At 39.4% G+C, this 72,089-nt stretch overlaps 2 long non-coding RNA genes across 2 annotated transcripts; both read left to right on the top strand.

Annotated features, from left to right (window-relative positions):
• The first annotated feature begins 27,724 nt into the window (after window positions 1-27,724).
• On the top strand, window positions 27,725-29,109 carry LOC138354864 (uncharacterized). The gene is made up of 3 exons (XR_011223684.1): window positions 27,725-27,780; window positions 28,070-28,158; window positions 28,870-29,109. It is a non-coding gene; the product is annotated as an uncharacterized lncRNA (long non-coding RNA).
• A 219-nt stretch (window positions 29,110-29,328) lies between these two features.
• On the top strand, window positions 29,329-30,259 carry LOC138354865 (uncharacterized). Its single transcript, XR_011223685.1, has 2 exons — window positions 29,329-29,507; window positions 29,776-30,259. It is a non-coding gene; the product is annotated as an uncharacterized lncRNA (long non-coding RNA).
• Window positions 30,260-72,089: the final 41,830 nt, after the last annotated feature.

The raw sequence follows: 72,089 nt of genomic DNA on the forward strand, positions 1-72,089 counted from the left end.
ATATTAGTGACTTTTTTCACGTTTTTCATGTAGTTTGATATTACGTATATATATTCATTTTAACAATATTTCGATAATATTTCATGTAGTATCACGATATGTGATTTGGCCTTTTATTCTCAGAATTTCGCGTAATAATGCATTTTAAGCAAGTTTTCTGGCATTTTGTTTCGTACTAAAAATCATCGAATTTAGCAATAATTTGACGTTTATCATCCCATTTTCCTTTATATGATTTAAACAAAATATCATCGAATTAGGCAATATTTTGCCGTTTTTCCACGTTTTTGTGAATTTCCGGTTTATTGTTATTTATTCATTATATATACGATAAAAATGATGCAAACACATAATTCATTAGAAATTAACCTTAAATACTTCATTTTCAATCAACTATTTGTTTCTCGTTAAAATACAGAGTAAGATATTGAAAAGGGGAGAAGTTCTGTTTTTATTGCATATATATCGACGTTTCAGCAGGATTAGAGCAGTTTTACGTTTACATCTTCCATTGGTAATATAAACGGAAAATCAGGAACATTTTAGTTAATTCTAATGAAAACGCATTGATTTTTATCATTTGTATTGGAAACAACATTGTCATATGTCTTTTCTTGGATCTAAACAATACGAAACCTCGCTTTATGATTCGAAGTTAAAATCCTCAAATTTGGTATATTAGTGACTTTTTTCACGTTTTTCATGTAGTTTGATATTACGTATATATATTCATTTTTAACAATATTTCGATAATATTTCATGTAGTATCACGATATGTGATTTGGCCTTCAATTCTCAGAATTTCGCATAATATTGCATTTTAAGCAAGTTTTCTTGCATTTTGTTTCGTACTAAAAATCATCGAATTTAGCAATATTTTGACGTTTATCATCCCCTTTTCCTTTATGTGATTTAAACAAAATATCATCGAATTAGGCAATATTTTGCCGTTTTTCCACGTTTTGTGAATTTTCAGTTCATTGGTATTAATTCATTATATATATGATAAAAATGATGCAAACACATAATTGATTAGATAATAACCTTAAATACTTCATTTTCAATCATCTATTTGTTTCTCGTTAAAATACTGAGTAAGATATTGAAAAGGGGAGAAGTTTGGTTTTTATTGCATATATCGACGTTTCAGCCGGAATTGAGCGGTTTTACGTGTACATCTTCCATCGGTAATATAAACGGAAAATCAGGAACATTTTAGTTAATTCTAATGAAAACACATTGGTTTTTATTATTTGTATTGGAAACAACATTGTCATATGTCTTTTCTTGGATCTAAACAATACGAAACCTCGCTTTATGATTCGAAGTTAAAATCCTCAAATTTGGTATAATCGTGACTTTTTTCACGTTTTTCATGTAGTTTGTTAATACGTAAATATATTCATGTTTACCAATACTTCGATACTATTTCATGCAGTATCACGATATGTGATTTGGACTTCAAATCTCAGAATTTCGCATAATATTACAATTTAAGTAAGTTTTCTTGCATTTTGTTTTGTAATAAAAATCATCGAGTTTAGCAATATTTTGACGTTTATCATCCCCTTTTCCTTTATGTGATTTAAACAAAATATCATCGAATTAGGCAATATTTTGCCGTTTTTCCACGTTTTGTGAATTTTCAGTTTATTGGTATTAATTCATTAAATATATGATTAAAATTATGCAAACACATAATTGATTAGATTATAAACATAAATACTTCATTTTCAATCATCTATTTGTTTCTCGTTAAAATACTGAGTAAGATATTGAAAAGGGGAGAAGTTTTTTTTTATTGCATATATCGACGTTTCAGCTGGAATAGATCGGTTTTACGTGTACATCTTCCATCGGTAATATAAACGGAAAATCAGGAACATTTTAGTTAATTCTAATGAAAACATATTGGTTGTTATCATTTGTATTGGAAACAACATTGTCATATGTCTTTTCTTGGACCTAAATAATACAAAACCTCGCTTTATGATTCGAAGTTAAAATCCTCAAATTTGGTATAATAGTGACTTTTTTCACGTTTTTCATGTAGTTTGATATTACGTATATATATTCATTTTTACCAATATTTCGATACTATTTCATGTAGTATCACGATATGTGATTTGGCCTTAAATTCTCAGAATTTCGCATAATATTGCATTTTAAGCAATTTTTCTTGCATTTTGTTTCGTTCTAAAAATCATCGAATTTAGCAATATTTTGACGTTTATCATCCCCATTTCCTTTATGTGATTTAAACAAAATATCATCGAATTAGGCAATATTTTGCCGTTTTTCCACGTTTTTGTGAATTTTCAGTCTATTGTTATTTATTCATTATATATACGATAAAAATGATGCAAACACATAATTGATTAGAAATTACCCTTAAATACTTCATTTTCAATCAACTATTTGTTTCTCGTTAAAATACAGAGTAAGATATTAAAAAGGGGAGAAGTTCTGTTTTTATTGCATATATCAACGTTTCAGCCGGATTAGAGCGGTTTTACGTGTTCATCTTCCATTGGTAATATAAACGGAATATGAGGCACATTTTAGTTAATTCTAATGAAAACGCGTTGATTTTTATCATTTGTATTGGAAACAACATTGTCATATGTCTTTCCTAGGATCTTCTTAATTCGGAACCTCGCTGTATGATTTGAAGTTAAAATCCTCAAATATGGTAAAATAGTGACTTTTCACGTTTTTCATGTAGTGTGATTTTACGTAAATATATTCGTTTTTACCAATATTTCGATACTACTTTATGTTTTCTCACGATATGTGATTGGGCCGTCATATCTCAGAATTTGGCAAATTTTGCATTTTTAAGCAAGATTCTTGCATTTTGTTTTATACTACAAATCATCGAATTTAGCAATATTTTGACGTTTATCATCCACTTTTCCTTTATGTGATTTAAACAAAATATCATCGTATTAGGCAATATTTTGCCGTTTTTCCACGTTTTTGTGAATTTTCAGTTTATTGTTATTAATTCATTAAATATACGATAAAAATGATGCAAACACGTAATTCATTAGAAATTAACCTTAAATGCTTCATTTTCAATCAACTATTTGTTTCTCGTTAAAATTCAGAGTAAGATATTGAAAAGGGGAGAAGTTTGGTTTTTATTGCATATATCGACGTTTCAGCCGGAATAGAGCGGTTTTACGTTTACATCTTCAATTGGTAATATAAACGGAAAATCAGGAACATTTAAGTTAATTCTAATGAAAACACATTGGTTTTTATCATTTGTTTTGGAAACAACATTGTCATATGTCTTTCCAAGGATCTTCTTAATTCGGAACCTCGCTCTATGATTTGAAGTTAAAATCCTCAAATATGGTAAAATAGTGAATTTTCACGTTTTTTATGTAGTGTGATTTTACGTAAATATATTCGTTTTTACCAATATTTCGATACTACTTTATGTTTTCTCACGATATGTGTTTGGGCCGTCATATCTCAGAATTTGGCAAATTTTGCATTTTTAAGCAAGTTTCTTGCATTTTGTTTTATACTACAAATCATCGAATTTAGTAATATTTTGACGTTTATCATCCCCTGTTCCTTTATGTGATTTAAACAAAATATCATCGAATTAGGCAATATTTTGCCGTTTTTCCACGTTTTTGTGAATTTTCATTCTATTGTTATTTATTCATTATATATACGATAAAAATGATGCAAACATATAATTGATTAGAAATTACCCTTAAATACTTCATTTTCAATCAACTATTTGTTTCTCGTTAAAATACAGAGTAAGATATTTAAAAGGGGAGAAGTTCTGTTTTTATTGCATATATCGACGTTTCAGCCGGATTAGAGCGGTTTTACGTGTACATCTTCCTTTTGTAATATAAACGGAATATCAGGAACATTTTAGTTAATTCTAATGAAAACGCGTTGATTTTTATCATTTGTATTGGAAACAACATTGTCATATGTCTTTCCTAGGATCTTCTTAATTCGGAACCTCGCTCTATGATTTGAAGTTAAAATCCTCAAATATGGTAAAATAGTGACTTTTTTCACGTTTTTCATGTAGTGTGATTTTACGTAAATATATTCGTTTTTACCAATATTTCGATACTACTTTACGTTTTCTCACGATATGTGATTGAGCCGTCATATCTCAGAATTTGGCAAATTTTGCATTTTTAAGCAAGTTTCTTGCATTTTGCTTTATACTACAAATCATCGAATTTAGTAATATTTGGACGTTTATCATCCCCTTTTCCTTTATGTGATTTAAACAAAATATCAACGAATTAGGCAATATTTTGCCGTTTTTCCATGTTTTTGTGAATTTTCAGTTTATTGTTATTAATTCATTAAATATACGATAAAAATGATGCAAACACATAATTGATTAGATATTAACCTTAAATACTTCATTTTCAATCATCTATTTGTTTCTCGTTAAAATACTGAGTAAGGTATTGAAAAGAGGAGAAGTTCGGTTTTTATTGCATATATCGACGTTTCAACCGGAATAGAGCGGTTTTACGTGTACATCTTCCATTGGTAATATAAACGAAAAATCAGGAACATTTTAGGTAATTCTAATGAAAACACATTCATTTTTATCATTTGTATTGGAAACAACATTGTCATATGTCTTTTCTTGGATCTAAGCAATCCCTCACTTGAGCCTCTGCATCCCTCTCTTGAGCCTCTGCATCCCTTTCTTGGGCCTCTGCATCCCTCTCTTGAGCCTCTGCATCCCTTTTTTAAGCCTTTGCATCACTCTCTTAAGCCTCTGCATTACTCTCTTAAGCCTCTGTATCACTCTCTTTAGCCTCTGAATCACTCTCTTGAGCCTCTGCATCACTCTCTTGATCCCCTGCATCCCTCTCTCAAGCCTCTGCATCACTCTCTTGAGCTTCGTCATCACCCTCTTAAGCCTCTGCATTACTCTCTTGAGCCTCTGCATCCCCCTCCTAAGCCTCTGCCTCACTCTCTTTAACCTCTGCATCACTCTCTTGAGCCTCTGCATCCCTCTCTTGAGCCTCTGCATCACTCTCTTGAGCCTCGTCATCCCTCTCTTGAGCCTCTGCAACGCTCTCTTCAGCCTCTGCATCCCTCTCTTGAGCCTTTGCATCACTCTCCTAAGCCTCTGCGTCCGTCTCTTGAGCCTTTGCATCACTCTCTTGAGCCCCTGCATCCCTCTCTCAAGCCTCTGCATCACTCTCCTGAGCCTCTGCATCACCCTCTTAAGACTCTGCATTACTCTCTTGAGCCTCTGCATCCCTCTCTTGAGCCTTTGCATCACTCTCTTAAGCCTCTGCATCCCTCTTTTGAGCCTCTGCATCACTCCCATGAGCCTCTGCATCCCTCTCCTTAGCCTCTGCATGCCTCACTTGAGCCTCTGCATCCCTCTCTTGAGCCTCTGCATCCCTTTCTTGGGCCTCTGCATCCCTCTCCTGAGCCTCTGCATCCTTTTTTTAAGTCTTTTCATCATTCTCTTAAGCCTCTGTATCACTCTCTTTAGCGTCTGAATCACTCTCTTGAGCCTCTGCATCACTCTCGTGATCCCCTGCATCCCTCTCTCAAGCCTCTGCATCACTCTCTTGAGCCTCGTCATCACCCTCTTAAGCCTCTGCATTACTCTCTTGAGCCTCTGCATCCCCCTCCTAAGCCTCTGCCTCACTCTCTTAAGCCTCTGCATCACTCTCTTGAGCCTCTGCATCCCTCTCTTGAGCCTCTGCATCACTCTCTTCAGCCTCTTCATCCCTCTCTTGAGCCTCTGCAACACTCTCTTTACCCTCTGCATCACTCTCTTGAGCCTCTTCATCCCTCTCCTAAGCCTCTGCCTCACTCTTTTATGTCTCTGCATCACTCTCTTGAGCCTCTGCATCCCTCTCCTGAGCCTCTGCATCACTCTCTTCAGCTTCTTCATCCCTCTCTCGAGCCTCTGCATCACTCTCTTGAGCCTCTGCTTCATTCTCTTGAGCCTCTGCATCACTCTCTTCATCCTCTTCATCCCTCACGTGAGCCTCTGCATCACTCTCTTTAGCCTTTGCATCACACTCTTAAGCCTCTGCTTCCCTCTCTTGTGCCTCCTCTTCCGTCACTCTAGCCTCTGCATCCCTCTCATGAGCCCCTGCATCCCTCTCTTGTGCCTCCTCTTCCGTCACTCTAGCCTCTGCATCCCTCTCATGAGCCCCTGCATCCCTCTCTTGAGCCCCTGCATCTGTCTCTTGAGCCTCTGAATCCCTCTCTTGAGCCTCTGCATCTCTCTCCTAAGCCTCTGCATCACTCTCTTAAGCCTCTGCATCACTCTCTTGATCCTCTGCATCCCTCTCTTAAGCCTCTGCATCATTCTCTTGAGCCCCTGCATCAATCTCTTGAGCCTCTGCATCCCTCTCATGAGCCCCTGCATCCCTCTCTTGAGCCCCTGCATCTCTCTCTTAAGCCTCTGCATCACTCTCTTCAGCCTCTGCATCACTCTCTTGAGCCTCTACATCCCTTTCTTGAGCCTCTGCATCCCTCTCTTAAGCCTCTGCATCACATTCTTGAGCCGTTGCATCACTCTCTTCAGTCTCTGCATCCCTCTCTTAAGCCTCTGCAACACTCTCTTCGGCCTCTGCATCACTCTCTTAAGCTTCTGCATCCCTTTTTTAACCTCTGCATCACTTTCGTAAGCCTCTGCATCCCTTTCTTGAGCCTCTGCATCACTCATTTGAACTCCTGCATCCCTCTCATGAGCCTCTGTTTCCCTCTTCTGAGCCTTTGCATCACTCTCTTAAGCCTCTGCATCCCTCTCTTGAGCCTCTGCGTCACTCTCAGGAGCCTCTGCATCCCTCTCTTGTGCCTCTGCATGCCTCACTTGAGCCTCTGCATCCCTTTCATGAGCCCCTGCATCCCTCTCTTGAGCCTCTGCATCCCTCTCTTGAGCCCCTGCATCACTCTCTTAAGCCTCTGCATCACTCTCTTGAGCCTCTGCATCCCTCTCTTAAGCCTCTGCATCACTCTCTTAAGCCTCTGCATCTCTCACTTAAGCCTCTGAATCACTCACTTGTACCTCTGCATCACTCTCTTGAGCCTCTGCGTCACCCCTTAAGCCTCTGCATTACTCTCTTGAGCCTCTGCATTACTCTCTTGAGCCATTAAATATACGATAAAAATGATGCAAACACATAATTGATAAGAAATTAACCTTAAATACTTCATTTTCAATAAACTATTTGTTTCTCGGTAAAATACTGAGGAGGCTTAAGAGAGGGATGCAGAGGCTCAAGAGAATGATGCAGAGGCTTAAGAGAGTGATGCAGAGGCTGAAGAGAGTGTTGCAGAGGCTTAAGAGAGGGGTGCAGAGGCTCACGAGAGTTATGCAAAGGCTCAAGAGAGTGATGCTGAGGCTCAAGACAGGGGATGCAGAGGTTTAAGAGAGGGATGCAGAGACTCAAAAGACTGATGCAAAGGCTCAAGCAACGGATGCAGAGGCTTAAGAGAGTGATGCAGAGGCTCATGAGAGGGATGCAGAGGGTCAAGTGAGGGATGGAGAGCCTCTGCATCCTTCTCTTGAGCCTCTACATCATTCTCTTGAGCCTCTGCATCACTCTCTTGAGCCTCTGCATCACCCTCTTAAGCCTCTGCATCTGTCTCTTCAGACTCTGCATCACTCTCTTGAGCCTCTGTATCACACTCGTAAGCCTCTGAATAACTATCATTAGCCTCTGCATCCCTCTCTTGAGCCTCTGCATCACTCTCTTGAGCCTCTACATCCCTCTCTTGAGCCTCTGCATCCCTCTTTTAAGCCTCTGCATCACTCTCTTGAGCCTCTGCATCACTCTCTTGAGCCTTTGCATCAATCTGTTGAGCCTCTGCATCCCTCTCCTAAGCCTCTGCAACACTCTCTTCAGTCTCTGCATCACTCTTTTAAGCCTCTGCAACACTCTCTTCAGCCTCTGCATCACTCTCTTGAGCCTCTGCATCTCTCTCTAGAGCCTCTGCGTCACTCTCCTAATCCTCTGCTTCCCTCTCTTGATCCTCTGCATCACTCTCTTGAGCCTCTGCATCACTCTCTTGATCCTCTGCATCACTCTCTTGAGCCTCTGCATTACTCTCTTGACTTCTTGCATCCCTCTAATGAGTCTCTACATCTCTTTCTTGAGCCTTTGCATCACTCTCTTAAGCTTCTGCATCCCTTTCTTGAGCCTCTGCATCCCTCTCTTAAGCCTCTACATCATTCTCTTGAGCCTCTGCATCACTCGCTTGAGCCTCTGCATCACTCTCTTAAGCCTCTGCATCTGTTGTCTTCAGACTCTGCATAACTCTCTTGAGCCTCTGCATCCCTCTCCTAAGCCTTTGCATCCCTCTCTTAAGCCTCTACATCATTCCCTTGAGCCTCTGCATCACTCTCTTGTGCCTCTGCATCACTCTCTTCAGCCTCTGCATCACTCTCTTAAGCCTCTGAATCCCTCTCTTGAGCCTCTGCATCACTCTCTCGAGCTTCTGCATCACTCTCTTGATCCTCTGCCTCACTCTCATAAGCCTCTGCATCACTCACTTAATCCTCTGCATCACTCTCTTAAGCCTCTGCATCCCTCTCTTCATCCTGTGCATCACTCTCTTGAGGCTCTGCATTAATCTCTTGAGCCTCTGCATCACTCTCTTCATCCTCTGCATCCCTCTCTTGAGCATCTGCATCACTCTCTTGGGCCCCTGCATCCCTCTCCTGACCCTCTGCATCACTCACTTGAGGCTCTGCATCACCTTCTTAAGCCTCTGCATCCCTCTCTTGAGCCTCTGCAACACTCTTTTTAGCCTCTGCATCCCTCTCTTGTTCCTCTGCATCACTCTCTTGAGCCTCTGCATCACTCTCTTGATCCTCTGCATCACTCTCTTGAGCCTCTAAATCCCTCTCTTCATCCTCTGCATCACTCTCTTGAACCTCTGCATCACTCTCTTGAGCCTCTGCATCACTCTCTTGAGCCTCTGCATCACTCTCTTGAGCCTCTGCATCCCTCACTTGAGCCTCTGCATCACTCTGTTAAGCCTCTGCATCCCTTTCATGTGCCTTTGCATCAGTCTTTTGAGTCTCTGCATCCCACTCTTAAACCTCTGCATCCCCTGTCTTGAGCCTCTGCATCGCTCTCTTGAGCCTTTGCATAACTCTCGTGAGCCTCTGCATCCCTCTTTTAAGCCTCTGCAACACTCTCTTTAGCCTCTGCATCACTCTCTTAAGCCTCTGCATCCCTCTCTTCATCTTCTGCATCACTCTCTTGAGCCTCTGCATCATTCTCTTGAGCCTCTGCATCCCTCTCTTAAGCCTCTGCATCATTCTCTTGAGCCTCTGCATCATTCTCTTGAGCCTCTGCATCACTCTCTTAAGCCTCTGCATCTGTCTCTTCAGACTCTGCATCACTCTCTTGAGCCTCTGTATCACACTCGTAAGCCTCTGCATTTGTCTCCTAAGCCTCTGCATCTGTCTCTTTAGCCTCTGCATTCCTCTCTTGAGCCTATGCATCACTCTCTTCAGCCTCTGCATCCCTCTCTTGAGCCTTTTGCATCACTCTCCTGAGCCTCTGCATCACTCTCTTGAGCCTCTACATCCCTCTCTTGAGCCTCTGAATCCACCTCTTAAGCCTCTGCATCACTCTCTTGAGCCTCTGCATCACTCTATTGAGCCTCTGCATCACTCTCTTGAGCCTCTGCATTCCTCTCCTAAGCCTCTGCACCACTCTCTTCAGCCTCTGCAAAACACTCTTTTAAGCCTCTGCAACACTCTCTTGAGCCTCTGCATCACTCTCTTGAGCCTCTGCATCTCTCTCTAGAGCCTCTGCATCACTCTCTTCAGCCTCTGCGTCACTCTCCTTAGCCTCTGCATCCCTCTCTTGTTCCTCTGCATCACTCTCTTGAGCCTCTGCATCACTCTCTTGATCCTCTGCATCACTCTCTTGAGCCTCTGCATCCCTCTCTTGACTTCTTGCATCCCTCTAATGAGCCTCTACATCCCTTTCTTTTAGCCTTTGCATCACTCTCTTAAACCTCTCCATCCCTTTTTTGAGCCTCTGCATCACTCTCAAGTGCCTCTGCATCCCTCTCTTCATCCTCTGCATCACTCTCTTGAGCCTCTGCATCATTCTCTTGAGCCTCTTCATCCCTCTCTTAAGCCTCTACATCATTCTCTTGAGCCTCTGCATCACTGTCTTGAGCCTCTGCATCACTCTCTTAAGCCTCTGCATCTGTCTCCTCAGACTCTGCATCACTCTCTTGAGCCTCTGCATCCCTCTCCTAATCCTTTGCATCACTCACTTAAGCCTCTGCATCACTCTCTTCAGCCTCTGCATCCCTCTCTTGAGCCTCTGCATCATTCTCCTAAGCCTCTGCATCACTCTCTTGAGCCTCTGCATCACTCTCTTGAGACTCTGCATCCCTGTCCTAGGCCTCTGCATTATTCTCTTAAGCCTCAGCATCCCTCTCTTGAGCCTCTGAATCCCTCTTTTGAGCCTCTACATCACTCTCTTGAGCCTCTGCATCACTCTCTTGAGCCCCTGCATCACTCTCTTGAACCTCTGCATCCCTCTCTTGAGTCTCTGCATCCCTCTCTTGAGTTTCTGCATCACTCTCTTAAGCCTCTGCATCACTCTCTTCATCCTCTGCATCACTCTCTTGAGCCTCTGCATCATTCTCATGAGCCTCTGCATCACTCTCTTCATCCTCTGCATCCCTCTCTTGAGCATCTGCATCACTCTCTTGGGCCCCTGCATCCCTCTCCTGAACCTGATGCAAAGATGAGATTGATGCAAAGGCTCAAGAGAGTGATGCAGAGGCTCAAGGGAGTGATGCAGAGGCTTAAAAGAGGGATGCAGAGGCTCAAGAGAGGGATGTAGAGGCTCAAGAGAGTGATGCAGAGGGTCAAGAGAGTGATGCAGAGGCTCAAGAGAGGGATGCAGAGGCTAAAGATAGTTATTCAGAGGCTTACGAGTGTGATGCAGAGGCTCAAGAGAGTGATGCAGAGTCTGAAGAGACAGATGCAGAGGCTTAAGAGGGTGATGCAGAGGCTCAAGAGATTGATGCAGAGGCTCAAGAGAATGATGTAGAGGCTTAAGAGAGGGATGCAGAGGCTCAAGAGAATGATGCAGAGGGTTAAGAGAGTGATGCAGAGGCTGAAGAGAGTGTTGCAGAGGCTTAAGAGAGTGATGCAGAGGCTCACGAGAGTTATGCAAAGGCTCAAGAGAGTGATGCTGAGGCTCAAGACAGGGGATGCAGAGGTTTAAGAGAGGGATGCAGAGACTCAAAAGACTGATGCAAAGGCTCAAGCAACGGATGCAGAGGCTTAAGAGAGTGATGCAGAGGCTCATGAGAGGGATGCAGAGGGTCAAGTGAGGGATGGAGAGGCTTAGGAGAATGATGCAGAGGCTCATTGGAGAGATGCAGAGGCTCAAGAGAGTGATGCCGGAATAAAGCGGTTTTACGTATACATCTTCCATCGGTAATATAAACGGAAAATCAGGAACATTTTAGTTAATTCTAATGAAAACACATTGATTTTCATCATATGTATCGGGAACAACATTGTCATATGTCTTTTCTTGGATCTAAATAATACGAAACCTCGCTTTATGAATCGAAGTTAAAATCCTCAAATTTGGTATAATAGTGACTTTTTTCACGTTTTTCATGTTGTTTGATATTACGTATATATATTAATTTTTACCAATATTTCGATACTATTTCATGTAGTATCACGATATGTGATTTGGCCTTCAATTCTCAGAATTTTCCATAATATTGCATTTTAAGCTAGTTTTCTTCCATTTTGTTTCGAACTAAAAATCATCGAATTTAGCAATATTTTGACGTTAATCATCCCCTTTTCCTTTATGTGATGTAAACAAAATATCATTGAATTAGGCAATCTTTTGCCGTTTTTCCACGTTTTTGTGAATTTTCAGTTTAACGTTATTAATTCATTAAACATGCGATAAAAATGATGCAAACACATAATTGATTAGAAATTAACCTTAAATACTTCATTTTCAATAAATTATTTGTTTCTCGGTAAAATACAGAGTAAGATATTGAGAAGGGGAGGAGTTCTGTTTTTATTGCATATATCGACGTTTCAGCCGGAATAGAGCGGTTTTACGTGTATATCTTCCATCGGTAATATAAACGGAAAATCAGGAACATTTTAGTTAATTCTAAAGAAAACACATTGGTTTTTATCATTTGTATTGGAAACAACATTGTCATATGTCTTTTCTTGGATCTAAATAATACGAAACTTCGCTTTATGATTCGAAGTTAAAATCCTCAAATTTGGTACAATAGTGAATTCTTTCACGTTTTTCATGTAGTTTGAATATATGTATATATATATTCATTTTTACCAATATTGCGATACTATTTCATGTAGTATCACGACATGTGATTTGGCCTTCAATTCTCAGAATTTCGCATAATATTGCATTTTTAAGCAAGTTTCTTGCATTTTGTTTTGTACTAAATATCATCGAACTTAGGAATATTTTGACGTTTATCATCTCCTTTTCCTTTATGTGATTTAAACAAAATATCATCGAATTAGGCAATATTTTGCCGTTTTTCCACGTTTTTGTGTATTTTCAGTTTATTGTTATTAATTCATTAAATATACGATAAAAATGATGCAAACACATAATTGATTAGATAATAACCTTAAATACTTCATTTTCAATCATCTATTTGTTTCTCGTTAAAATACTGAGTAAGATATTGTAAAGGGGAGAAGTTCGGTTTTTATTGCATATATCGACGTTTCAGCCGGAATAGAGCGGTTTTACGTGTACATCTTCCATCGGTAATATAAACGGAAAATCAGGAACATTTTAGTTAATTCTAATAAAAACACATTGATTTTTATCATTTGTATCGGGAACAACATTGTCATATGTCTTTTCTTGGATCTAAATAATACGAAACCTTGCTTTATGATTCGAAGTTAAAATCCTCAAATTTGGTATAATAGTGATTTTTTCACGTTTTTCATGTTGTTTGATATTACGTATATTTATTCATTTTTACCAATATTTCGATACTATTTCATGTAGTATCACGATATGTGATTTGGCCTTCAAATGTCAGAATTTCGCATAATATTGCATTTTAAGCAAGTTTTCTTGCATTTTGTTTCGTACTAAAAATCATCGAACTTAGCAATATCTTGACGTTAATCATCTCCTTTCCCTTTATGTGAAAGGGGATGCAGAGACTCAAGAGAGGGATGCAGAGGTTCAAGAGAGTGATGCAGAGGCTCAAGAGACTGATTCAGAGGCTCAAGAGAGTGATGCAGAGGCTCAAGAGAGTGATGCAGAGGCACAAAAGAGGGATTCAGAGGCTCAAAAAAGGGATTCAGAGGCTCAAGAGAGGGATGCAGAGGCTTAAGAGAGTGATGCAGAGGCCTAAGAGAGGGATGCAGAGGCTCAAGAGAGTGATGCAGGGGATCAAGAGTGTGATGCAGAGACTTAGGATAATGATGCAGAGGCTCAATAGAGGGATGCAGAGGCTGAAGAGAGTGATGCAGAGGCTTAACTGAGTGATGCAGAGGATCAAGAGAGGGAAGCACTGGCTTAAGAGAGTAATGTAGAGGCTGAAGAGAGTGATGCAGAGGCTCTAGAGAGTGATGCAGAGTCTCAAGAGAGTGATGCAGACGCCTAAGAGAGTGATGCAGAGGATAAAGAGAGTGATGCAGTTGCTCGAGAGAGTGATGCAGAGGCCTCAAGAGAGGGATTCAGAGGCTTAAGAGAGTGATGCAAAGGCTGAAGAGAATGTTGCAGAGGCTTAAAAGAGTGATGCATAGGCTGACGAGAGTGTTGCAGAGGCTTACGAGAGGGATGCAGAGGCTCAAGAGAGTGATGCAGAGGCTCAAGAGAATGAGGCAGAGGCTCAAGAGAGTGATTCAGAGGATGAAGAGAGAGATGCAGAGGCTTAAGAGAGTGAGGCAGAGGCTCAAGAGAGTGATGCAGAGGCTCAAGAGAATGATGTAGAGGGTTTAGAGAGGGATGCATAGGCTCAAGAGAATGATGCAGAGGCTCAAGAGAGTGATGCAGAGGATCAAGAGAGTGATGCAGAGGCTCAAGAGAGTGATGCAGAGGATGAGAGAGGGTTTTAGAGGCTCAAGAGAGGGATTCAGAGGTTTAAGAGAGTGATGCAGAGGCTGAAAAGAGTGTTGCAGAGGCTCAAGAGAGGGATGCAGAGGCTTAAGAGGGTGATGCAGAGCCTCAAGAGAGTGATGCTGAGGGTCAGAAGAGGGATGCAGGGGCCCAAGAGAGTGATACAGATGCTCAAGACAGGGATGCAGAGGCTCAAGAGAGAGATGCAGAGGCTAAAGAGAATGATGCAGAGGCTCAAGAGAGTGATGCAGAGGATGAAGAGAGGGATGCAGAGGCTTAAGAGAGTGATGCAGAGACTCAAGAGAGGGATGCAGAGACTCAAGAGATGGATGCAGAGGTTCAAGGGAGTGATGCAGAGGCTCAAGAGATTGATGCAGAGGCTCAAAAGAGTGATGCAGAGGCTCAAGAGAGTGATGTAGAGGCTCAAAAGAGGGATTCAGAGGCTCAAGAGAGGGATGCAGAGGCTTAAGAGAGTGGTGCAGAGGCCTAAGATAGGGATGCAGAATCTCAAGAGAGTGATGCAGAGGCTCAAAAGAGTGATGCAGAGGCTTAGGAGAATGATGCAGAGGCTCAAGAGAGGGATGCAGAGTCTGAAGAGAGTGATGCAGAGGCTTAAGTGAGTGATGCAAAGGCTTAGGAGAGGGATGCAGAGCCTCAAGAGAGTGAAGCAGAGTCTGAAGAGACAGATGCAGAGGCTTAAGAGAGTGATGCAGAGGCTCTAGAGAATGATGCAGAGGCTTAAGAGAGGGATGCAGAGGCTCAAGAGAATGATGCAGAGGATCAAGAGAGTGATGCAGAGGATGAAGAGAGGGATGCAGAGGCACTTGAGAGTGATGCAGAGGCTCAAATAAGGGATGCAGAGGCTTAAGAGAGTGATGCAAAGGCTCAAGAAAGGGATGTAGAGGCTCATTAGAGGGATGCAAGAAGTCAAGAGAGGGATGCAGAGGCTCAAGAGAGTGATGCAGAGGATCAAGAGAGTGATGCAGAGGCTCAAGAGAGTGATGCAGAAGCTCAAGAGAGTGATGCAGTGGCTTAGGAGAATGATGCAAAAGCTCAAGAGAGGGATGAAGAAATTGAAGAGAGTGATGAAGAGGCTCAAGAGAGTGATGCAGAGGCTTAAGAGAGAGATGCCGAGGCTCAAGAGAGGGAGCAGAGGCTCATTAGAGGGATGCAAGATGTCAAGAGAGGGATGCAGAGGCTCAAGAGAGTGATGCAGAGGATCAAGAGAGAGATGCTGAGGCTAAAGAGAGTGATGCAGAGGGTCAAGGGAGGGAAGCACAGGCCTAAGGGAGTGATGCAGAGGCTGAAGAGAGTGATGCAGAGGCTCTAGAGAGTGATGCCGAGGCTCAAGAGAGTGATGCAGACGCCTCAGAGAGTGATGCAGAGGATAAAGAGAGTGACGCAGAGGCTCGATAGAATGATGCAGAGGCCTCAAGAGAGGGATTCAGAGGCTTAAGAGAGTGATGCAAACGATGAAGAGAGTGTTGCAGAGGCTTAAAAGAGTGATGCAGAGGCTCAAGAGAGGGATGCAGAGGTTGAAGAGAGTGATGCAGAGGCTGAAGAGAGGGATGCAGAGGTTAAAGAGAGTTATTCAGAGGCTTACGAGAGGGATGCAGAGGCTAAAGAGAGTGATTCAGAGGCTTACGAGAGTGATGCAGAGGCTTAAGAGAGTGATGCAGAGGCTTCAGAGAGGGATGCAGAGGCTAAAGAGAGGGATGCAAAGGCTCAAGAGAGGGATGCAGGGGCTCAAGAGAGGGATCTAGACCCAAGAGAATATGACCCCACCAAATCCATTAACAACCAGGTACCCATTTTACTGTTGGGTAAACAGGGGGGGAGCCATAGTTAAGGGTTGGTGCCCAGTAAATCTTCCAAGGCCAGGATACAAACCCAGGACAAAGCGCTCGCGAAACGCCAGGCGAGTGTTCTTAACCCACTACACCATTGGGAAAAGACAGTCATGATGTCTTACAGTTTACAGAGTTAATATATATATTATAACAAGTAGTTAGGTTTTTTAACCCACAGGCAAGTCAACAAGTAAAACATAGAGTACTCAACGTTTGTCAAGAGCTACATGCACCATATAAATGGTGATTTTTGGGGTCTGAAGCCATATTGAGTAAGATGCTATATTTCTGTTGGTCTATATCACTTTTATATAACCCATCAGGTTAGGTTCTTTTCATTATATATTATATATTTTATATATACTGTATTTATATAATATATATATATATATATATATATATATATATATATATATATATATATATATATATGTTTCATTGAATATGACCGCATATTCTGTATTTATTATTTTCTGGTTTAGGGCTTCTATCCCTCTAACTATTTTCTTAGCATCAGGGCTTAATTGAAATAGGAGTTCTCCAAAACTCATTTTCGTACTTTTAAGGTGAAGAAAAGAAGTGATTTACTATAGAGTGTATTACACTTATTTGTATAATTTGCACGACGTTTCGAACCTCCATGGTTCATTCTCAAGTGAACAGATCTTACAATACTAGTTGATTTTATACCCGCATTAGGTCAGGTGATAATACAATGAAGGTGAAAACATGGGGGGATACATAAGGGATAAACATAGGGGCTGCAGAAGGCTTATTGGCCCATACGAGGCATCTCCTATCCAAACACAAAGATTAATCCAGTGTAATTGGCCTGTTATGTTGGACATTGTCTTCTGTGTTGGCATCGATATGTTCTTGTCTTGTCCTTACTCTCATGGTGGGTAGAGTAAATAGTTCCGTGATTTGGGTGTTCATGGTAGGTCGCTCTATTCTTATGTGAATTGCCTCAAGAATTTGTAATCTTCTTGAATCTTGGGTTTTGTCTATTATGCAAGTATTCTTGTTCAACATTTCTCTTGTTAGAGTAATGTCATGGGCTTGTCTCATGTGATTCCTAGGGGCACCAGATTGAAGATGGCATGTCAAACGCCTCGTCAGCTTGGTCGACGTCATACCTATGTACTTACATTGAAGGTTACATCCTTCGTGGGGGCAAGTGTACATGTATACAACGCTTGACTGCTGTAGAGGGTTCTCCGTCGGCTTCGGGCTGTTTTTGATAAGGAGTTCGGAAGTCTTCTTGGTTTTGTAGAATATTATCAGGTTTATGTTTTGGTTAGGAGTAGTGCTTTTTACTCCTTTACGGATTATTTCTTTCATTATTCTTTCCTCTTTTATATGTTCACTGTGCATGGTTGATTTGTAATATAATTTTATTGGGGGTGTTGTGGTTTCTGTTCTAGGTTCTGAATTATACCAACGGTCCAAGTGTCTTCTTATAGCAGCGTTTATTTCCGCGTTGCTATATCCGTTGTTCACCAATACCTGAGTTACTCTTTCAAACTCTTTAGAGTTTGAAAGAGTAACTCAGGTATTGGTGAACAACGGATATAGCAACGCGGAAATAAACGCTGCTATAAGAAGACACTTGGACCGTTGGTATAATTCAGAACCTAGAACAGAAACCACAACACCCCCAATAAAATTATATTACAAATCAACCATGCACAGTGAACATATAAAAGAGGAAAGAATAATGAAAGAAATAATCCGTAAAGGAGTAAAAAGCACTACTCCTAACCAAAACATAAACCTGATAATATTCTACAAAACCAAGAAGACTTCCGAACTCCTTATCAAAAACAGCCCGAAGCCGACGGAGAACCCTCTACAGCAGTCAAGCGTTGTATACATGTACACTTGCCCCCACGAAGGATGTAACCTTCAATGTAAGTACATAGGTATGACGTCGACCAAGCTGACGAGGCGTTTGACATGCCATCTTCAATCTGGTGCCCCTAGGAATCACATGAGACAAGCCCATGACATTACTCTAACAAGAGAAATGTTGAACAAGAATACTTGCATAATAGACAAAACCCAAGATTCAAGAAGATTACAAATTCTTGAGGCAATTCACATAAGAATAGAGCGACCTACCATGAACACCCAAATCACGGAACTATTTACTCTACCCACCATGAGAGTAAGGACAAGACAAGAACATATCGATGCCAACACAGAAGACAATGTCCAACATAACAGGCCAATTACACTGGATTAATCTTTGTGTTTGGATAGGAGATGCCTCGTATGGGCCAATAAGCCTTCTGCAGCCCCTATGTTTATCCCTTATGTATCCCCCCATGTTTTCACCTTCATTGTATTATCACCTGACCTAATGCGGGTATAAAATCAACTAGTATTGTAAGATCTGTTCACTTGAGAATGAACCATGGAGGTTCGAAACGTCGTGCAAATTATACAAATAAGTGTAATACACTCTATAGTAAATCACTTCTTTTCTTCACCTTAAAAGTACGAAAATGAGTTTTGGAGAACTCCTATTTCAATTAAGCCCTGATGCTAAGAAAATAGTTAGAGGGATAGAAGCCCTAAACCAGAAAATAATAAATACAGAATATGCGGTCATATTCAATGAAACATGTTTGAAAGAAAACCTGCTGCCAGTATACACCAATATATATATATATATATATATATATATATATATATATATATATATATACAGATATATATATATATATATATATATATATATATATATATATATATATATATATATATATATATATATATATATATATATATATATATATATATATATATATATATATATATATATATATATAAGGAGGGTGGCAGCCGTAGCCGTGGTGCAGGGGGTTGCGTCCCACATTTGTGCCCATTCAACAAGGATAACAGTGCCTGAGGAAGTCAAGAATCGGCTCATGTCTGTGTTAATACCTGCTGAAGACTCTTAGTGGGTCGAGGAAGCCTACCTCTCCAGCAGTGCAACAGAATCAACTGTAAAAGGTGTGTTGTCCTGGCGGGAGGCGTGCTATGGAGGGGAAGGACACAGGCCTGGGTGAGGGTTATCTCAGTGCCTCCATAAACAACAGCCTCCAGGCGGGGAGGAGGCCTCATGTGGAGGAGGGGGGGGAGTGAAGGGGAGGCTCACAAACCTGCTTGTATTCCAGCAGTCTTATAAGTGAATGTGTGCGTCTTTTCAGATGAACGGTGAGTTTGTAGTGATAAACATAATGCACCTGTGAAACTTTGTGCTAATTGTGTGTGACCGGGATACCTTCTCCCCCCTCTCCCTAGCCTCCCACAGGCCTCGCCAGCCCACCCAGCTACCCTCTCCCGGCGGCTGACCCGACGACCATCGTCCACCCCACGACCACCGTCACCCCACGCAACCCTACGCTCACCGCCACCCCACGCCCACCGTCACCCCACGCAACCCTACGCCCACCGCTACTCCACGCCCACCGCCAGCCCACGCCCACACACGCCACACGCCCTACGGCTCCCTCACCAGGAAAGGGTGGAAGGACACATGTGGTGGGGTCAAGAGACTGGGAAAGGGTGGAAGGACACATGTGGTGGGGTCAAGAGACTGGGTCACCAGTGTGCCAATAAGTGCTTGAAAAAGATAAGTTGAGTCCAGTCCTGTGGTGACTGGACCATTGTGAGTATCGTGTTGAGAGCACCACACCCAGTGAGCCAGGACACATTCACCAGTGTTTAGTGACAAAAAGGAAATTATCCAAGTGTTACGTGCCACATCAACCCTCCCCCCACCCCCTGAGTGTAGTGCCTCCCCCACCCCCTGAGTGTAGTGCCCCCCCCCCCCACCCCCTGAGTGTAGTGCCTCCCCCCCAGTGAGTGTAGTGTCTCCCGCTCGCCCGCTCCACTTGTGTAGTGTCTCCCCCCCCCCCCTCCGTGTGGTGCAGTGTCTTCCGCTCCCCCGCCCCCACCTCCCACGATCAGGTGGTCGCGCCTTCCCTCCCCGGCCCCCCTCCCAGACCGGGCCAGCGCGCAGCCTCCCAACCCCCACCCACCACCTCCACAAGCCCACCCACCCCAGACATCTGCCCAGACATGACGCATAGTATAGGGGACAACCTCGTCCCCCCCAGCCAGGAGGGAGAGACAAATACTCCAGTGCAAGGTGACATTCACTTTACCTAAGGGGATGGCAGAAGAAGCCGCTACCAGCCAGCTCACCCCTCCCGAAGCCAAACAAAGGAGAGGCACATGCAGTGGTTGTGGGAACATCGTCAGCATCAACTCTGTCTCCAGAGTCATACGCCAGCATGGTGACTGTCCTGGGTCAGGGAGGCCTCCCGTGGGAGAAGGCAGCACTCAGGAGCCTATTGCACCAGTACAAATCGCAACAGATTACATTGCAACAGACGACCTGCTAGAGGCAATTAAAGCAACGTCAACCAGGACACTCACCCACATCCGAAAGGCCTCTCGCCCTTTTGCTGCAGGGAAATACACGGAGCTCATCGCAAAAGTCAACAGGGGTCAAATAACCTTGTTGCACCTGATACCATCAAAGCCTGGCACAATCTGTTACTTTTTGGCAATGCATGCTTAGGTGTACCAGACAGAGGAGGCAAGACACTGGCCTCATCCGTCAATAAAGCAATTAGGGATTTTCCGAGGGCTGACAACCTAGTCCGCCTCCCCAAACACACCAAACACCGCCGAGGCAGACCAAGTACGACAATCAGCGACAACAGAAAATTAGGTACCCAAGTCAGCAAGAAAATTGAAGAGGGCAATACAGTCGGGGCACTCAGGTTAATCACAAGTGAGGACAAAATTTTGCCCAGGGATGAAACCACAGCCCAAGCACTGAGAGAAAAACACCCCGTCAGGGCCGTAGGTGGACCTCCCCCACAGGTCAGGCTCGCCCCTAATCAGGAACCTCTCGTCCTCCGGGAGTCTGAGGTTTATAAAGCTATCGTTTCATTTCCCCCGGGCTCCTCAGGAGGCTACACAGGGGTAAGACCTCAACATGTGAAGGAAATGGTGAACCCTGTTCTTGGCCCAGCTGCAGAAGCGCTCCTGACAGAAATCACAACGTTTGTCAACATCTGCCTCGCCGGGTTAATCCCTGATGAAATCAAACCATTCTTCTTTGGTGCATCCCTATGTGCCCTCAAAAAGAAGGGGGGAGGAATCAGACGCATTGCCGTTGGTAATACCCTTCGCCGCCTAGTTGCAAGGGCTGCTGTCAGAAGTATCCGAACGGAAGCAGCCACCATGCTGCAACCCAACCAGCTGGGGTTTGGAGTCCCCCAAGGCTGTGAAGCAGCGGCTCATGCTGCACGAGCCTACATTAGCTCTCTTACTGAAGACCAGGCAGTAGTAAAATTAGATTTTAAAAACGCTTTCAACTCGGTCAAAAGGGAAGTAATCCTCACTGCAGTCCAGGAACATTGCCCAAGCATTCTCCCGTTTGTGTCAGCAGGCTACAGCAAAGACTCAACCCTCCTGTTTGGCAAACATGAAGTCACCTCAGCAGAGGGAATTCAACAGGGTGACCCACTTGCACCGTTCCTCTTTTGCATAGCGGTTCGAGAAATTACAACCAGACTGTCCAGCGAGCTCAACATCTGGTTCCTGGATGATGGCACTCTGGCAGGCACACAAGATTCCCTGCTAGAAGACTTACAGCTGGTGAAGACACGGGGGGAGTCCATGGGTCTCGTTCTTAGCCCCTCCAAGTGCGAAATTATTGCATCTAGTGAAGTAATCATTAGAGCAGTGAAATCAGTTCTACCAGAAGCCTCAGTCGTTAAACCTACCGACAGCACACTACTCGGAGCACCTCTGGGCCACAATGCCATTGCTGCAGTCCTTGACGAAAAGTTTAGAGACCTAAAGAGGATGGAAGAGAGAATTGGGGACTTGGACTCCCACGATGCCCTCTACCTTCTCACAAAGTGCCTTACCCTGCCCAGGCTAACATACTTCTTAAGGTGTGCACCAACTTTTGGCAACCCACTTCTAAATCAATATGATGAGCTCCTCAGGTCAATATTCAGGAAGGCGCTCAACCTAGATTTAGATGACAGTCAGTGGGACCAAGCAACACTACCAGTGAGATTTGGAGGGATAGGCATACGAAAGGCAACTGAGGTAGCACTTCCAGCATTCTTATCCTCATGTACAGCAGCCAACGAATTGGTAGGGCAGATCCTACCAGAGCGTATGAGAGAGACAGCGGGAACTCATGATCAAACGTTCATCGAAGCAGCCAGACAATGGGACACCATTGCACACCCTCAACCCCGACCACAAGTCCGAAAAGACCACAAGCAGGCCCACTGGGATAGCCCCATAATGGAAAAGACTGTCACAGCAATGATTGACAACGCTGATGCTGAAAACAAAGCCCGCCTCCTAGCGGTAACAGCACCCCACGCCGGGGATTTTTTATTTGCTGTGCCCAATGCAGCCCTGGGAACTCGCCTCAGTCATGACGCTCTCCGCATTGGAGTTGCCCTTCGCCTTGCCGCCCCCATCCTCACCGAACATAGGTGCATCTGCGGAACTGCGATGGCAGACCAATATGGTCGTCATGGTCTGGTATGTCGTAAATCACAGGGTAAAATTGCAAGACATGAAGAAGTCAACGACATCATCAAGAGGAGCCTCGCCACAGCCCGCTGCCCGGCACAAAGAGAACCACACTTATCCAGACCTAACGACCCTCAGAAGCGCCCTGATGGGGTCACCTTGCTACCTTGGAAGGATGGTAAGCAAGTGGTATGGGACTACACGTGCGCTGCCACACTGGCCAGTACCTACCTCCACTACAGCACACGTGAAAGCGGTGGTGCTGCTTCTTTCAGGGAATCGCAGAAAATTATTAAATACAGAGGTCTAGCACACTGCTACAGCTTTGTTCCGATCGGCTCGGAGACCCTCGGTTCGTGGGGAAAATGTGCATTGAAGTTCCTGAAGGAGTTGGGGGACAAATTGATCAGCGCTACAAAAGACCAGAGAGCAAAAAGTTTCTTGTTCCAGCGCCTCAGTGTTGCGATTCAGAGGGGAAATGCCTGTTGCGTCTTGGGCACTAGTCCAACTTCAGAGGAATTCGAAGAAGTGTTTGACTTGCAACAATGATCGAACCCGTCTGTGACATTCATCAATGTTTCCCATTGTTGTGTTCTTCAAGAGATCCATAACCTTTAAGCACCTTTTTGCATTATTATTTTTGTATCAACCCATGTATATCTTGTAACCATCAAATGCATAATAAAGCACAAAAAATATTCAAGGAAGGGGGTGGTAGGAGAAAAGCACACAGAAACTGTATTGGAGGGGATCTAAACATTCCCTCTAATGCGTTATGCGTGGTTTCCTCCGAGGCTATGGGTCCCCCTTCTTCCAGCTAGAGGTGGTACTCATAAAAAAAAATATATATATATATATATATATATATATATATATATATATATATATATATATATATATATATATATATATATATATATATATATATATATATATATATATATATATATATATTATATAAGTATATAATATATATCATTTATATTTGATTTGCAGAACAGCCAAAATTGTGGTGTCTCGTTGTGGAAAGCGGCACGAAACGAACCGTATATACACAAATCCCTGGACCAGACTGGCATAAACCTTGCATCATGCCGGCATGGTGTAATTCTCAAAATGTGCAATATGACTCGTGGTGAGGATTTTGGCTATGCACACTATCTCCATATAAATTACTTCAAAAGTGCCAAGTACATCTGCCAGGACATCATATGCCAGTACGGTACTGGCCATGGGCCTTGAAAATTCAAGAAAAAAATAAGAAATTCACCCTACTGGAGACAAAGCCGTTCCTAGGGGTTTTGCATGCAAAAGCACATGCATGGTATTGCCAGGTAAATAATTATCATTTGTCAAAGTAACGGGTATAAATGTAACGTTATTTTAGGGTTAAAATGTTATTAATCAGAATAAAGTATTTAATCATAATTAAATTTTTGAGCAATCGACTAATATTCTTTCCTTGTAATTATTTTACAGTGTGTTACATCTTAATTATAGGTCTTGTATGGAGGACGCTGACAGCACGGAAGTGGTTTTACCACAGGTGAAGAAACCGAGCAAATTTTCAGCTATATGTCGCGGTACAACAGTACCACCAAAAACATGTTGAAAGCCGGTTAGTTTATAGTGCATTGTTACAATGAGGAAGGTATAATCTATTAAAACTTGTTAGTGATATTTATTATGTGTAATGAAGATGACTTCAGTAACTAGCAACACCTGGTGTCACCCTACAACTTTGTGTATATGAATTGGATTTGATTAATATAGCAAGTAAATTATAGATAGTATAAAAGTGAATGTTGACCAGACCACACACTAGAAGGTGAAGGGATGACGACGTTTCAGTCCGTCCTGGACCATTCTCAAGTCAATTGTGATGAGGAAGTAGAGACAGGCAATAAATAGGCTAGAGAGAGCTGAGGAACAAAGTAAGGTGTATTTTAGGGGATAGTAATAATAATAAGAGCTGCAGATGGCCTATTGGCCCATACGAGGCAGCTGCTATTATAACCACTGAATGAGATGGAGATAGGAATAAGAACTAACTAACACACCAACAAACTAACACAATTCGTAGCAATCTAGTTCACAGTGCTCCTCAAAAAAAAAAAAAAATGCTCCTCCTGCTGCTGGTGTCTACTCTATTTCCTGTTCATCTGGTACAATACTTTGGCGAAACTGGCTGTACACTGAATGACAGACTTAAAGCACACAAGAGAAGTGTCAAGTCTGCAGACACTAACAATGCTCCCTTCTGCCATGTGAGGGATTCTAATCATCCCATAGATTGGTCTTCCTCCAAAATAATCTTTCCTGCCTCAACTCTCCACAGACGCCGTCTTGTTGAATCCGCTCTAATACACAATGTACCCAACATGAACTTGAGTCCTGGCTTTGTTGCTGTGGACTCTTCCCTTTCACAGTATATTTAATCTACAAAATCTACAAAAATCTACTCTACAAATCTACAAGACTTTAATCTACAAAAAAGCCTCCAGATCTTTAGCCCCTGCTATTGCTTTGCTCTTCAACAAGTCACTTGAACTCCAAACCTTTCCAGATATTCTAAAAAAAGCGAGAGTAACGCCTGTCCACAAATGTGGTGATCTCACAGATGTTAACAACTACAGACCTATATCAATCCTGCCAAACTTGTCAAAAAATTTTGAAAAACTAATCTATAAGCAGCTTTACTCATATCTAGCCAAACTCAATATACTTAGCCCTTGCCAATATGGCTTCAGGACCAAAAAAAGAACTAACGATGTACTTATTAGTATGCTTAACTCGATTCATACAGCTCTTGATAAAAATGAGTTCCCTGTTGGGTTATTTGTGGACCTGCGTAAAGCTTTCGATACTGTCAACCACCAAAACCTTCTTCTTAAATTACATCATTATGGTGTCAGAGGACACTCCCTACAATACCTCAAATCCTACCTTACTGACAGGCTCCAATGTGTTTCTGTGAATAATACAATTTCTCCCACCCTACCCATCAACATTGGTGTTCCCCAGGGCAGCATACTTGGCCCTCTCCTCTTTCTCATCTACATTAATGACCTTCCAAATGCCTCCCAACACCTCAAACCAATTCTATTTGCTGACGACACAACCTTCATTTACTCCAGTCCTGATCCCCTTGCTCTAAATGCCACAGTAAATACTGAGCTTAATAAAGTCCATCTGTGGCTAACTGCCAACAAACTCACCCTTAACATTGACAAAACTTTCTATATTCTGTTTGGCAATAAATCCTCTAATCAAATAAATCTGAAAATAAACAATACCCAAATTTGTAACAAATTAGATGGCAAATTCCTTGGCATTCTCATTGACCACAAGCTGAATTTCCAGGGACACATTCTAAACATATCAAAAAAAGTTTCAAAAACTGTGGGCATTCTTTCTAAGATCAGATATTATGTACCACGCCCTGCCCTGGTGACTCTCTATTACTCCCTTATCTATCCATATCTCAACTATGGTATTTGTGCTTGGGGCTCTACTACCCAAAATCACTTACGTCCTCTAATTACTCAACACAAAGCTGCTATTAGGACAATATCCAATTCTGGCCCCAGACATCACTCGGTACCCCTACTCAAATCTCTGAATATGTTAGACATTGTCACTGCACATTCTCTCATGTGTATTATACATATATAAAACGCTAAACTATAATGCCAATCCTGATCTCAAAAGCTTCATAGAAGGTTGTAACAGAACCCATGAGCACCACACCAGAAATAAATACAGTTTTGATATTCCTAGAGTACGACTTAATCAAACCAGAAATGCTCTACAAATCAAGGGGCCCAGAATGTGGAATGACCTTCCCAACCATGTTAAAGACTGTACCTCTCTCAACCAGTTTAAGTTAAAAACGAAGCTATACCTAATAAATTCCCTGTAACCCACCTTACCCCTCTGTTGTCAACCCATGTATGTTTTTTGTTTTTTTTGTTTTTCAAATCAACGCTGTTTGAATGTAATTTTCTGTAATAATTTGTAATTGTATTTGTGCTGCTTTTTCAACAATGTTCCCCCCTCTTTTACCTCTATTTTTATTTGTACTCAACACATCTTATTCTTTTTACCCATTAGTTTTAAGCTTTAGTCAATAATGTTTTTCCTGCCCGAAACGCTTTGCGTAATAGTGGCTTTAGGCATTGTATGTACTAGCTCTATCTATAAAGCAAACAAACTTTGTAAAATCTCTTTATGTATGTACCTTACCTAAATAAAATTATTATTATTATTATTATTATTATTATATACTCAAATGCTGTAATCTTTCTAACAAACGTGACCTAACATAAGCCTACCCCTTCCATTTATCTATCTTTTCTTTCTCTTTCCTTTTCTTTCTCTCTTCTCCTTTTTTCTGTTCATTGCCTTCTCCTACGCTCCCTTGCTATCGTCTTCTTATTCCTATCTCCTTCTCATTTGGTGGTTATAATAGGAGCTGCCTCGTATGGGCCAATAGGCCCTCTGCAGCTCTTATTATTATTACTATCCCCTAAAATACACCTTACTTTGCTCCTCAGCTCTTTCTAGCCAATTTATTGCCTGTCTCTACTTCCTCATCACAATTGACTTGAGAATGGTCCAGGATGGACCGAAACGTCGTCGTCCCTTCACCTTCTAGTGAGTGGTCTGGTCTACATACTTTAGCCACGTTATTGTGACTCATCGCCTGCATAAAAGTGAATTATTTTTATTTTACATATTCATTGAAGGGAGTTATTTTTTGTCCCTTTTTTTCAGAGCGTGAAGAAGAACTTAGTGAATCTTAATTTTTTTGGAACCAACGTAAACATGACTCTTTAGCTCGTGTTCTAGCTTCAAGATTTTGTAAGGCAAGTAATTTGCTTTATTCATTGAATATATGCAACAATGATCATGAATCACTAATATAAGTGCACAGGAAAAAAAAACATTCAAAAATAAAAATAAAAATAACATTTACTACCATTAAACAGCCTTCATCAGCAGTTAGGCTCGTAAGGATTGTTTTTTTTTGTAATATCAAATATTAAATAAAAATTGCAACATTTATTATACTAACAGGGCAGTTTTTCCTCCTGTTGATAGGCAAAAGAAGCTGCAGAGTTAATAAGAAAGGAGTTAGCTGACTTATCTCTTGATGAAAAGCAACTTCTCATCTGGATTGCAGAGTTAACCAACTTAGCCCAGAGTTTAAATAAAAGGTTTGCTTGTAAAATATATAGTAAGAAACACTGTTTTGAATTACTCTTATATATTTTAACAAGGTTATTGTACTGTAAAATCAATGCAGTACCATAAATCATAAAATTGCCAAAATATTTCTTTATTATTTTAATTGTTTAGTTCTTGTACAATAATTGTCAGCCATCATAAAATGCCATTGTGACCATTGCCTAAAAATTTAAGTTAATTTTTTTTTAATTAATCAGGGTCTTTACATGTTTGAATTTAGTAAACATTATAGTAAACAGTATCCTCTATTCTCAACAGATCAGTTTCTCAAAATGATGTTCAAAAGGGGATAGAGTTAGTATGTGACTCAATTAGAACCAAGAAATCCCACATATCCAGTGTAGCAGGTATGTTAAAGCTTATGTATAAGTTAGGGACTGATAAAACAAACAGAAATCTTTTAGTGTTTGTAAAATACTTCAAGAAAACAATTACTTTTTTTTATCTAAACACATCTAATGTCATTTATTTCTCAGGTAGATTTGTATGGATACCATCTCACTTAGGTGTTGTCCTATGTAATTATAGGTAATTGTCAAAATTAAGTTGAGATATCAATATCTATGGCAGGTGCCTGCAGGTAATGTATCTGCCAATGGAAATCATTCCAGTTGTAAACTATGTGAACAAAACCTAGGACATACTGTCTATCACTATATATGTGATTGCCCTGTTATCAATGATTTCAGAACAAATGGTATGATGTACTTTGAGTTTTGTTATTACTTCATACACTCAGGATTATTGGAAGATATTCTTGTGCTGTACCCCGATTTTGTTAGTGGAGGCTAATAGATCAGCCTTACATTTCATATTCTCTCCAGATTCCATGTATGACTGGCTGTCCTGTGAGGTTTTTGATCTACACTGTGGTCTTTCATACATAATAGGATAGCAGCACATTGCTGTGTATACCTAAGCTTGTTAAAAAAAAAGTGCTTGGCAAATATTTATGTAGTGTGTTCTGCCACTTTTGTGTAGGTATTCACTACTAAGTATATACAAAACAAATTTATCAACTATAATCTTATTTACTAGTAACAAAGTGTTTCTTTCAGTTTCAAGCAAAATGAGATCACGATACCGTGCAAAGATTGAAGCAGACAAGAAAAAGTTGAGGGAACTGATAGCGGTCAACAATGAAGACAATACAGAAAAACTTAGTGTGGACATTGATGAAGAGGGCAACTTTCCATGGTATAATGACACTCCTCAACCAACTGATAATGGTAAGTATATTTGGTTATTTTTCTGTGCATATTGGCCTTGTCAATGAGGATAAATATTGTTAGCTACTAACATGTTAATTCAAACTTACTCAGTATGGTAATGGACAAATGGAAGTCCATGCCTAATTTATATTTTTAAGATAATAATATTAACAAGATACCTTAAAAATGATTACATATGATTGCATTGTTGTTGCATAATACATGCATCCTACAATGACAGATTTGTTCATGTTCCTTATTAAATAATTTACTTTATATTTTATTTTTGAATATTTTAAGTTACTCTTCAAGACAAGAGAAATGCTGCAGAAAAGCTGCATATGTACAACAGGACTATGGAAGAACAAAATGTCATTCAACTGGAAATGAAAAGTTACTTGGATTTCTACAGAAAAAAGCTTGAGATAACACAAAGACTAGATGATGTACAAAACAAAAGTGCTCCACCCTCTTGGATAATTGAAGTTAGTATCAGGTATCAATATTAACTTAATTACTCCACTGAAATAAATGTTATTGCATTATAGCTACTTGGTAATTATTTTAACAGGTAGCTTAATCATTGTTGTTTGTGTCTAAGCTAAGTAAAATTAGTAAAAGCATTTTGTAGACACAAATTGTAATATTATCATTATCACTTTTACTAGTTAAAGTTTAAATGAAACACTTGTTAGGAAAACAAACATTTAATTTAAAAAATGCCTGAAATAATGATGTGTGTTTGTTTTACAGGAACAGGGTAAATACTCAATAAAGAAGTCATCATTCCAGCATGTAACCAGTGGACTTACGGCCCTCTTGCTAAATATGAATTTTTTTTATCAAATTAAACTATTTGAGGCAACTAACCTGTTTTCTGAAGACAGGGAAGTAGAGTACAACAAATTTCAAACAGACAGTCAAGATTCCGAGGATTCCGAGACCGACAGTGACAACAGTGTAGTCAGTATTGAGTCACAGACTGACAACGAAGAAATGGAAGAAACACTCTTCCCTTTTATTTGAGTAGCTTTAAGTAGCAAAGCAAAGAGAAAATAACAAGTATTCTCTACCCCTGGGTTGGCAAATGTTCTTTGCCCAAATCATCGTCATGTTAATTTTGCATCCCTATGTTGCTCAAGAAAGATTTGTTTTCAAATTAGTTTTTATTTTTATTAATTACCCTCAAAGTTTTGTTTAGTTTAGAAATGCTTATTAAATAAATTGTAGTTGTAGTTATGTGCAATTTCTTTGCTTTCCTTCAAAAAACACACACAAAAAAAGGTAAACATGAAAAATGAGTGCCCAAATGAGATACAGAAAACTTTTTTAGTATCAGTAGTTGACAAATGGAATGCATCAGGAAGTGATGTTGTGGAGGCAGACTCCGTACAAAGTTTCAAGTGTAGATATGACGGCCCAGTAGGTTCAGGAAACTACTTCATTTGAGATGATGCTTCCTAGCATTACGTAAGTAATGAACAAATATGATATATTTACTCACTATAATGTTGGTACTGAATGTAGAACATGGAAATACACATTTTTACTCTGAAATAATCATATTTTATAACGAAATTATGCGAAACTTAACTCGCAGTTCAACACAGGAAGTCTACATTCTAAGCCTGGTAGCACTCGAAATTATTGACAACACTGAAGTAGACAGCTTAATTGTTTCTGACTCCCTTTCTTCACTACGAGCAATAAACAGTTTGCAATCATGTAATAACGTGCTTGTCTTGAAAGCTAGACATAGATATATAAGAATACTTAGCAAGAGGGTAAATATAAAAATGTTGTGGATTCCTTCTCACATTGGCATGCAGGAACATGACAATAAATAAGCCTCTGTATATCTTTCCACTTCGGCTCACAAGATGGGTATAGGGTGCATAATAAATGCGCTAAAGAGAGAATGTTATGGCTTTGGGTAATTAGATGATTCCAATTTTGCTATAAAATTATGTTAGTTTAGAGTAAAAATAAGTTTTTTTTCATGATGTTCTACATTCAGCACCAACAATATAGAGAGTAAATATATCGTAGAGTTTCATTACTTACGTATACTGTACTAAGAAGCTTTGGGTAATTAGACGGACTGCCACACACCTACCTACCTACCTGATTTACATGAGGTTTTGTCATATATACCAATAACATAGATGAAAATATTACAAACCTCATCATTAAATTATAATTAAATGCAAGATCTTGTATATGGGCCATAACAATCCACGTCACAAGTACTAAATTAACAGTACTACTTTACATAAAGAATATTAAATGTTTATTCAGGTAAAAGTTCTAATAGCAGATTTGTATGGCATAATTAGGGGACATGCATGATTTTGGGTAGTAGAACCCCAAGCACATGTACAATAAAATTAAGATAATGGCAAATTGTGAGTGTCTGAACTCGGGGAGCGAGAGCGTGGCGGCTCGATGCGGTCGTAGTCTGCTGTCTGCTCTGTGTCGAAGCTGTAGCGTCTTGGGTCGATTAGAACTGTACACGCCGAGTGCTACATTGTTGAATGGGGAAATTGTACTGTCCTCCATTCCTCATATCGCTTGCTTATATGGTGATTACACCTCAGCTCCCTCCAACAAGCTGAGAAGAGTATTACCTGTAATTGGGGAAAGGATTGTAGCTTCTGTAATTAGTGCTAATTAGTTATGCTATTAGGATAATGAGATAATGGAGCGAGTATAAGGATTACTCGCTACAGCATTTTAATACCAAGCAGAGTTATGCCATGTGCGGGTAGGCGATTCCACGGGTTTACAACCCTATGGGTGAAAGCATCTTTGGTTTTCTGTCCTACATTGTGGTTTCTTGAGCTTGAACCCGTTGCTCCTCGTTCGTGTTACGTCTGACCTTTTGAAAAAACTGTCCGGATTGACATCCTCCAAATTTAGTATTTTATGGGTTTCTATGAGATCTGCCCTGTCATGCATGGTCTGCAGTGTTGTTACCCTAGTGGCCCTCATCCATTCCTGATACGAGAGATGAAGCTCTGGTATGATTTTTTTTAATTACCTCTTCCACTTGTTGAGCAATATTATTGTCCACTAACTCCCCTTGCCACTTCGGGGGGGGGTATAGGGTGTTGATGTAGCTTCAGGGCACCAATCCCCCCAGCCACAGGGCATGGCGAGAAGGCGAAATGATGCATTCTGACTCAAACGCCCTTTCCTTCATCTATCTGTTGTGAGGTAGTGCTGTCAATTTGGTACTTCTGAAGTGGATTGTTGTGGCCCACATGTAAGGGCTAGCATTTATCGACATTAAAAAGCATTTGTCAGTCATCTGACCATTTTTGAAGTTCATTTAGATCACTTAGTAAGGTCTCATTATCACCTTCAACAGGTGATAATGGTCCAGGGATTTTCTGAAAAGGAGTTTCACTGACAAACATAGTGAATTTGCCAGTTCAGTTCCTTTACGACTTGGGACTGAAATACATTCACACTTTGGGCTTTTGAGTCTTTTAGTTTGTCAATGCTCTTCCTGATTGTGTAGCGTGTAATTGGTATTTCCCTTAATTCATTCTCTTTACCTCCGACAAACATTTGTGTGGGTGATGGGATGTCATTCAAGCTTTCTAGTGTGAACAGTGATGTAAAGTATTCGATCAGTGTGTTTGCTGCCCTTTTATCGTGCAACTTAAAATTAACATTGTTCAGCCCGTCCTCCAAACAAAGATCCAAAAGTGATTCCATGCACCCGCCAAACCCCCTGTTTATGAATGAAAAGCGGTTTACACACGACTCACAACTGCTGACGTTCGAACATATCCGGAACAAGTGCTTCACTGACGAAGTTTGTTCGAATCACAACACTATCAATGCTTCACCCACGTACTACAAATACAAATAAACGCCAACAGAACCTAAACACCTGACCTAACCTATCCTATGCCTATATATACACAAAATGCCAATATATTATAATATTAATTTATACTTGAGAAAATTCCCGTTTTGAATGAACAGCATGTTAAAATTTATGAATGCGTCTGTGGGGTCGACCGCTGAATGTAATGGACTAGAGTCGAGGATGGGTTGCATTGTTAGTCTCATCTTTTATGGGTCCTACTCTGCTGTAATGGGTTTTTGTTTGGGTTTTACTTCGTATATATTTGGCCGAAACGCTATGCGTATTAGTGGCTTTAGGTATTGTATTTTAAATTTAAAATATTTGCCCCAAGGAGAGAGTTTATTGGGAGTACTTAGCTGTGTCATTAGGCAGATAATTAACTATACAATTTGCTGTGCTCCGTCCTTTAACAAATCCATTGACCCACATCCCCTAACCTGCGTATTTTGTGCAATAGTCGGTTTCGGATGATCCTTTCGAACATGTTGCAAGTGCATGACATGAGACTGATAGGTCTGTAATTGCCAGGGTCATTGGGTTTCGGTATGGGAACAATTATTGCATGTTTCCATTGTGTGGGCAACACTCCACTTAGGAATGACTTGTTAAACAGGTGGAGTATTGGGTTCCCAGACACTTCACCAGTGCATTGAGTATGTCGTAGGTGATGCCATCCTCACCAGGTGCTGTAATTTTATCCTTTTCATAGCCCCCTTTACTTCCAGGGCTGTGATTGGTTCCTCATACTCGTCATCACTAGATTGTGCTCTTGTTATCCTAATCCTTCTGTCATTTTGTCGGAGGAGCTGTTCCCTGCTTACTTATGCAGGGAGGGAGGAGGATGATGCTGCATCACTCAACTTGTGTATTAGTTCTTCAGCCTTACCCTGGGGGTCTTTGTGAGCCGCAGGCCGGGCTCTGTCCCCTTAGCTATCTGAATTTTTGCCAACACTTGTCTTGCAGATGTTTCTATTCCAATAGAGCTAGTGAACGCTAGCCCTTGTCTTTCCCTTTGTAACTCATCTGCAATGTATGTACCTTTACCTGAATTGAAAATCTAATCTAAATCTAAATCTAATCTATATGCTTAGAGATATGCAAATGCGAGAGTAATAGAGTGAAACCTTTAAAATACTGAACAATTTGGAGGATATTGATTCATTCAATTTCTTCAAAAGGTCAGATGTAACACGAACAAAGAGCAAAGGTTTCAAGCTCAACAAGCCACAATGTAGGAGTAACAATAGATGCTTTTGAATACATAGGGTTAAGAACCCCATTGAAACCGTCTACCCAACGAAATCGTAAATGCTAAAATTCTCAAGAACTTTTAAATTCCAGCTTGAAAAAAATTATCAGGACAAATGTGGTTGTCACATATACATACTGTTCTTAAAATATCTCCCCATTTTGCACCCGCAAGATAACGTACAATTTTAAAGGTTGACGAATGTTAATTTTTTTGTTTGCAAAGCTGTTCACTTGAGACAGTTAAGAAAGTCCCAGCTGTGTCTGGGTACAAGTGACAGGATGAACGATGAAGGGTTTGCTTCCTATTGGCAAGCTCCTATGGTGGTGTGTCCACTCACATGATGAATGGCACTGCCCAATACTGTCACTATATTCATAGTGACAGTATTGGTGAGTCCAGTCACAGGATGAGTGGCGCTGCCCAACAGTGTCACCATGGTGACAGTATTGGGCTCTTAATCTAGAGATCTTGATCACCACTACAATTTTGACCCATTGCTCCACTTTCAGCACCATAGTGTGGCAATCCACAGAGGAAATGCTCACTGCATCCATGGCTCCAGCCTGCCATCTGAGGAGCTGGAGGAACTCTAGAACCTGTGATGAGTAGCCTTATACAAAGCATGTAACCAATGTTGTAACCCTTCTTGTGTAATGAAATATTAAAATAAAGTTACACACATACTAAAAGAATAGGGTGGTAGACAAGATGAAAGTGTTCAGTGAGGATCCACAAGGTCTTCTCTGAGTACTCTTTATTTTCTTCTCCGTGGCTATGTCCCTACACTTGCACAAGAGGTGGTACCCCTTTTAGGTTTAATAAAAAATTATATATATAAATATATATATAAATATATATATATATATATATATATATATATATATATATATATAAATATATATATATATATATATATATATATATAAATATATATATATATAAATATATATATATAAATATATTAGTATATTTTTTGGTAGCAGTCTTTCCTGTAGACATATATTATTAAATATGACCGAAAAAGTAAGATTAATAATTCTAACACGAATTTTCTCAATCTTTCGTACATTATGCTTCACTGTTGGAGGTAAATCAAAAATCACTTCTCCAAAATTCATTTTTATTTCTAGTCTGACGCGACACGGGCGCGTTTCGTAAAACTTATTACATTTCAAAGACTTCACAAATACACAACTGATTAGAACTTGCGTTTCCCTGATTTTATATCTACATTTGAGTGAGGTGGGAAGGGTGATGTGGCATTACATTTGAGTGAGGTGGGAAGGATGATGTGGCATTAACACAAGACAGAACACTAGAGGATATTAATAGGGTATTAAAAGTATCAACACAAGACAGAACACGAAACAATGGGTATTGAATAGAAGTGTTTGTAGAAAGCCTATTGGTCCATATTTCTTGATGCTTCTATATTGGAGCGGAGTCTTGAGGTGGGTAGAATATAGTTGTGCAATAATTGGCTGTTGATTGCTGGTGTTGACTTCTTGATGTGTAGTGCCTCGCAAACGTCAAGCCGCCTGCTGTCGCTGTATCTATCGATGATTTCTGTGTTGTTTACTAGGATTTCTCTGGCGATGGTTTGGTTATGGGAAGAGATTATATGTTCCTTAATGGAGCCCTGTTGTTTATGCATCGTTAAACGCCTAGAAAGAGATGTTGTTGTCTTGCCTATATACTGGGTTTTTTGGAGCTTACAGTCCCCAAGTGGGCATTTGAAGGCATAGACGACGTTAGTCTCTTTTAAAGCGTTCTGTTTCGTGTCTGGAGAGTTTCTCATGAGTAGGCTGGCCGTTTTTCTGGTTTTATAGTAAATCGTCAGTTGTATCCTCTGATTTTTGTCTGTAGGGATAACGTTTCTATTAACAATATCTTTCAGGACCCTTTCCTCTGTTTTATGAGCTGTGGAAAAGAAGTTCCTGTAAAATAGTCTAATAGGGGGTATAGGTGTTGTGTTAGTTGTCTCTTCGGAGGTTGCATGGCTTTTCACTTTCCTTCTTATGATGTCTTCGATGAAACCATTGGAGAAGCCGTTATTGACTAGAACCTGCCTTACCCTACAGAGTTCTTCGTCGACTTGCTTCCATTCTGAGCTGTGGCTGAGAGCACGGTCGACGTATGCGTTAACAACACTCCTCTTGTACCTGTCAGGGCAGTCGCTGTTGGCATTTAGGCACATTCCTATGTTTGTTTCCTTTGTGTAGACTGCAGTGTGGAAACCTCCGCCCTTTTCCATGACTGTTACATCTAGAAAAGGCAGCTTCCCATCCTTTTCCGTCTCGTAAGTGAAACACAGCACGGAACTCTGCTCAAATGCCTCCAAAACGCAACTACTTCATGCTACAAACGAGTGGAGAAATAGCAACATCGACCATAGTATCCGTACCCGCATTGAACAACACCTCGACATCCTCACAGACCAACATCACCTCAGCACTGAAACAAGGATTATCAAGAAACTAACAACATTATATGGAGGACCTATGGCAATTCCACGACCAAGAGATGGCTTCCTGAACCTTGCAGGAATTAACCTCACTGAGGACCAAGTCACTCTCCTAAATCTGGGCATAAACTGTCATGTTATGTCCAGACCGAGTGAAATGGCCCGGAAAGTGGAGTTGGAAATTCTGTTGGACGACATATTCGACCTCGAGACACAAAAGAAGGTCACTACCAAAGATACCTTACAAGCAGAACTTATTACAGAAGGAGGAAAGAATCGAGGCAACTACAGAAGCACCATACTGTCCCCCGAGCTTAGAGCGGCAGCTAAAAGCCTTCGTGAGAACAAGGAGATAGTTGTCAGGAGAGGTGACAAGTCGCCAATATATGTCATTCTTAAAAAAGACGAATATCTGGCGAAAATGAACATCATACTCTCTGACCAAACTAAGTTCCAAAGGGTAACGAAGGACACTACAGCCGAATTAAAAGCAAAGGTCAACAAACTGATCGAAACTGTGAACGCCAAGAAATCCGGACTCCACCTGCCAAAGATCATTGGGGAATATAAACCTGGATATGCGTATGGAAATGTCAAGACGCACAAGCCTGGAAACCCACTTCGGCCAATCATTAGCCAGATACCCACACCCACGTACAGATTGGCGAAGCGACTCAACGGCCTGCTGACTCCTTATGTTCCTTGCGCCTTCAGCCTGAAGTCTCCAAAGGAATTTGTGGACTTACTGCGGGGCGCACGGGCCACAGGGATAAGAGCCTCGTTGGACGTAGAATCGCTGTTTACCAACGTACCTGTGGACGAGACAATCGGAATGATAGCCGACAGAGTGTATCGTGATCCAGCCTGTACTCCTCTTGACATGCCAGAAAGTATTCTGAGGAAACTACTCCAAGCTTGTACTAAAGAGGCACCCTTCTTGAGCCCGGATGGGCACATGTATAAGCAAGTAGATGGGGTCGCCATGGGTTCTCCCCTAGGTGTCCTGTTTGCAAACTTCTACATGGGTACCATCGAGCAAAAAGTCTTAGTCGACATGAACTTGAAACCGGCCATATACTGCAGGTATGTTGACGACATTTTTACACAGGTACCTGATGTCAGACATCTGCAGGAGCTGAAGGAGGCATTTGAGCAGAGTTCCGTGCTGCGTTTCACTTACGAGACGGAAAAGGATGGGAAGCTGCCTTTTCTAGATGTAACAGTCATGGAAAAGGGCGGAGGTTTCCACACTGCAGTCTACACAAAGGAAACAAACATAGGAATGTGCCTAAATGCCAACAGCGACTGCCCTGACAGGTACAAGAGGAGTGTTGTTAACGCATACGTCGACCGTGCTCTCAGCCACAGCTCAGAATGGAAGCAAGTCGACGAAGAACTCTGTAGGGTAAGGCAGGTTCTAGTCAATAACGGCTTCTCCAATGGTTTCATCGAAGACATCATAAGAAGGAAAGTGAAAAGCCATGCAACCTCCGAAGAGACAACTAACACAACACCTATACCCCCTATTAGACTATTTTACAGGAACTTCTTTTCCACAGCTCATAAAACAGAGGAAAGGGTCCTGAAAGATATTGTTAATAGAAACGTTATCCCTACAGACAAAAATCAGAGGATACAACTGACGATTTACTATAAAACCAGAAAAACGGCCAGCCTACTCATGAGAAACTCTCCAGACACGAAACAGAACGCTTTAAAAGAGACTAACGTCGTCTATGCCTTCAAATGCCCACTTGGGGACTGTAAGCTCCAAAAAACCCAGTATATAGGCAAGACAACAACATCTCTTTCTAGGCGTTTAACGATGCATAAACAACAGGGCTCCATTAAGGAACATATAATCTCTTCCCATAACCAAACCATCGCCAGAGAAATCCTAGTAAACAACACAGAAATCATCGATAGATACAGCGACAGCAGGCGGCTTGACGTTTGCGAGGCACTACACATCAAGAAGTCAACACCAGCAATCAACAGCCAATTATTGCACAACTATATTCTACCCACCTCAAGACTCCGCTCCAATATAGAAGCATCAAGAAATATGGACCAATAGGCTTTCTACAAACACTTCTATTCAATACCCATTGTTTCGTGTTCTGTCTTGTGTTGATACTTTTAATACCCTATTAATATCCTCTAGTGTTCTGTCTTGTGTTAATGCCACATCATCCTTCCCACCTCACTCAAATGTAATGCCACATCACCCTTCCCACCTCACTCAAATGTAGATATAAAATCAGGGAAACGCAAGTTCTAATCAGTTGTGTATTTGTGAAGTCTTTGAAAATGTAATAAGTTTTACGAAACGCGCCCGTGTCGCGTCAGACTAGAAATAAAAATGAATTTTGGAGAAGTGATTTTTGATTTACCTCCAACAGTGAAGCATAATGTACGAAAGATTGAGAAAATTCGTGTTAGAATTATTAATCTTACTTTTTCGGTCATATTTAATAATATAAATTATATATATAAATATATATATATATTTATATATATATATAAATATATATATATATATAAATATATATATATATAAATATATATATATATATAAATATATATATATATATATATATATATATATATAAATATATATATATATAAATATATATATATATATATATATATAAATATATATATATATAAATATATATATAAATAAATATATATATAAATATATATATATATAAATATATATATATATATATATATATATATATATATATATATATATATATATATATATATATATATATATATATATATATATATAAATATATATATAAATGTCGTACGTAGTAGCCAGAACGCACTTCTCAGCCTACTATGCAAGGCCCGATTTGCCTAATAAAACCAAGTTTTCCTGAAATAATATATTTTCTCTAATTTTTTTCTTATAAAATGATAAAGCTACCTATTTCATTATGTATGAGGTCAATTTTTTTTTATTGGAGTTAAAATTAACGTAGATATATGACCGAACCTAACCAACCCTACCTAACCTAACCTAACCTATCTCTATAGGTTAGGTTAGGTTAGGTAGCCGAAAAAGTTAGGTTAGGTTAGGTTAGGTAGGTTAGGTAGTCGAAAAACAATTAATTCAGGAAAACTTGGCTTATTAGGCAAATCGGGCCTTGCATAGTAGGCTGAGAAGTGCGTTCTGGCTACTAGGTACGACATATATATATATATATATATATATATATATATATATATATATATATATATATATATATATATATATATATATATATATATATATATATATAACTTTAGAACACTTTCCCACCAGGAGACTCGAACCCTAGCCAGCACAGAAGCCTTCCAGCAACTGGCATAACAGGTATATATATATATATATATATATATTTTTTTTTTTTTTTTTTTTTTTTCAATATGGAAGGGAGTACCACCTCTAGCTGGAAGAAGGGGGACCCATAGCCTCGGAGGAAACCACGCATAACGCATTAGAGGGAATGTTTAGATCCCCTCCAATACAGTTTCTGTGTGCTTTTCTCCTACCACCCCCTTCCTTGAATATTTTTTGTGCTTTATTATGCATTTGATGGTTACAAGATATACATGGGTTGATACAAAAATAATAATGCAAAAAGGTGCTTAAAGGTTATGGATCTCTTGAAGAACACAACAATGGGAAACATTGATGAATGTCACAGACGGGTTCGATCATTGTTGCAAGTCAAACACTTCTTCGAATTCCTCTGAAGTTGGACTAGTGCCCAAGACGCAACAGGCATTTCCCCTCTGAATCGCAACACTGAGGCGCTGGAACAAGAAACTTTTTGCTCTCTGGTCTTTTGTAGCGCTGATCAATTTGTCCCCCAACTGCTTCAGGAACTTCAATGCACATTTTCCCCACGAACCGAGGGTCTCCGAGCCGATCGGAACAAAGCTGTAGCAGTGTGCTAGACCTCTGTATTTAATAATTTTCTGCGATTCCCTGAAAGAAGCAGCACCACCGCTTTCACGTGTGCTGTAGTGGAGGTAGGTACTGGCCAGTGTGGCAGCGCACGTGTAGTCCCATACCACTTGCTTACCATCCTTCCAAGGTAGCAAGGTGACCCCATCAGGGCGCTTCTGTGGGTCGTTAGGTCTGGATAAGTGTGGTTCTCTTTGTGCCAGGCAGCGGGCTGTGGCGAGGCTCCTCTTGATGATGTCGTTGACTTCTTCATGTCTTGCAATTTTACCCTGTGATTTACGACATACCAGACCATGACGACCATATTGGTCTGCCATCGCAGTTCCGCAGATGCACCTATGTTCGGTGAGGATGGGGGCGGCCAGGCGAAGGGCAACTCCAATGCGGAGAGCGTCATGACTGAGGCGAGTTCCCAGGGCTGCATTGGGCACAGCAAATAAAAAATCCCCGGCGTGGGGTGCTGTTACCGCTAGGAGGCGGGCTTTGTTTTCAGCATCAGCGTTGTCAATCATTGCTGTGACAGTCTTTTCCATTATGGGGCTATCCCAATGGGCCTGCTTGTGGTCTTTTGGGACTTGTGGTCGGGGTTGAGGGTGTGCAATGGTGTCCCATTGTCTGGCTGCTTCGATGAACGTTTGATCATGAGTTCCCGCTGTCTCTCTCATACGCTCTGGTAGGATCTGCCCTACCAATTCGTTGGCTGCTGTACATGAGGATAAGAATGCTGGAAGTGCTACCTCAGTTGCCTTTCGTATGCCTATCCCTCCAAATCTCACTGGTAGTGTTGCTTGGTCCCACTGACTGTCATCTAAATCTAGGTTGAGCGCCTTCCTGAATATTGACCTGAGGAGCTCATCATATTGATGTAGAAGTGGGTTGCCAAAAGTTGGTGCACACCTTAAGAAGTATGTTAGCCTGGGCAGGGTAAGGCACTTTGTGAGAAGGTAGAGGGCATCGTGGGAGTCCAAGTCCCCAATTCTCTCTTCCATCCTCTTTAGGTCTCTAAACTTTTCGTCAAGGACTGCAGCAATGGCATTGTGGCCCAGAGGTGCTCCGAGTAGTGTGCTGTCGGTAGGTTTAACGACTGAGGCTTCTGGTAGAACTGATTTCACTGCTCTAATGATTACTTCACTAGATGCAATAATTTCGCACTTGGAGGGGCTAAGAACGAGACCCATGGACTCCCCCCGTGTCTTCACCAGCTGTAGGTCTTCTAGCAGGGAATCTTGTGTGCCTGCCAGAGTGCCATCATCCAGGAACCAGATGTTGAGCTCGCTGGACAGTCTGGTTGTAATTTCTCGAACCGCTATGCAAAAGAGGAATGGTGCAAGTGGGTCACCCTGTTGAATTCCCTCTGCTGAGGTGACTTCATGTTTGCCAAACAGGAGGGTTGAGTCTTTGCTGTAGCCTGCTGACACAAACGGGAGAATGCTTGGGCAATGTTCCTGGACTGCAGTGAGGATTACTTCCCTTTTGACCGAGTTGAAAGCGTTTTTAAAATCTAATTTTACTACTGCCTGATCTTCAGTAAGAGAGCTAATGTAGGCTCGTGCAGCATGAGCCGCTGCTTCACAGCCTTGGGGGACTCCAAACCCCAGCTGGTTGGGTTGCAGCATGGTGGCTGCTTCCGTTCGGATACTTCTGACAGCAGCCCTTGCAACTAGGCGGCGAAGGGTATTACCAACGGCAATGGGTCTGATTCCTCCCCCCTTCTTTTTGAGGGCACATAGGGATGCACCAAAGAAGAATGGTTTGATTTCATCAGGGATTAACCCGGCGAGGCAGATGTTGACAAACGTTGTGATTTCTGTCAGGAGCGCTTCTGCAGCTGGGCCAAGAACAGGGTTCACCATTTCCTTCACATGTTGAGGTCTTACCCCTGTGTAGCCTCCTGAGGAGCCCGGGGGAAATGAAACGATAGCTTTATAAACCTCAGACTCCCGGAGGACGAGAGGTTCCTGATTAGGGGCGAGCCTGACCTGTGGGGGAGGTCCACCTACGGCCCTGACGGGGTGTTTTTCTCTCAGTGCTTGGGCTGTGGTTTCATCCCTGGGCAAAATTTTGTCCTCACTTGTGATTAACCTGAGTGCCCCGACTGTATTGCCCTCTTCAATTTTCTTGCTGACTTGGGTACCTAATTTTCTGTTGTCGCTGATTGTCGTACTTGGTCTGCCTCGGCGGTGTTTGGTGTGTTTGGGGAGGCGGACTAGGTTGTCAGCCCTCGGAAAATCCCTAATTGCTTTATTGACGGATGAGGCCAGTGTCTTGCCTCCTCTGTCTGGTACACCTAAGCATGCATTGCCAAAAAGTAACAGATTGTGCCAGGCTTTGATGGTATCAGGTGCAACAAGGTTATTTGACCCTCTGTTGACTTTTGCGATGAGGTCCGTGGATTTCCCTGCAGCAAAAGGGCGAGAGGCCTTTGGGATGTGGGTGAGTGTCCTGGTTGACGTTGCTTAACCACAAGGATGGATTGATAAATTAATATATGGACTACTGACTTTAAACACAAGTTTATTGATTTTATTAAAAAAATGTATCATATATGTTACATAAATACTTAGGAATTTTTTCATAGAAATTATATTGTTCTGTAAAGGAAGTAAGATTGATGGGAGTCACCTCTGACTTAATTACATAAAGTTTATTGATTTTATTACAAAAATAAATCATATTTTACATAAATAATATTTTCTTTATATTAATTTTATTTTTCTGTAAAGGAAGTAAGATTGATGGGAGTCACCTCTGACTCAATTACATTATCAAAAAATAGTTTATTATCTGCTATCAGACAAATTGTGCGTTATTTTCTTCTGAACCATCATGACTTGCCCTCTTCCAACAGATACATCTTCCTTCTTGACTATCTTCAAATTATTTCTTTCTTCTTTTCTATTTGATTACTTCAAAATAATGGACGTCTTCGACCCTTCTAAGATATGATCTTTGGGAACCCTGATGAAGGTACTTGCTTCAGCAGTAAGTAGACACTGATGTGCTGAAAATGTGGAAAACATAACATATATAATAAATATTTATTTCTTGCAAAAAACAAAACACCAAAATCACAGAAATTTGGAACCATAGTAGTCTGTAGACAGAGGCCACCAGGCATTACAACAATCGGTAGACAGAGACCAAGAAGGGCAATTGTGGTGCCACAATGGTTTCCAAGAATCCTAGCACAGATTATTTGAGTTAAAATTGGTTTACTTTTACCAAGGGGCCATTTGGAGGTAGGCCCACCCCAGTACCCAGTGTGTGTGTATTCTTCCAAATAGTGTAGAGGTGCCATAGGCACAATCAGAGCACTGTATAAACATCAGAGGTCCGCGGTTGTTCAACGTCCTCCCAGCGACTATAAGAAATATTGCCGGAATGCCGGACTACCATGATGGTGAAATATGGATCTCAGAGTACAATCTTTTCAAATGTGATAGGAAACACCGGCCTCAGGGTGGGGTCAGCCTCTACATCAAAGACACACTCATCTGTACTGAGCTGCTAAACATCTCAAATGATATGGTGGAAGTGCTGATAATCAAAATAGAGATCCTAAATGTACTTATTGTCTTTGTATATAATTCACCGGAGGCAAACCCTCAGCAGTTTAACAACCAACTAATGGAAATAGAACACTGCTTGGAAAACCTCACAAATCCAGCTCCGAACATCATCCTGCTTGGGTACTTCAACCTACGGCACCTGAAATGGAAGCACCTGGCTAATACAGTAATATCAGAAAGAATACCAGGAAGTAGCCTAAATGAACAGGCACATGCAAATGACCTGCTACGGATGTGCGACAGGTTTGCCTTAAATCAGCAAATAGTAGAACCAACTAGGAAGAACACGCTGGACCTCATTTTCACTAATAATGATGAATTGATCAGGAACATAATGATTACAAATACCTGTTACTCAGATCACAACTTAATTGAAGTTATGACAACCATGTTGAATAGACCTTCAAAACCAGTCCAGATTCCCGGTGGAGGAGATTTCAGCAAATTCAACTTCAATAATAAACAGATAAACTGGGAGCAAATAAACAAGGACTTCACAGAAATAAACTGGGAAGAACAGCTAGAACATGCATATCTGAACCAGTGCCTGGAACAAATGAGCTCAGTAGCACTAAAAATATGTTTAAACCGCATACCCCTAAGAAAAAAGAGGAAGAGATGCAGATTGGAACGAGAACGTCGTTCCCTATATAGGCAAAGAAAGCGAATCGCGGAACAACTTGAGAGTCGCACCCTATCTCAAGAACGGCGATGAAGGTTATGTAGAGAAATAGAAACAATTGAACTCAAGCTACAAGTCATACAAAACCCAGGAGAGGCAAAGTGAGCAAAAGGCCATCAGTGAAATAGAGAGGAATCCGAAATATTTTTTCTCCTATGCAAAATCAAGATCAAAAACCACATCTAGTATCGGGCCCCTGCGAAAGGGAGATGGAACTTTCACCGATGACAACAAAGAAATGAGCGAGCTACTGAGGAAGCAATATGACTGTTTTCTGCGAGCCATTAAACGAACTAAAGATTTCTAACCAAAATGAGTTTTTCATGGATATGATACCAACATCAAATCATATATCAGACGTCACCCTATCCCCACCGGATTTTGAAGAAGCCATAAACAGTATGCCTATGCACTCTGCACCAGGCCCGGATTCTTGGAACTCCATATTCATCAAGAACTGTAAAAAACCACTATCACAGGCCCTCCACATTATGTGGAGACAAAGCCTAGATACTGGCGTTATCCCTGATATACTAAAAACAGCAGAGATAGCACCACTTCATAAAGGAGGAAATAAGGCAGAGGCAAAAAATTAGACCGATAGCACTAACATCGCACATCATAAAAAATTTTGAGAGAGTGCTAAGAAGTAAGATCACAAAATACATGGAATCACAGCATCTGCATAACCCCGGACAACATGGTTTCAGAACAGGGCGCTCTTGCCTGTCGCAGTTGCTGGACCACTATGATATGGCATTAGATGCTATGGAAGACAAACAAAATGCTGATGTAATTTACAAAGATTTCGCAAAAGCTTTTGATAAATGACCATGGTGTTATTGCACATAAAATGCGTTCAAAAGGAATTACCGGAAAAATAGGTAGATGGATCTACAATTTCCTGACTAACAGAACACAATGTGTAATAGTCAACCAAATAAAATCCAGCCCATCAACCGTGAAGAGCTCAGTCCCCCAGGGTACTGTGTTTGCTCCAGTACTTTTTCTCATCCTCATATCGGACATAGACAAGAACACAACCTATAGCACTGTATCATCCTTTGCAGATGACACTAGGATCTTCATGAGAGTAGGCAACGTAGAGGACACAGCAAACCTCCAATCAGATGTAGATCAGGTCTTTCTATGGGCTACAGAAAATAATATGGTGTTTAACGAAGATTAGTTCCAGCTCATGCGCTATGGACAAAATGAAAATATAAAAACGGCAACCACGTAAAAAACTCGAGCAAATCATAACATAGAACGAAAAGGCAATGTCAAGGATCTGGGTGTACTCATGTCTGAAGACTTTACCTTTAAAGAACATAATAAAGTAGCCGTCACAACTGTAAGAAAAATGACAGGTTGGATAACAAGAACATTTCACACTAGAGATCCTATACCGATGATGATACTTTTCAAAATGCTTGTGCTCTCTAGAGTGGAGTACTGCTGCACAATGACAGCCCCTTTCAAAGCTGGAGAAATTGCTGACCTGAAGAGCGTGCAGAGAACCTTTACTGCTAGAATCCACTCAGTAAACTATCAGTAAAAATTATTACTCAGTAAAAAAAGTAACACATCTAAACTATTGGGACCGACTAAAGAGCCTAAATCTGTACTCCCTTGAGCGCACGCGGGAGAGATACATAATAATTTACACGTGGAAAATATTAGAGGGGCTGGTCCCAAACCTGCACACAGAAATAACATCACATGAGACCAGAAGACATGGCAGGATGTGCAGAATACCCCCATTGAAAAGCAAAAGTGCAACAGGTACTCTGAGAGAGAACTCTATCAACATTAGAGGCCTGAGACTGTTCAACACGCTTCCGCTACACATAAGGGGCATAACTGGCAAACCCCTCAGAGTGTTCAAGAGAACTGGATAAGCACCTCCAAAGGATACCTGATCAACCAGGCTGTGATTCATACATCAGGCTGCGAGCAGCCGCATCCAACAGCCTGATTGATCAGTCCAGCAACCAGGAGGCCTGGTCGACGACCGAGCCGCGGGGACGCTAAGCCCCGGAAGCACCTTAAGGTACTTGCCCTACCATCTACATGATTTGATGCTCTGCAAATACAGCACACATCAATTCATTGCACACTTATATAATAATTATTTGAGAATATATAACAAGTACTTTATATTTAAATTATTTTTTTTTATATTTGTAGCTATACAATATTTGTATCCCTGGTTTCCATACAGTATATTCTAAACAAAATATATATTAACAAAACACATCACAACAAATAGTTGACAGCTGGTAGACTGCCAAATAACAAAAAGAGCTTTGAATATATGATCAGATATTCTTGAGATGGGACAGGAACCAAAGACTCGCCAGGTCCAAAAAGCACACTTGAAGCCTCCCCAAAACCTCCATTCATTCATTCACAAACTTCTCCCAAGACCATCATGAATTAATGAATGAATGCATGATGGTCTTTCCCCCAAGACCAAATGATCCAAGGTATGATCCAAATATTGAAATATATTCCCCAAAGATCAAAATATCCAAGATATGATCAAAATATTCAATCAAAACTAGTGACATCAAATCAGCTTATAGAGTGGGTATCAAATCAACAGGAGGGTATAAATAACAGGAGAATTTGAGTTAAACTAGATAGCTGCTTCCGCAAGTCAGACCTTTTCAAATCTGCAGTCTCTAGTAAATCAAATGTTTATGTGAATAAATGTCTGACCAGGTTCAGACAAAATCTCTTATTTAAACTGCGGGGTTTCTGGAAAAATTCCCCTGTAATTAAACATTGTTTTGTGGGAGACAATACAATTATAGCTAGGGGGACTGACACTGGAAAAACCTATTTTATAACAACTGAAGCTCACCTCAATTCTCCTGAATGACTGTGGGATAGCTGCTGAATAACCAGAGTTCAAATTATAACCTCATTTAACTACCAATGTGTACTTTAGCTCTGCCTTTCCTTCCAAAAGGTTTTAACTTAAAAAAAAAAATGGGTCTTCTTTATTATTGTCTCTTTTTTTTCTTTTTTTTCTTCCTTGTTCCATAGTACACTGGCTTTGCCTGTGTCCTCTAGAATAAACTTTATCATCCAGTGTACCTGAGTGTATCTCAATTTAATCTACCACATTTTGTTTTAGTGTTTTAGTGTAACTTTAATATTAAACTATAGTGTACTTATTATATTATAGTAAGTAAGCTATTCATTTTATAGAATTCATAATTGCTTTTTTACTTTTATTGGTCATCCATTGTTATTAATTATTCTAGTTCATTTTTACTTTAAGTTCCAATAAGTTTTCATTACCTAAATTACCATTAAGTTTATATTTACAACTTTTAAATCTATAAAATTTATAACTAAAACTGGACAAACTGGAGGAATGGCCCAAGAATATATACACCAATTGATTGACAGTTGAAACACGGGACCATAGAGCCAATCCTCAACCCCTGCAAACACAACTAGGTGAGTACAAGTTTTGCTTAGAAATCGAAGAATGAGTTTTGATTACCTGTCACAGTTGTATCTTGAGAAAGTCGGTGTTTCTTCATTTTTTTCAAGGACTTATCCTCTTGCTCTATATTCTTGTCTTTCGCCTCCCTGATCTTCCTATTTTGATTTTCCTGAATGTGAACTGAAAATAAGGAAAACCTGAATAAAATATATATCCTCATTAAACAAAAATTGTGTTTCTCTACAGCTGCAGCTACAGATAACACACAGCCACTCTACTTGAATTAATGCACATGCTACACACACAAACACAATACTTCAAATCTACAAAAGTGACAGCAGAGAAGACCCACTCAATTATAGACCTGTATCATTGACAAGTGTAATAGTCAAAATATTGGAAAAAATAACAAAAACTAAATGGGTAGAACACTGGGGGAGAAATGATATAATATCAGACAGACAGTATGGTTTTTGATCTAGAAGATCCGGTGTATCGAATTTACTCAGTTTCTATGATCGAGCAACAGAGATTTTACAGGAAAGAGATGGTTGGGTTGACTGCATCTATCTGGACCTAAAAAACGCTTTTGATAGAGTTCCACATAAAGAGGTTGTTCCGGAAACTGGAAAATATTGGAGGGGTGACAGGTAAGCTTCTAACATGGATGAAAACTTTTCTGACTTATTGGAAAATGAGGGCAGTAATCAGAGGCAATATATCAGACTGGAGAAATGTTACAAGTGGAGTACCACAGGGCTCAGATCTTGCACCGAAGATGTTCATTGTCTACATAAACAATCTACCAGATGAAATACAGAATTATATGAACATGTTTGCTGATGATGCTAAAATAATAGGAAGAACAAGAAACTTAGATGATTGGCATGCCCTTCAAGATGACCTGGACAAAATAAGTGTATGGAGCACCACTTGGCAAATGGAATTTAATGTGAATAAATGTCATGTTATGGAATGTGCAATAGGAAAACATAGACCCCACACAACCTATAAATTATGTGAGAAATCCTTAAAAAATTTTGATAAAAAAAGAGATCTAGGGATGTTCTAGATAGAAAAGTATCACCTGAAAACCACATAAAGAATGTTGTGCGAGCAGCCTATGCTACACTTTCTAACTTCATAATTGCTTTTAAATACATGGATGGTAAAATACTAAAGAAATTGTTCTATATAAATGTACAAAAAAATATTTCTTAATGTTAATCCGGATCAGAAATTCTTCCTGGCCATGTAATAGAACCCCAATAAATCAATATATGAAAATATATTTAAAAATTCTTTGATAAACGGATGAGACTTTGTTGGGTAAAGAAGGCATGAACTTCAGGTTGGATTTTTTTTTTATATATTTTCTTTTATATATATATATATATATATATATATATATATATATATATATATATATATATATATATATATATATATATATATATATATATATATATATATATATATATATATTAGTATATTTTGGTAGCAGTCTTTCCTGTAGACATATATTATTAAATATGACCGAAAAAGTAAGATTAATAATTCTAACACGAATTTTCTCAATCTTTCGTACATTACGCTTCACTGTTGGAGGTAAATCAAAAATCACTACTCCAAAATTCATTTTTATTTCTAGTCTTGCTTTTTGGGCAAGTCCTTAATCCTAATTTTAACACTCACATTCCCAGTAAGCAGCCCATATCAGCTGTCTAACTCCCAAGTACCTATTTACTGTTAGGTGAATAGGTGCATCAGGGCAAAAGAAACTGCCCATTTGTTTCAGCATCTAATAAAAATAGAACCTTGACCCTTAGGATTACAAACCCAGAGCACTGTCCACTGAGCCGTCAGGCTCTGATGTTAATTTTAATATTACTGTGAACTGGAATACATGAAATAAACTATATCAGCAGTCAAGTATAATACAACTAACAATTGAATTAATAGTGGTCCAGAACGGACCGAAACGTCTTTGTATTTTCATCTTTTTGTGTGTGGTTAGGACAACATTCTTCAGCATCATTATTGTGACTCATCTGCTGTATAAAATACAACTACTTTATACAACAAATCAGTAATGTAATTGTGGAACCTAAAAACTTGTCTAAAATATATACAAGTTTTGCTTTGAATTTAAAAAACGTAGAATGAGTTTTTATTACCTTTAATAGTTGAATCTTCAGACAGTCTTCGTTTTTTCTTCATTTTCTTTAACTTAAGCTCTTGCTCCCCGTTCTTTTCTTTTGCCTCACTGATGTTGATATCTTCTTGGGCATCTATATTATTTGTTGGTATCTTGTTGACACTTGATCCATTGTCCTGCATGTATGCTGAAAATTAAGAAACATGCGTAAATTTAATATGGTATCATCATTACAAAATATGTCCTCCAAAAAACTTTAATTGAAAGAAACACTGAAATGTGAAATTTGGCAGCAATGAGGAACTATGTCATTATGGGAATTTTGGTACCCATATGTAAAGGAAGTCTCATTATCTGATGATATAGACCTGATGCAAAGTAAAGTGTGTCAAAATTATTTGCACACCCTCCTCCACTATGTGATGGAGTGAAAAAAGATATGTGAATTCGGATAATTCTATAACAAATGTTCAAGATATGAGGAAATATTTCATTCAAAATGATCTGCTGCCAGAAATCTTGGTCAAATATCACCAGTTTGCTAACTGTATGTAGTAACTAAGTGATTGTAACCTATCCACCGCTGTCCACTGGATGGAGGCAGTGTGCAAGATAAACATATCAATTGTGACACTAGCTCTCCACACATGTCAGTTGCTTAATTTAAAATCTGTACTCATGGTCGGTCTCGAGCCCCTTGTCTTTGTGGTGATGTGCATGGAATTATGTAATTAGGTCATCAAGATTGTAACTTGCTTAGCTAAAATGAATTGCTTGGTTCAGTCCCGGAGCCAATTAATTATGTGCCTCTGCAACCATTTCCACTACCGCTAACAACATGGATATGGGATGCATAATATATGAACTAAACTACTGTACTATGTAAATGCTTTTCATTATTGCCAACACAAAGGAACATGCAGGTTTTATGATTTTCATTGTTAGCTTATGCAAAATAATAATAATAATAATTACAAAGATAAAACAATTCGGTGAGATTATTAACATTTTTGCTTGACAGACCACTTCCTGGTAGCATGCCCTTTGTGGTATTTCTATTGCCGACCTCGTGGGCCTCGTAGCCTGGTGGATAGCGCGCAGGACTCGTAATTCTGTGGCGCGGGTTCGATTCCCGCACGAGGCAGAAACAAATGGGCAAAGTTTCTTTCACCCTGAATGCCCCTGTTACCTAGCAGTAAATAGGTACCTGGGTGTTAGTCAGCTGTCACGGGCTGCTTCCTGGGGGTGGAGGCCTGGTCGAGGACCGGGCCGCGGGGACACTAAAGCCCCAAAATCATCTCAAGATAACCTCAAGACCTTAAAATAGATGACAGCAACTTGATAACCACCACCTTGTAGTTTAGAGACCTGCAATACAACAAAATAGTTACAAATATAACTAAAATATTTTTAGTGTTAATTTGAACACAGTGTTCAAGAGATATGGCTTCAATTATAAAAAAAAGAGATTAACTTTATGATTACAGAATATAAGATGGGATAACCATAAGCTTCTGAAACAGACAGCATCCCTCCCTCATACAGCATTGGGTACATCTGCAAAAGTGCAGAAGTACCAAAGTAGCTTAAGATGTACTTTTCTTACCTAGTTTAAGAGACCTACTGATAGTTATATCATTAAAGTATAATTACATAACTAATGGAAATTAAAAAAATATAAAATAACACAAAAATACTTATATAATGCACATTACTTTATTATTAACATCAATAAGTACAGTATCCACCAAAATTGAAAATGTTAATACTAATTAATTATCAAATGGCTTAAAATCTGTTTATTTGTGGGAAAATTTAAAACCTAACAGAATGGATATTAATACAATATGATACAATTCTAATTGAAGAAATAACAGAATGCATGAAATACTTACAGATTTTTTCATGGCTTTAAATGATCTGCAAAGGTTTTGATGCTTAGCAGCTCTTCGACCCATTTCCTTATATTTCTCCTCCCGCTCTACATCACCCTTACGCTTTTCATCTATAAAGCTGTGTCCACAGTTGCAGAAATGTCGACGAACACTAATGACATTACTGCAGATGGGACAACACCGCTGGAAAGGTTTCTTCTGGCCTGTAAATAAAGATAATCTGGGCAATCATAAAAAAGAGTAAAATGTTTAAAATGTAATACAGTGGTACAAAAAACACAGTAGCAGCATAATGAAAGACCACAAAGCAGTACAGTGCTACAGAAGACTGAGCGGAGAATTGTGATTGTATTATTGAGAACCTGTACAGCACCAGATTTTATTAATTACACAAGTAAACCAAATTTAATATGTTTAAATAAGAGAAGAATAATCTGGAATTTTCAATGTAAATCAAAATTGCAATTTGTGAACTGCAAATAATTGAATTGGGACTCAAATACTTATTTGACTAAGTTTTTTGATCTTCCAATAATATTAAATTAATATTCAACTTAACTAACATTTTGTGGTATTAATTAAGTTTGAAATAGATATGCAATTCTAACAGACAAAATTGACAAAACAAAATTAAGATTTTATACTCTATATCTAATGATAATATGAACTTACACCCAAATAAAATTAATAACATACAAAAATAAAATTTAAAGTATATATTATAAACAAATCACAATTATAATGTAACTTACTTGAATTACTGGAAGCCATTGCTGTAATGTTCTCTCAGATAGAATTGTTGACAATGTTGTAATGTTGCAATTGATAATGTTGTCTGATTTAAATTTTACCTAAAAAAAACAAAAATAAATTATTAACAGATATACAATAGCATCAGTTTAGATTAATTATAAAAAAACAAAAATGCATATTTTTCATATATATTTTTTCATGCATATTTTTCTACCTTGCATATAAATGCAAGGTAGAATGCATATATGCACCACTAAGATGGTGGTGCGTGTATTTTATAACACATTTGAACAATGAAACTCTACAGATGATACAGAAGACACAAGAAAATTGGCACTGTAGGAGACATTGAAAAAACAGAAATAACATGATTTTAACAGTGATAAGTTACAGGTGCTGAAGTATGGTAGAAACAAGGAAATTAAATGAAACAAGGAACACAGGACACAATTAGACCTATTCTAAGAAGGAAAAAACATGCAAGAGATCTGAGAATTACGACGTCTGACGACCTCACACTTTGTGAACATAACCGAGCAAATATAGTGGAGGCCAGAAAAATAATGGAATGGTTTATGAAAATGTTAAAATTCAAAGACCCCACCCACAGTAATGCTAATACTATTCAAATAACTGGTGCTGTCCCATCTTGAGTATTGCTCGGTACTGACTCCCCCTTTCTGAACAGGAGAAATCTCTGAATTAGAGGAAATAAAGAGACCATAAACAGCAAACATATAAATGATAAAACATCTAAATAATTGAGACCGTCTCAAAGCTCTCAAAATGTACTCTCTGGACAGGAGACAAGAATGGTATCAAATAATACATATATGTAAGATACTAGAGGGCCAGGTCCCAAATTTGCACAGCATAATATAACAACATACTGGAGCTAAAGATACAGAAGGAAATTAATAATAGGTGTCATAGGTACAATCAGAGAGCAGAGTCTTAACAGTAGGGGGTTCAAGGGCTGTTTGCTAGGCTAGGCAAGGGTAGACTAGGCTTGGCTAGTGTTGGCTAGGTTATGCTAGGAAGAAGTAGGCTAGGCTGATTTACTCCACCAGTAATTGGCGGTCTGTCTAATTACAAGCTACCACAAGCTACACAAGCTTCACATAGCTTCCTGGCAATATGTTAGTAATGAATAAATAAGATATATTTACTCATTATAATGTTGGTACTGAATGTACAACACGAAAAAACATAATTTTAATCTGAAAAAGTATCTTTTTATAAAGAAATTAGACGAAAATAAAGAAATGGTGACACCAAATCAAGACGACGATCCAAGCATCGGTTAGGTTAGGTTAGGTTAGGTTAGGTTTGGTTTGGTTAAGCTAGGTTAGATTTGGTTAGGTTAGATTTGGTTAGGTTAGATTTGGTTAGGTTAGATTTGGTTAGGTTTGATTAGGTTAGGTTAGGTTAGGTCGGTAGGTCAGCCTAACATATCATATTTATTCATTACTAACGTATTGCCAGGAAGCTTTGTGAAGCTTGTGTAGCTTGTGGTAGCTTGTGGTAATTAGACAGACCTGTAATTGGGGGGAAAGGGGGGAGGGGGAACCTCAATATAAGCCTAATTTGTAGCTTCCTGTTCTCCGACACAATGATTTATTTTACGTCAGGCTTTCAGCACAGCCGCATAAAAAACCCTGGTTATTTATTTATTAATATACGAGAAGGTACACTGGGGGTTAAGAGAGAAAATAGGAATAATGATGATTTTACAATCTTGCCCGAAACGCTATGCGTACTAGTGGCTTTAGGTATTGTATGTACTACCTCTATTTATAAATCAAACAGAATGTTTGTACTGTAACTCTGCATCTATGTATATATTTTTCCTAAATAAATTATTACTATTATTGTAAAGCCACTAGCACGCATAGCATTTCGGGCAAAGATCCCGTACCCAGAAGCTGGGTATCTTTGGTTGCCCTGTGACTACTCTTATGACATTCCCTAACTCTTATGACATTCCCTAACAGTATTGTTAAACTAATAACAATGAACAGTAGTTCAATATTACCGGAATAATCCAACTCATGTGGCCATGTTTTTGTTGTGAAGCGCGGTCGTTCAGTTCGTATACATCATACCTTCTTACGAAGGTTAGTCTTAAAAATGTCTTACCATTGCTAAGAAATCATAAGATATAATTATTTACAATAATACACTGGTTGTTTTTGTTGATTTTGGGGCGATGACATGAGTAAACTGGTTATGTTGTGTTGATTTAGGGGCAACGAACTGTGGTTATTAGACTATGTTTTGTACATAAGCAAAAAACAAGATGTAATTCTTTTAATTATAACAATAATAACGACAAAAAGTTAATAATTAATGTACTTGTTAAGCAAAATTCGCAATATCTTAGTTTCCTTTAGGAAAAAAAATAAAAGACATCTGGAAAAAGATCTGCAGACTATGTCTTACATTTTATTCCGTTATTTACACTAAAAGAACAATTAAACGTACACTATCGCCCGTGCCTGGTGCACGAGCACCAGGCACGGGCACCGGGAGCATCCCAGACACTGCCTTAATCGACTGAGATTAAGGCAGTGTTATTTTCATTCCTTTAGAACAAGGAAATCTCATTCTTAAACTGTATAATATGAGCTGCGCAATAATTTTTTGCTGATCTTCAATAAAGAAATTCTGGAGGGCTTGTGCAAGGATTAGGATGAGTTAGCCTAGTTTTTACTGTATATCCGTTTCTGGTTACTCAAGGGTGACAGTGGCGGGCAACACGAGAATAAATATTTGTATAAATTCCAATTTCGATCCGATCTACTTGGGGATAGTTTACAAATGTTCGCCATGAAATTTACGTTTTCTCTAATAGCCGAAGAGCTTATTTGAGAAAACAGTATGGCATTGAAACATCGTGGTAAAACAATTGTATTATTGACACGACGAGTATAATCGACGTAGTTTTTATATATGTTGCCGGTCGAACACATCCTTATGTGACGTTTTATACTTATGTTCTTCTAGAACATTCTATTGCGAACACATTGGTACAAAAATGAAATACGTACATCGAAAACTATTGTCAGAACAGTGACAAGAGTATACACTTTTAAATATGGCCGCTCGATCGCCGATACACTAATTTCATTTGGGGAAATTTATTTTTTCATACGCCGTTTCGCGACAATTATTTATAACTGATATAAATGTTGCAAAAGAAGTTTAGGATTAAGTAACATATTACACATTAAAAAAAATGAATACATTAATACCTAAACAGTTTGTAAATACAGTGATAAATTGTGCCAAACATTACACAATATTTGTGTAACACAACATTACATATGTAGTTGTCATACGCTACTAAGAAGCGTATGACAACTCAAAACGGCATGATTTCAACAGGATTTTTTACAGTTGTCAAAAAACTCTGATTTTAATTATCAAGTATTTGTCACAATGTATTTTATATAATTATGAGGCAGTGGAACGACCAAATTGTTCTGTATTATAAATGCATAATGCTAAATTTCTATATACATAACAGTAAAATAATGACCACATACATTTAAGGATAACTAGGAAATAGTAACTGGAAACTTTATTTGAACGAAAATTCAATACCAAATTTCTTAGATGTTTTTCTTAATATAAAGATCAACAGTAACGAATCTTATTCATTATGGACAAATTAACAAAAAAAAAAAACATAATTTTCATTGAGGACCATGTATTAGAGCATACTTAGTCACTTATATATTAAAAGTATTGTGTTTTTTGAAACATTGGGGTTGTAAACAAACAGAACGGCCTACCCGAAAAGTCGTAACATAAGAAGCTGTACATGTTTGCTAATTTATTATTTGATAAATGATTATTACTAATTTACGACGACTATAAAGGTTTCCCATTTGTTAAATTACTGTAGTGTGACTAAATGCTACTACAAAACATATATAAATCCTGGGAAAGTCACAATGACCAGCGACATTAAAGCATAAAAGACTAAATAGTAACAGGAAACTGTCGGCGAACGAAAAATTCATTTCCAAATTTATTAGATTTTTTCCTAAATATAAAGATCGATGGGCTGGAATTTTCTGGATTATGGCCTAATTAAGGCAAAAATATATGTATTTTTACTTGAAGAACATATATCAGAGCATAGTCAGTGAGTTATACAATATTAAGAGTGTGGTATTTCATTGTATAACAAGAGATAGTCCATGGAAGCGAAAATAGACGTAGTTTAAGACAAAATAACGTCCAAAAACAGCCGTAGAGTCAAACGGCAACTGTTGACGTTCTTTTTAAGAGGACAGGTTGGATTGAAAATAAAGTATTTAAGGTTATTATCTAATCAATTATGTGTTTGCATCATTTTTATCGTATATTTAATGAATTAATACCAATAAACTGAAAATTCACAAAACGTGGAAAAACGGCAAAATATTGCCAAATTCGATGATATTTTGTTTCAATCACATAAAGGAAAAGGGGATGATAAACGTCAAAATATTGCTAAATTCGATGATTTTTAGTACAAAACAAAATGCAAGAATCTTGCTTGAAAATGCAAAATTTGCGAAATTCTGAGATATGACAGCCAAATCACATATCGTGAGAAAACATGAAGTAGTATTGAAATATTGGTAAAAATGAATATATTTACGTAAAATCACACTACATGAAAAACGTGAAAAAAGTCACTATTTTACCATATTTGAGGATTTTAACTTCGAATCATAGAGCGAGGTTTCGTATTAAGAAGATCCAAGAAAAGACATATGACAATGTTGTTTCCAATACAAATGATAAAAATCAATGCGTTTTCATTAGAATTAACTAAAATGTTCCGGATTTTCCGTTTATATTACCGATGGAAGATGTACACGTAAAACCACTCTAATCCGGCGAAACGTGCAATAAAAACAGAACTTCTCCCCTTTTCAATATCTTACTCTGTATTTTAAAGAGAAACAAATAGTTGATTGAAAATAAAGTATTTAAGGTTATTATCTAATCAATTATGTGTTTGCATCATTTTTATCGTATATTTATTGAATTAATACCAAAAAAATGAAAATTCACAAAAACGTGGAAAAACGGCAAAATATTGCCTAATTCGATGATATTTTGTTTAAATCACATAAAGGAAAAGGGGATGATAAACGTCAAAATATTGCTAAATTCGATGATTTTTAGTACGAAACAAAATGCAAGAAAACTTGCTTAAAATGAAATATTATGCGAAATTCTGAGAATTGAAGGCCAAATCACATATCGTGATACTACATGAAATAGTATCGAAATATTGGTAAAAATGAATATATATACGTAATATCCTCTCTTCAGCCTTTGTATCCCTCTCTTGAGCCTCGGCATCCCTCTCTTAAGCTTCTGCATCACTCTCTTGAGCCTCTACATCCCTCTCTTGAGCCTCTGCATCACTCTCGTAAGCCTCTGCACCACACTCTTTAGCCTTGGCATCACTCTCTTAAGCCTCTGCATGACTCTCTTGACCCTCTGCATCCCTCTCTTGTGCCCCTGAATCCCTCTCTTAAACCTCTGCATAATTCTCTTGAGCCTCGGCTCCAGAGAGTTATGCAGAGGCACAAGAGAGTGATGCAGAGGCTTACGAGATTGATGAGTGATGAGATTGATGAGTGATTGATGAGTGATTACGAGATTGAGAGTGATGCAGAGGCTCAAGAGAGGGATGCAGTGGCTTAAGAGAGTGATGAAAGGCTCAAGAGAGGGTTGCAGAGGCTCTTGAGAGGGATGCAGGAGTTCAAGAGAGGGATGCAGAGTCTCAAGAGAGTGATTCAGAGGCTGAAGAGAGAGATGCAGAGGCTAAAGAGAGTGATGCAGAGGCTCAAGTGAGTGATGCAGGGGTTCAAGAGAATGATGTAGAGGCTTAAGGGAAGGATGTAGAGGCTCAAGAGTATGATGCAGAGGCTTAAGAGAGTGATGCAGAGGATCAAGAGAGGGATGCAAAGGTTTAAGAGAGTGATGCAGAGGCTCAAGAGAGTGATGCAGAGGCTCAAGAGAATGATGCAGAGACTCAAGAGAGTGATGTAGAGGCTCATGAGAGGGGTGAAGAGGCTCAAGAGAGTGATGCAGAGGCTTATTAGAGGGATGCAGAGGTTCGAGAGAGTGATGCAGAGGCTTAAGAGAGGGATGCTGAGGCTCAAGAGAATGATGCAGAGGCTCAAGAGAGTGCTACAAAAGGTTCAAGAGAGGGATGCTGAGGCTCCAGAGAGGGATGCAGAGGCTCAAGAGAGTGATGCAGAGGCTCAAGAGAGAAAGGCAGACGCTTAGGAGAGTGATGCAGAGGCTCATGAGAGTGATGCAGAGGCTCAAGAGAATGATGTAGAGGTTTAAGAGAGGGATGCAGCGGCTCAAGAGTATGATGCAGAGGCTCAAGAAAGTGTTGCAGAGAATCTAGAGAGGGATGCAGAGGCTTAAGAGAGTGATGCAGAGGCTGAGGAGAGTGATGCAGTGGCTCAAGAGAGTGATGCAGAGAATCAAGAGAGGGATGCAGAGGCTTAAGAGAGTGATGCAGAGGCTTAAGAGAGGGATGCAGAGGCTTAAGAGAGGGATGCAGAGGCTTAAGAGAGTGATTCAAAAGCTAACGACAGTGATGCAGAGAATCAAGAGAGTGATGCAGAGGCTCGAGAGAGTTATGCAGAAGACTCGAGAGAGGGATTCAGAGGCTTAAGAGAGTGATGCAGAGGCTGAAGAGAGGGTTTTGCAGAGGCTCAAGAGAGGGAAGAAGAGGCTGATGAGAATGACGCAGAGGCTCAAGAGAGGAATGCAGAGGCTCAAGAGAGTGATGCAGAGGCTTATGAGAGTGAGGAGGAGGCATAGGAGAGGGATACAGAGGCTCAAGAGAGTGATTCAGAGGCTTAAGAGAGTGATGCAGAGGCTTAAGAGAGTGATGCAGAGGCTTAAGAGAGGGATGCAGAGGCTCAAGAGAGAGATGTAGAGGCCCAAGGGAGGGATGCAGAGGGTCAAGAGAGGGATGCAGAGGCTCACGTGAGGGATGCAGAGGCACAAGAGAGGGATGCAGAGGCTCTTGAGAGTGATGCAGAGGCTCACGAGAGGGATGCAGAGTTCAAGAGAGTGATGCAGAGGCTCAAGAATGGGATGCAGAGGCTTAAGAGAGTGATGAAGAGGCTGAAGAGAGTGTTGCAGAGGTTCAAGAGAGGGATGCAGAGTCTCAAGTGAGGGATGCAGAGGCACAAGAGAGGGATGCAGAGGCTCTTGAGAGTGATGCAGAGACTCAAGAGAGTGATGCAGAGGCTGAAGAGAGGGGTGCAGAGGCTCAAGAGAGTGATGCAGAGGCTGAAGAGAGTTTTGCAGAGGCTTACGAGAGGTATGCAGAGGCTCAAGAGTGATGCAAAGGCTCAAGAGAGTGACGCAGAGGCTGAAAAGAGTGTTGCAGAGGCTTAAGAGAGGGATGCAGAGGCTCAAGAGAGGGATGCAGAGGATTAAGAGAGTGATGCAGAGGCTGAAGAGAGTGTTGCAGAGGCTTAAGAGAGGGATGCAGAGGCTCAAAAGAGTGACGCAAAGGCTCAAGAGAGTGATGCAGAGGCGTACAGAGGGATGCAGAGGCTCAAAAGAGGGATGTAGAGGCTCAAGAGAGTGATGCAGAGGCTCAAGAGAGTGATGCAGAGGCTGAAGAGAGAGACGCAGAGGCTAAGAGAGTGATGCAGAGGTTCAAGAGAGTGATGCAGAGGCACAAGAGAATGATGTAGAGGCTTAAGAGAGGGATGCAGAGGCTCAAGAGAGTGATGCAAAGGCTCAAGTGAGTGATGCAGAGGTTCAAGAGAGTGATGCAGAGGATCAAAAGAGTGATGCAGAGGATGAAGAGAGAGATGCAGAGGCTAAAGAGCGTGATGCAGAGGCTCAAGAGAGTGATGCAGGGGTTCAAGAGAATGATGTAGGGGCTTAAGAGAGGGATGCAGAGGCTCAAGCGAGTGATGCAAAGGCTCACGAGAGTGATGCAGAGGTTCAAGCGAGTGATGCAGAGGATCAGGCGAGGGATGCAGAGGCTGAAGAGAGAGATGCAGAGGCTAAAAATAGTGATGCAGAGGATTATTAGAGTGATGCAGAGACTCAAGAGAGTGATGCAGAGGCTCATGAGAGGGGTGGAGAGGCTCAAGAGAGTGATGCAGAGGCTTAGGAGAGGGATGCTGAGGCTAAAGAGAATGATGCAGAGGCTCAAGGGAGTGCTACAAAAGACTCAAGAGAGGGATGCTGAGGCTCCAGAGAGGGATACAGAGGCTCAAGAGAGTGATGCAGAGGCTCTAGAGAGAAAGGCAAAGGCTTAAGAGAGTGATGCAGAGGCTCAAGAGAGTGATGCAGAGGCTCAAGAGAATGATGTAGAGGATTAAGAGAGGGATGCAGCGGCTCAAGAGAATGATGCAGAGGCTCAAGAGAGTGATGCAGAGAATCTAGAGAGGGATGCAGTGGCTTAAGAGAGTGATGAAAGGCTCAAGAGAGGGTTGCAGAGGCTCTTGAGAGGGATGCAGGAGTTCATGAGAAGGATGCAGAGTCTCAAGAGAGTGATTCAGAGGCTTACGAGAGTGATGCAGAGGCTTAAGAGAGTGATGCAGAGGCTTAAGAGAGTGATGCAGAGGCTCAAGCGAGGGATGCAGAGGCTCAAGAGACGGATGCAGGGGCTCAAGAGAGGGATGCAGAGGCTTGAGAGAGTGATGCAGAGGCTGAAGAGAGTGTTGCAGAGGCTTAAGAGAGGGATGCAGAGGCTCAAGAGAGTGATGCAAAGGCTCAAGAGAGTTATGCAGAGGCTCAAGAGAGTGATGCAGAGGATCCAGAGAGTGATGCAGAGGCTTAAGAGAGGGATGCAGAGGCTCGAGAGAGTGATGCAAAGGCTCAAGAGAGGGATGCGGAGGCATAAGAGAGTGAAGCAGAGGCTCAAGAGAGTGTTGCAGAGGCTTACGAGAGGGATGCAGAGGCAAAAGAGAGTGATGCAAAGGCTCAAAAGAGTGATGCAGAGGTTCAAGAGAGTGATGCAGAGGATCAAGAGAGTGATGCAGAGGCTGAAGAGAGAGATGCAGAGGCTAAAGAGAGTGATGCAGAGGCTCAAGTGAGTGATGCAGGGGTTCAAGAGAATGATGTAGAGGCTTAAGGGAAGGATGTAGAGGCTCAAGAGTATGATGCAGAGGCTTAAGAGAGTGATGCAGAGGATCAAGAGAGGGATGCAAAGGTTTAAGAGAGTGATGCAGAGGCTCAAGAGAGTGATGCAGAGGCTCAAGAGAATGATGCAGAGACTCAAGAGAGTGATGTAGAGGCTCATGAGAGGGATGCAGAGGTTCGAGAGAGTGATGCAGAGGCTTAAGAGAGGGATGCTGAGGCTCAAGAGAATGATGCAGAGGCTCAAGAGAGTGCTACAAAAGGTTCAAGAGAGGGATGCTGAGGCTCCAGAGAGGGATGCAGAGGCTCAAGAGAGTGATGCAGAGGCTCAAGAGAGAAAGGCAGACGCTTAGGAGAGTGATGCAGAGGCTCATGAGAGTGATGCAGAGGCTCAAGAGAATGATGTAGAGGGTTAAGAGAGGGATGCAGCGGCTCAAGAGTATGATGCAGAGGCTCAAGAAAGTGTTGCAGAGAATCTAGAGAGGGATGCAGAGGCTTAAGAGAGTGATGCAGAGGCTGAGGAGAGTGATGCAGTCGCTCAAGAGAGTGATGCAGAGAATCAAGAGAGGGATGCAGAGGCTTAAGAGAGTGATGCAGAGGCTTAAGAGAGGGATGCAGAGGCTTAAGAGAGGGATGCAGAGGCTTAAGTGAGTGATTCAAAAGCTAACGACAGTGATGCAGAGAATCAAGAGAGTGATGCAGAGGCTCGAGAGAGTTATGCAGAGGACTCGAGAGAAGGATTCAGAGGCTTAAGAGAGTGATGCAGAGGCTGAAGAGAGGGTTTTGCAGAGGCTCAAGAGAGGGAAGAAGAGGCTGATGAGAATGACGCAGAGGCTCAAGAGAGGAATGCAGAGGCTCAAGAGAGTGATGCAGAGGCTTTTGAGAGTGAGGAGGAGGCATAGGAGAGGGATACAGAGGCTCAAGAGAGTGATTCAGAGGCTTAAGAGAGTGATGCAGAGGCTTAAGAGAGTGATGCAGAGGCTTAAGAGAGGGATGCAGAGGCTCAAGAGAGAGATGTAGAGGCCCAAGGGAGGGATGCAGAGGGTCAAGAGAGGGATGCAGAGGCTCACGTGAGGGATGCAGAGGCACAAGAGAGGGATGCAGAGGCTCTTGAGCGTGATGCAGAGGCTCACGAGAGGGATGCAGAGTTCAAGAGAGTGATGCAGAGGCTCAAGAATGGGATGCAGAGGCTTAAGAGAGTGATGAAGAGGCTGAAGAGAGTGTTGCAGAGGGTCAAGAGAGGGATGCAGAGGCTCAAGTGAGGGATGCAGAGGCACAAGAGAGGGATGCAGAGGCTCTTGAGAGTGATGCAGAGACTCAAGAGAGTGATGCAGAGGCTGAAGAGAGGGGTGCAGAGGCTCAAGAGAGTGATGCAGAGGCTGAAGAGAGTGTTGCAGAGGCTTACGAGAGGTATGCAGAGGCTCAAGAGTGATGCAAAGGCTCAAGAGAGTGACGCAGAGGCTGAAAAGAGTGTTGCAGAGGCTTAAGAGAGGGATGCAGAGGCTCAAGAGAGGGATGCAGAGGATTAAGAGAGTGATGCAGAGGCTGAAGAGAGTGTTGCAGAGGCTTAAGAGAGGGATGCAGAGGCTCAAAAGAGTGACGCAAAGGCTCAAGAGAGTGATGCAGAGGCGTACAGAGGGATGCAGAGGCTCAAAAGAGGGATGTAGAGGCTCAAGAGAGTGATGCAGAGGCTCAAGAGAGTGATGCAGAGGCTGAAGAGAGAGACGCAGAGGCTAAGAGAGTGATGCAGAGGTTCAAGAGAGTGATGCAGAGGCACAAGAGAATGATGTAGAGGCTTAAGAGAGGGATGCAGAGGCTCAAGAGAGTGATGCAAAGGCTCAAGTGAGTGATGCAGAGGTTCAAGAGAGTGATGCAGAGGATCAAAAGAGTGATGCAGAGGATGAAGAGAGAGATGCAGAGGCTAAAGAGAGTGATGCAGAGGCTCAAGAGAGTGATGCAGGGGTTCAAGAGAATGATGTAGGGGCTTAAGAGAGGGATGCAGAGGCTCAAGCGAGTGATGCAAAGGCTCACGAGACTGATGCAGAGGTTCAAGCGAGTGATGCAGAGGATCAGGCGAGGGATGCAGAGGCTGAAGAGAGAGATGCAGAGGCTAAAGATAGTGATGCAGAGGATTATTAGAGTGATGCAGAGACTCAAGAGAGTGATGCAGAGGCTCAAGAGAGGGGTGGAGAGGCTCAAGAGAGTGATGCAGAGGCTTAGGAGAGGGATGCTGAGGCTAAAGAAAATGATGCAGAGGCTCAAGGGAGTGCTACAAAAGACTCAAGAGAGGGATGCTGAGGCTCCAGAGAGGGATACAGAGGCTCAAGAGAGTGATGCAGAGGCTCTAGAGAGAAAGGCAAAGGCTTAAGAGAGTGATGCAGAGGCTCAAGAGAGTGATGCAGAGGCTCAAGAGAATGATGTAGAGGATTAAGAGAGGGATGCAGCGGCTCAAGAGTATGATGCAGAGGCTCAAGAGAGTGATGCAGAGAATCTAGAGAGGGATGCAGTGGCTTAAGAGAGTGATGAAAGGCTCAAGAAAGGGTTGCAGAGGCTCTTGAGAGGGATGCAGGAGTTCATGAAAGGGATGCAGAGTCTCAAGAGAGTGATTCAGAGGCTTACGAGAGTGATGCAGAGGCTTAAGAGAGTGATGCAGAGGCTTAGGAGTGTGATGCAGAGGCTCAAGCGAGGGATGCAGAGGCTCAAGAGAGGGATGCAGGGGCTCAAGAGGCTATCGACGTTAAACCCGGAATAGAGCGGTTTTACGTGTATATCTTCCATCGGTAATAATATAAACGGAAAATCAGGAACATTTTAGTTAATTCTAATGAAAACATTGTTTTTTATCATTTGTATTGGAAACAACATTGTCATATGTCTTTTCTTGGATCTAAATAATACGAAACCTCGATTTATGATTCGAAGTTAAAATCCTCAAATTAGGTAAAAGAGTGACTTCTCTCACGTTTTTCATGTAGTTTGATATTACGTATATATATATTCATTTTTACCAATATTTCGATACTATATCATGTAGTATCACGATATGTGATTTGGCCTTCAATTCTCAGAATTTCGCATAATATTGCATTTTGAAGCAAGTTTCTTGCATTTTGTTTTGTACTAAATATCATCGAATTTAGGAATATTTTGACGTTTATCATCCCCTTTTCCTTATGTGATTCAAACAAATTATCATCGAATTAGGCAATATTTTGCCGTTTTTCCACGTTTTTGTGAATTTTCAGTTTTTTGTTATTAATTCATTATATATACGAAAAAATGATGCAAACACATAATTTATTAGATAATAACCTTAAATACTTCATTTTCAATCATCTATTTGTTTCTCGTTAAAATACTGAGTAAGATATTGTAAAGGGGAGAAGTTCGGATTTTATTGCATATTTGCGCGTGTCAGCTGGAATAGAGCGGTTTTACGTGTACATCTTCCATCGGTAATATAAACGGAAAATCAGGAACATTTTAGTTAATTCTAATGAAAACACATTGATTTTTATCATTTGTATCGGGGACAACATTGTCATATGTCTTTTCTTGGATCTAAACAATACGAAACCTCGCTTTATGATTCGTAGTTAAAATCCTCAAATTTGGAATAATAGTGAATTTTTTCACGTTTTTCATGTAGATTGATATTACGTAAATATGTTCATTTTTACCAATAATTCGATACTATTTCATGCAGTATCACGATAAGTGATTTTGCCTTCAAATCTCTGAATTTCGCATAATATTGCATTTTAAGCAAGTTTTCTTGCATTTTGTTTCGTACTAAAAATCATCGAATTTAGCAATATTTTGACGTTTATCATCCACTTTTCCTTTATGTGATTTAAACAAAATATCATCGAATTAGGTAATATTTTGCCGTTTTCCACGTTTTTGTGAATTTTCAGTTTATTGGTATTAATTCATTATATATACGATAAAATGATGCAGACACGTAATTCATTAGAAATTAACCTTAAATGCTTCATTTTCAATCAACTATTTGTTTCTCGTTAAAATACAGAGTAATACATTGAAAAGGGAAGAAGTTCTGTTTTTATTGCATATATCGACGTTTCAGCCGGAACAGAGCGGTTTTACGGGTACATCTTCCATCGGTAATATAAACGGAAAATCAGGAACATTTTAGTTAATTCTAATGAAAACATTGGTTTTTATCATTTGTATTGGAAACAACATTGTCATATGTCTTTTCTTGGATCTAAATAATACGAAACCTCGCTTTATGATTCGAAGTTAAAATCCTCAAATTTCGAATAATAGTGACTTCTTTCACGTTCTTCATGTAGTTTGATATTACGTATATATATTCATTTTTACCAATATTTCGATACTATTTCATGTAGTATCACGATATCTGATTTGGCCTTCAATTCTCAGAATTTCGCATAATATTGCATTTAAAGCAAGTTTTCTTGCATTTTGTTTCGTACTAAAAATCATCGAATTTAGCAATATTTTGACCCTTTTCCTTTATGTGATTTAAACAAAATATCATCGAATTAGGCAATATTTTGCCGTTTTTCCACGTTTTTCTGAAATTTCAGTTTATTGGTATTAATTCATTAAATATACGATAAAAATGATGCAAACACATAATTGATTAGATATTAACCTTAAATACTTCATTTTCAATTATCTATTTGTTTCTCGTTAAAATACTGAGTAAGATATTGTAAAGGGGAGAAGTTCGGCTTTTATTGCATATATCGACGTTTCAGCCGGTATAGAGCGGTTTTACGTGTACATCTTCCATCGGTAATATAAACGGAAAATCAGGAACATTTTAGTTAATTCTAATGAAAACACATTGATTTTCATCATATGTATCGGGAACAACATTGTCATATGTCTTTTCTTGGATCTAAATAATACGAAACCTCGCTCTATGATTCGAAGTTAAAATCCTCAAATTTGGTAAGAGAGTGACTTCTCTCACGTTTTTCATGTAGTTTGATATTACGTATATATATATTCATTTTTACCAATATTTCGATACTATATCATGTAGTATCACGATATGTGATTTGGCCTTCAATTCTCAGAATTTCGCATAATATTGCATTTTTAAGCAAGTTTCTTGCATTTGGTTTTGTACTAAATATCATCGAATTTAGGAATATTTTGACGTTTATCATCCCCTTTTCCTTATGTGATTCAAACAAATTATCATCGAATTAGGCAATATTTTGCCGTTTTTCCACGTTTTTGTGAATTTTCAGTTTTTTGTTATTAATTCATTATATATACGAAAAAATGATGCAAACACATAATTTATTAGATAATAACCTTAAATACTTCATTTTCAATCATCTATTTGTTTCTCGTTAAAATACTGAGTAAGATATTGTAAAGGGGAGAAGTTCGGATTTTATTGCATATTTGCGCGTTTCAGCTGGAATAGAGCGGTTTTACGTGTACATCTTCCATCGGTAATATAACCGGAAAATCAGGAACATTTTAGTTAATTCTAATGAAAACACATTGATTTTTATCATTTGTATCGGGGACAACATTGTCATATGTCTTTTCTTGGATCTAAACAATACGAAACCTCGCTTTATGATTCGTAGTTAAAATCCTCAAATTTGGTATAATAGTGAATTTTTTCACGTTTTTCATGTAGTTTGATATTACGTAAATATGTTCATTTTTACCAATAATTCGATACTATTTCATGCAGTATCACGATAAGTGATTTTGCCTTCAAATCTCAGAATTTCGCATAATATTGCATTTTAAGCAAGTTTTCTTGCATTTTGTTTCGTACTAAAAATCATCGAATTTAGCAATATTTTGACGTTTATCATCCACTTTTCCTTTATGTGATTTAAACAAAATATCATCGAATTAGGTAATATTTTGCCGTTTTTCCACGTTTTCGTGAATTTTCAGTTTATTGGTATTAATTCATTATATATACGATAAAATGATGCAGACACGTAATTCATTAGAAATTAACCTTAAATGCTTCAATTTCAATCAACTATTTGTTTCTCGTTAAAATACAGAGTAATACATTGAAAAGGGAAGAAGTTCTGTTTTTATTGCATATATCGACGTTTCAGCCGGAATAGAGCGGTTTTACGGGTACATCTTCCATCGGTAATATAAACGGAAAATCAGGAACATTTTAGTTAATTCTAATGAAAACATTGGTTTTTATCATTTGTATTGGAAACAACATTGTCATATGTCTTTTCTTGGATCTAAATAATACGAAACCTCGCTTTATGATTCGAAGTTAAAATCCTCAAATTTCGTATAATAGTGACTTCTTTCACGTTTTTCATGTAGTTTGATATTACGTATATATATTCATTTTTACCAATATTTCGATACTATTTCATGTAGTATCACGATATCTGATTTGGCCTTCAATTCTCAGAATTTCGCATAATATTGCATTTAAAGCAAGTTTCTTGCATTTTGTTTTGTACTAAATATCATCGAATTTAGGAATATTTTGACGTTTATCATCCCCTTTTCCTTATGTGATTCAAACAAATTATCATCGAATTAGGCAATATTTTGCCGTTTTTCCACGTTTTTGTGAATTTTCAGTTTTTTGTTATTAATTCATTATATATACGAAAAAATGATGCAAACACATAATTTATTAGATAATAACCTTAAATACTTCATTTTCAATCATCTATTTGTTTCTCGTTAAAATACTGAGTAAGATATTGTAAAGGGGAGAAGTTCGGATTTTATTGCATATTTGCGCGTGTCAGCTGGAATAGAGCGGTTTTACGTGTACATCTTCCATCGGTAATATAAACGGAAAATCAGGAACATTTTAGTTAATTCTAATGAAAACACATTGATTTTTATCATTTGTATCGGGGACAACATTGTCATATGTCTTTTCTTGGATCTAAACAATACGAAACCTCGCTTTATGATTCGTAGTTAAAATCCTCAAATTTGGAATAATAGTGAATTTTTTCACGTTTTTCATGTAGATTGATATTACGTAAATATGTTCATTTTTACCAATAATTCGATACTATTTCATGCAGTATCACGATAAGTGATTTTGCCTTCAAATCTCTGAATTTCGCATAATATTGCATTTTAAGCAAGTTTTCTTGCATTTTGTTTCGTACTAAAAATCATCGAATTTAGCAATATTTTGACGTTTATCATCCACTTTTCCTTTATGTGATTTAAACAAAATATCATCGAATTAGGTAATATTTTGCCGTTTTCCACGTTTTTGTGAATTTTCAGTTTATTGGTATTAATTCATTATATATACGATAAAATGATGCAGACACGTAATTCATTAGAAATTAACCTTAAATGCTTCATTTTCAATCAACTATTTGTTTCTCGTTAAAATACAGAGTAATACATTGAAAAGGGAAGAAGTTCTGTTTTTATTGCATATATCGACGTTTCAGCCGGAACAGAGCGGTTTTACGGGTACATCTTCCATCGGTAATATAAACGGAAAATCAGGAACATTTTAGTTAATTCTAATGAAAACATTGGTTTTTATCATTTGTATTGGAAACAACATTGTCATATGTCTTTTCTTGGATCTAAATAATACGAAACCTCGCTTTATGATTCGAAGTTAAAATCCTCAAATTTCGAATAATAGTGACTTCTTTCACGTTCTTCATGTAGTTTGATATTACGTATATATATTCATTTTTACCAATATTTCGATACTATTTCATGTAGTATCACGATATCTGATTTGGCCTTCAATTCTCAGAATTTCGCATAATATTGCATTTAAAGCAAGTTTTCTTGCATTTTGTTTCGTACTAAAAATCATCGAATTTAGCAATATTTTGACCCTTTTCCTTTATGTGATTTAAACAAAATATCATCGAATTAGGCAATATTTTGCCGTTTTTCCACGTTTTTCTGAAATTTCAGTTTATTGGTATTAATTCATTAAATATACGATAAAAATGATGCAAACACATAATTGATTAGATATTAACCTTAAATACTTCATTTTCAATTATCTATTTGTTTCTCGTTAAAATACTGAGTAAGATATTGTAAAGGGGAGAAGTTCGGCTTTTATTGCATATATCGACGTTTCAGCCGGTATAGAGCGGTTTTACGTGTACATCTTCCATCGGTAATATAAACGGAAAATCAGGAACATTTTAGTTAATTCTAATGAAAACACATTGATTTTCATCATATGTATCGGGAACAACATTGTCATATGTCTTTTCTTGGATCTAAATAATACGAAACCTCGCTCTATGATTCGAAGTTAAAATCCTCAAATTTGGTAAGAGAGTGACTTCTCTCACGTTTTTCATGTAGTTTGATATTACGTATATATATATTCATTTTTACCAATATTTCGATACTATATCATGTAGTATCACGATATGTGATTTGGCCTTCAATTCTCAGAATTTCGCATAATATTGCATTTTTAAGCAAGTTTCTTGCATTTGGTTTTGTACTAAATATCATCGAATTTAGGAATATTTTGACGTTTATCATCCCCTTTTCCTTATGTGATTCAAACAAATTATCATCGAATTAGGCAATATTTTGCCGTTTTTCCACGTTTTTGTGAATTTTCAGTTTTTTGTTATTAATTCATTATATATACGAAAAAATGATGCAAACACATAATTTATTAGATAATAACCTTAAATACTTCATTTTCAATCATCTATTTGTTTCTCGTTAAAATACTGAGTAAGATATTGTAAAGGGGAGAAGTTCGGATTTTATTGCATATTTGCGCGTTTCAGCTGGAATAGAGCGGTTTTACGTGTACATCTTCCATCGGTAATATAACCGGAAAATCAGGAACATTTTAGTTAATTCTAATGAAAACACATTGATTTTTATCATTTGTATCGGGGACAACATTGTCATATGTCTTTTCTTGGATCTAAACAATACGAAACCTCGCTTTATGATTCGTAGTTAAAATCCTCAAATTTGGTATAATAGTGAATTTTTTCACGTTTTTCATGTAGTTTGATATTACGTAAATATGTTCATTTTTACCAATAATTCGATACTATTTCATGCAGTATCACGATAAGTGATTTTGCCTTCAAATCTCAGAATTTCGCATAATATTGCATTTTAAGCAAGTTTTCTTGCATTTTGTTTCGTACTAAAAATCATCGAATTTAGCAATATTTTGACGTTTATCATCCACTTTTCCTTTATGTGATTTAAACAAAATATCATCGAATTAGGTAATATTTTGCCGTTTTTCCACGTTTTCGTGAATTTTCAGTTTATTGGTATTAATTCATTATATATACGATAAAATGATGCAGACACGTAATTCATTAGAAATTAACCTTAAATGCTTCAATTTCAATCAACTATTTGTTTCTCGTTAAAATACAGAGTAATACATTGAAAAGGGAAGAAGTTCTGTTTTTATTGCATATATCGACGTTTCAGCCGGAATAGAGCGGTTTTACGGGTACATCTTCCATCGGTAATATAAACGGAAAATCAGGAACATTTTAGTTAATTCTAATGAAAACATTGGTTTTTATCATTTGTATTGGAAACAACATTGTCATATGTCTTTTCTTGGATCTAAATAATACGAAACCTCGCTTTATGATTCGAAGTTAAAATCCTCAAATTTCGTATAATAGTGACTTCTTTCACGTTTTTCATGTAGTTTGATATTACGTATATATATTCATTTTTACCAATATTTCGATACTATTTCATGTAGTATCACGATATCTGATTTGGCCTTCAATTCTCAGAATTTCGCATAATATTGCATTTAAAGCAAGTTTTCTTGCATATTGTTTCGTACTAAAAATCATCGAATTTAGCAATATT

This window comes from Procambarus clarkii, chromosome 65 (genome assembly GCF_040958095.1).
Source record: "Procambarus clarkii isolate CNS0578487 chromosome 65, FALCON_Pclarkii_2.0, whole genome shotgun sequence".
Lineage (NCBI taxonomy): Eukaryota > Metazoa > Arthropoda > Malacostraca > Decapoda > Cambaridae > Procambarus > Procambarus clarkii.